Source organism: Bos javanicus, chromosome X, assembly GCF_032452875.1.
Source record: "Bos javanicus breed banteng chromosome X, ARS-OSU_banteng_1.0, whole genome shotgun sequence".
NCBI classification, from domain to species: domain Eukaryota; kingdom Metazoa; phylum Chordata; class Mammalia; order Artiodactyla; family Bovidae; genus Bos; species Bos javanicus.
In genome coordinates this window covers 11,762,998-11,834,028 of record NC_083897.1, presented here as the reverse complement: position 1 = coordinate 11,834,028, position 71,031 = coordinate 11,762,998, and the positions used below count along the sequence as shown (strand labels likewise).

General features: G+C 43.3%; 1 long non-coding RNA gene and 24 pseudogenes across 1 annotated transcript; 1 reads left to right on the top strand and 24 right to left on the bottom strand.

Annotated features, from left to right (window-relative positions):
• Positions 1–25,712: 25,712 nt before the first annotated feature.
• LOC133243506 (uncharacterized) lies at positions 25,713–27,456 on the top strand. The gene is made up of 2 exons (XR_009735101.1): positions 25,713–25,841; positions 26,439–27,456. It is a non-coding gene; the product is annotated as an uncharacterized LOC133243506 (long non-coding RNA).
• Positions 27,457–35,112: 7,656 nt separating this feature from the next.
• Positions 35,113–35,825, bottom strand: LOC133242303 (mortality factor 4-like protein 1; annotated as a pseudogene).
• Positions 35,826–36,149: 324 nt separating this feature from the next.
• LOC133242301 (mortality factor 4-like protein 1) lies at positions 36,150–36,811 on the bottom strand (annotated as a pseudogene).
• A 1,310-nt stretch (positions 36,812–38,121) lies between these two features.
• LOC133242300 (mortality factor 4-like protein 1) lies at positions 38,122–38,783 on the bottom strand (annotated as a pseudogene).
• Positions 38,784–39,107: 324 nt separating this feature from the next.
• Positions 39,108–39,769, bottom strand: LOC133242299 (mortality factor 4-like protein 1; annotated as a pseudogene).
• A 324-nt stretch (positions 39,770–40,093) lies between these two features.
• LOC133242298 (mortality factor 4-like protein 1) lies at positions 40,094–40,755 on the bottom strand (annotated as a pseudogene).
• Positions 40,756–41,079: 324 nt separating this feature from the next.
• Positions 41,080–41,741, bottom strand: LOC133242297 (mortality factor 4-like protein 1; annotated as a pseudogene).
• Positions 41,742–42,065: 324 nt separating this feature from the next.
• LOC133242296 (mortality factor 4-like protein 1) lies at positions 42,066–42,727 on the bottom strand (annotated as a pseudogene).
• Positions 42,728–43,051: 324 nt separating this feature from the next.
• Positions 43,052–43,713, bottom strand: LOC133242295 (mortality factor 4-like protein 1; annotated as a pseudogene).
• Positions 43,714–44,037: 324 nt separating this feature from the next.
• LOC133242294 (mortality factor 4-like protein 1) lies at positions 44,038–44,699 on the bottom strand (annotated as a pseudogene).
• A 324-nt stretch (positions 44,700–45,023) lies between these two features.
• Positions 45,024–45,685, bottom strand: LOC133242292 (mortality factor 4-like protein 1; annotated as a pseudogene).
• A 324-nt stretch (positions 45,686–46,009) lies between these two features.
• LOC133242291 (mortality factor 4-like protein 1) lies at positions 46,010–46,671 on the bottom strand (annotated as a pseudogene).
• Positions 46,672–46,995: 324 nt separating this feature from the next.
• Positions 46,996–47,657, bottom strand: LOC133242290 (mortality factor 4-like protein 1; annotated as a pseudogene).
• Positions 47,658–47,981: 324 nt separating this feature from the next.
• Positions 47,982–48,643, bottom strand: LOC133242289 (mortality factor 4-like protein 1; annotated as a pseudogene).
• Positions 48,644–48,967: 324 nt separating this feature from the next.
• Positions 48,968–49,629, bottom strand: LOC133242287 (mortality factor 4-like protein 1; annotated as a pseudogene).
• Positions 49,630–49,953: 324 nt separating this feature from the next.
• On the bottom strand, positions 49,954–50,615 carry LOC133242285 (mortality factor 4-like protein 1; annotated as a pseudogene).
• A 324-nt stretch (positions 50,616–50,939) lies between these two features.
• Positions 50,940–51,601, bottom strand: LOC133242284 (mortality factor 4-like protein 1; annotated as a pseudogene).
• A 324-nt stretch (positions 51,602–51,925) lies between these two features.
• On the bottom strand, positions 51,926–52,587 carry LOC133242283 (mortality factor 4-like protein 1; annotated as a pseudogene).
• A 324-nt stretch (positions 52,588–52,911) lies between these two features.
• Positions 52,912–53,573, bottom strand: LOC133242282 (mortality factor 4-like protein 1; annotated as a pseudogene).
• Positions 53,574–53,892: 319 nt separating this feature from the next.
• Positions 53,893–54,554, bottom strand: LOC133242281 (mortality factor 4-like protein 1; annotated as a pseudogene).
• Positions 54,555–54,878: 324 nt separating this feature from the next.
• LOC133242280 (mortality factor 4-like protein 1) lies at positions 54,879–55,540 on the bottom strand (annotated as a pseudogene).
• Positions 55,541–55,854: 314 nt separating this feature from the next.
• On the bottom strand, positions 55,855–56,516 carry LOC133242278 (mortality factor 4-like protein 1; annotated as a pseudogene).
• A 324-nt stretch (positions 56,517–56,840) lies between these two features.
• LOC133242275 (mortality factor 4-like protein 1) lies at positions 56,841–57,502 on the bottom strand (annotated as a pseudogene).
• Positions 57,503–57,826: 324 nt separating this feature from the next.
• On the bottom strand, positions 57,827–58,488 carry LOC133242274 (mortality factor 4-like protein 1; annotated as a pseudogene).
• A 268-nt stretch (positions 58,489–58,756) lies between these two features.
• LOC133242273 (mortality factor 4-like protein 1) lies at positions 58,757–59,469 on the bottom strand (annotated as a pseudogene).
• Positions 59,470–71,031: the final 11,562 nt, after the last annotated feature.

Sequence of the window (71,031 nt, the reverse complement as noted above, 5' to 3'; positions counted from 1 at the left end):
AGGCTCTACTACAAAGCCACAGTTATCAAGACAGTATGGTACTGGCACAAAGACAGAAATATTGATCAATGGAATAAAATAGAAAGCCCAGAGATAAATCCACGCACATATGGACACCTTATCTTTGACAAAGGAGGCAAGAATATACAATGGATTAAAGACAATCTCTTTAACAAGTGGTGCTGGGAAATCTGGTCAACCACTTGTAAAAGAATGAAACTACACCACTTTCTAACACCATACACAAAAATAAACTCAAAATGGATTAAAGATCTAAACGTAAGACCAGAAACTATAAAACTCCTAGAGGAGAACATAGGCAAAACACTCTCCGACATACATCACAGCAGGATTCTCTATGACCCACCTCCCAGAATATTGGAAATAAAAGCAAAAATAAACAAATGGGACCTAATTAACCTTAAAAGCTTCTGCACATCAAAGGAAACTATTAGCAAGGTGAAAAGACAGCCTTCAGAATGGGAGAAAATAATAGCAAATGAAGCAACTGACAAACAACTAATCTCAAAAATATACAAGCAACTCCTGCCGCTCAACTCCAGAAAAATAAACGACCCAATCAAAAAATGGGCCAAAGAACTAAATAGACATTTCTCCAAAGAAGACATACAGATGGCTAACAAACACATGAAAAGATGCTCAACATCACTCATTATCAGAGAAATACATTTGCTTTTAAATATTTTTGACAAATGTCTCCTCCCTCTTGGTAGCTGCTTTGGCCATTAAAAAGTTTTGTTAGGCACAATAAAGACAGGTCCTGTGATAGATACAGTCCTTCAGAGACCCATAAAATGAGTCAAAACCAACAATCACATATTTTTTTTTTTTTGAGAATATGACCCATTTTGGTCTCTCAGTATCCCTGTATAATTTTCCTTGTATAATCAGTACAGGGATTATACCTGTACTGATAATCCCAGCTATTGTCTTCAAGTCCATTGCCATACTGAAGAGATGGAGATGGTTACCAGGATGAGTCAAAATACCATGAAGTTCTTTTTTTTTAAATCGAGTTTTTAATTGGAGGAAAATTGCTCTCCAAATAAGACATAAATATGGCCAGTAAACACATGAAAAAATGCTCAACATCACCCAAATGCAAATTAAAACAACAGTGTGGTTACCTCACACCAATTGAAAAGGCCATCATCAAAAAAATCTATAAACCTTAAATGCTGGAGAGGATGTGGAGAAAAGGGAACCCTCCTGCACTGTTGGTGAGAAGGTAAATTGATACAGCCACTATGGAAAACAGTCTGAAGATTCCTTTAAAAACTAGGAATAAAACTGCATATGATCCCACAATCCCACTACTGGACATATACTCAGAGAAAACCATGAAATTCTTTTACTAAGATTCAGCTATATTTTCTTAAGTGTTCACCTCTGTGCTAAAAGTTTTGGTTTAGAATCTACAGTTCCAAAAAAGTTTGGTTTAAAAACCTACAGATCCAAAAAAATTTGATAGTTTTGTCACTTGATTTGCGGAAAGATGTAGACTTTCAGATTTTGATCATTTGCCATTTTTGCTGCTGTCATTTAAAAAATAGACTGTGTGTCTTTAGTAAAATGCTGTGTGTGTGTGTGTGTGTGTGTGAGTGTGTATATATACATCTTTTGACACTTGTTTCTTTTACCATCTGATATTTTCTGGTTCATATATTTTTGATAAATTCCTCAATTTCTAGTCTGCTAATAATACTATTCCTCATGCTATAGTGCTGTTACCAATTTATTAATTTTTCATGCCTCATTATTATTACAAAGCATTTTGGAGAAAGTGTATGCTCAGTCCACAATCTTGAACTGAACACCTAATGCTATTGAACATGGTGGCAATATACAGAACATAACAAATAATAGAAGAAATTAGAGATATCCTTTTATTAGTACTAGATTACATACTGTTTTAGTATAGTAAAAGCCCTTTTATTGTTTATTGTTTATTATTCCCAGACATTTTTTAAATGAGGGAAATGTGCTGTTTTTAATCAAATACCTATTCAGTATTTAATAGCTGACCATATTTTTGTCCATTTTCTTCCTTGATCTAATAAAGTGAAGGATTATATACTATTTTTAACACCTCAGTTTGTACTAGTCAGTGTTGTAGTATTTCTTTCAGTTTCTTTCAGTATTTATTTTTCTGGGACTTACTTTGAGATTTTGGTGTTTATAAGTTGAGATTGTTTTGAAATTAACTTTTTAAAAAAGTGATCACTAAAAAATTTTATTGTGTTAGGATAGGTTTATACAACACTTTGGAAATCTATTAAGTAGAATAAAAGATCAGTGGCATTACTGTGAAGGGCAGGGGGCCTTGAAAACTAAGGGTGGAGCTCATATGCCATGTTTTTACTACCTCAAAATTTGTTTTTTTAATATGTTTAAAAATGAAACATTGAAAAATAAGTAACATGAATTGAAATAACCTGCTCTTTTGAAACTTTGGAAGCACCCATGTTTTAAAAAGTTTGTCAAATGCATTGAGCCTAATTTCATCATTTTAAAAAAGTGTTCTAGGTTATTCGTTTATTCAGGCTTTCTAATCTTTGTCTATTTGCATTTTCACGGGAAATGTTCGACATAGGTTAGCATATATTTACACATCTTATTATTCTTGTAAAAAATGCCATTTCTGTTTTGCTTGATTTCATAGTCATTTTGTGTAATATTTAGATTTTCTCTACCTTTCAAAAGATTTTTTTATTGAATAACATTGGTGTATAACATTATGTAAGTTTCATGTATACAACATATATATTGCTACTTATATATACCCTACAGTGTGCTCACCACCAAAAGCATTTCCATCATCTATCACCCTACAGTTGAACACCCTTTAGCCACTTATCCAACACTCATCCTACCCCTTTCCTTCTGGTACCCATTACTCTGTTCTCTATATCTACATGTTTATTTTTGTTTGGTTTGTTCATTTATTTTTTGTTTGGTTTTATATTCCACTTATGGAGTGAAACTATATCATATTTTTCTTTCTCTGTCTCACTTATTTCACTTAGCATCATATACTCAAGGTCCATTGATGTTAGTATTTTGTTTTGATTTTATTGTTTTGAAAAGAAAAAGAATCATCTCTTAATTTTTAGTATGCTTTAATTGTTGCAATGGAGAATAGGGTAGATTCCAGAAAAGGGGATTGTTCCCAAAAGAAGCAAATTTTTCTTTGAAAAGTCAAAAAAAATGATCTCACAACACAAATGGTATATAAAATATTGTTTATTGTAGTAAGTCTGTGGGATCTTAGTTTCCTGACCAGGGATTAAACCCATGCTCATTGCAGTATGGAAGCATGGTGCCTTAACCACTGGGACCTTCAGGGAATTCTCAAGTTATTTTTTAAAGTATAGTTGACTTTCAATGTTATTAACTTCTGCTATACAGCAAAGTGATTCAGCTTTTTATATTTTGCATGTATATATATACATATTGTTTAGTCGCTAAGTTGTGTCCAACTCTTGTGAGTCTATGGACTGTAGCCTGTCAGGCTCCTCTGTCTGTGGGATTTCCCAAGCAAGAATACTGGAGTGGGTTGCCATTTATTCCTTGTCTAGGGGATCACTACTTATTAGAAAAATGCAAATCAAAACTTTTTATATTCTTTTCCATTATAGTTTATTACAGAATATTGAATATAGTTCTCTGTGCTATATGGTAGGACCTTGTTTATCCATTCTATATACAATAGTTTGCATCCACTAAACCCAAACTCCCAAACCATGTGTCCCCCACCCCACACCTTGGTACTTATGCTGAGTGAAGTCAGACAGAGAAGGACAAATATCACATATTTCTCATATATGGAATCCTTTAAAAAATGGTAGACTTGAACTTATTTACAAAACAAAAATGTAGTCATAGATGTAGACACCAAACTTATGGTTACCAGGGGGAAAAGGAGGGGTAGGGATGAATTGGGATTGACATATGTATACTACTATATGTAACTAATAAGAACCTACTGTATAGCAAAGGAATCTCTACTCAATACTCTATAACATCCTATATGAGAAAATCTTAAAAAGAGTGAATATATGTATAACTGATTCACTTTACAGCAGAAAGTAACACAGCATACCATTGTTAATCAGCTATACTCCAGTACACATTTTTAAATTAAAAACAAAATAAGATTAGGGACTTCCCTGATGGTCCAGTGGTTAAGAGTCTGCCCTGCGTTGCAAGGGATGAGGGTTGATCCCTGGTCTGGGAACTGAGATCCCACATGCTGCAGAGCGACTAAGCCTGCACACTGCAACTACAAGCCCCTGTGTCACAACTAGACAGTCCATGCACCACAGTAAAAGATCTTGCATGATGCAGTGAAGGCCTCATGTGCTGCTACTAAGATCCTACACAGCTAAATAAGTAAATATTTTAAAAAATTTTCTCTCTGTAACCTAACCACATGGGGTAGATATTAGATTGCCAACTACTTAGTAGTGGCATATGCAGAGATGGTTTCTTTAGAAGAGCTGGGTCATTTTCTTGGGGAGTGATGCATTACAACATTATTCCTGGCTATTTCATGTAACAATAGTGTTTAAGAAATCTGAGTACTCTAATGGTTCTAATTCATATTAAATAATTATCATCATCCTATCTGGATTGCTGTAAGATTGTGAACTAGGCTGAGAAACACAGGCAATTTCTCATTCTAATTACTTTGTAAAGAATGCGGAAAAGGACTCATGGTTATTTGGCTTGGGAATTAACAAATAATGCAGATTGCTTGGATATGCCATTTTCCTTTGTGACTGACTTCTTTCTCATTAAAATGTAATAATGCTAATGCAATGAGCAATTTAAGGAACTGCACTTAAAATATTTCATTTAGTACTCAAAATTTTTACTTCATCTTAAAATTTTCAAAATGTAGTTGAAAAACTTCTAGCATAGTAAACAAGTGATAAAAATCAGCCAAATAAATGATTTTTACTTAAGAGGTTCTGTTAATTAACTGTGAAGAAAATTTTCTCTTTGATTTACCAAGAAATTCCCATGTGACCATTGTGCTCTTGATCAAAGTATATGGATGACTTATGAACAAGGTGACCCCCTTCTTTTCTGCTTGAATCCGTGCATGTATATCATTGTGGAAAACCACCGAGTAGACCTCATTATTTAGTGGTTCTCATAGCTATTCTTATTCTAGTTAAATGAGTTACTGGCTCTCAAAAGAAAATACAGTATTATACAGTTATTTCTAAGGCAATATGCCAGGTCACTCCTTGAACTCTACATAGAAGAGAGTTAATAATAATTATTGGCTCAGTGGTAAAGATTCTGCCTGCAATGCAGAAGACTCAGGTTCAATCCCTGGGTCAGGAAGATTCCCTAGAGGAGGACATAGCAACCCACTCCAGTATTCTTGCCTGGAGAATCCCATGGACAGAAGAGCCTGGTGGGCTACAGTCCATAGGGTCACACAAAGTTGGACACGACTGAAGCAACTGAGCGTACACAATAATTTTCTACACCAGCAACTTTATTTCTAAAGAAAATCAGTCATTGCAATTTCCTAGACTCAGTAATTTGCCAAGTAACTGGTTCCCACCAGCAGCCTCCAGAAAAATTTAATATCTAGATTTACTAATAAATGTTGAAAACATCAAAAGCTAAAGCCAGGAACAACCACTAGTTGAATGTTCTTGTTACAATACAGATTCTAGAATCCAGTCACCTTAGAATCATATCCCAACTTCACAACTATGTAACCTTAGGCAATGACCTTGTTTCTCTGAGTTTCCTTATTGGAAAAATAGGATAATATCAATCAAATAATTATCTCAAGGATCGAATCCAAATATTTCTTGATGCTTGGGGCTGGTGCACTGGGACAGCCCAGAGGAAGGGTATGGGGAGGGAGGAGGGAGGAGGGTTCAGGATGGGGAGTAGGGGTATACCTGTGGCGGATTCATTTCGATGTTGGGCAAAACTAATACAATATTGTAAAGTTTAAAAATAAAATAAAATTTTAAAAAAATGTGTAACGTTATAGCATAAAATGAATCTTCCACAAATGATAACACGGCTGTTGCCACTGATGGTGCAGTTTGGCAGTTTTTTTATAATGCTTTTGGGTATTTAATAAAGACTCAACAGGAATGTTTATATCAGTTTTATTTCTAATACTCTGTATCTGAATATCAATCAACAGATCGTTGACCCAATTGTGTTACCTCCATTGAATACAGTAGAATACTCCTTATCAATAAAAGGGAACCAAGTACTAATAGAAATAGTAATATGGATGAATCGATGAAATACTACATACCATGCACTGCTTGAAGTGAGTGTTCGTCACACAGGCATATCTGACTCTTTGCAACCCCATGGACTGTAGCCCGCAAGGTTCCTCTGTCCATGGGATTCTCCAGATAATAATACTGGATTGGGTAGCCATTCCCTTCTCCAGGGGAACTTCCTGACCCAGGGATCTAACCTGGGTCTCCTGCATTGTGGGCAGATTCTTTATCATCTGAGCCATCACGGAGTTCCACCATGCACTGCTTACTTCTTATTGTGCAATTCTACAAGCAGATAACTACAAATAATTCCCAAGCTAATCCAGCCATTTTATCAATACCTAGGCTTCCTCTCTCTCTCTCTCTGTGTATATATATATATATACACACACACACACATATATACACACATATAAACATACATACATGTAAATGCTTCTCATATTTTGATGCTAATTTACAATTTTCCAGTTGTTAAAGGTAAAAGTCGTGTCCCTCAATATCTGTTGAGACATGATATCCTTCCTTCTAGGTATCTGACACATTTAATTATCCTATACATTTCCTTTCTCTTTTATCACCCTCTATGTATTATCTCAGCCATCAAATGTTAAGCATGCTTGTATCTCTCCCACCATAATTACAATCAAGCACATAAAATATTTCATCAATCCCATTTGTCTGCCTAAATTTTATCTTTTTCAAATTTCTGAAACAAGTGCCTTTTTTTGAGTGCACTGTGTACACTAGAGTCAATAGACCCAACAAAGTCAAAATCAGTTTATATACACACATATTCAAGTATAAATATATAATTATAGTGTAATATATATTATAGATATCTATATCTCTAGATATCTGTGAGATATGTATGGCTTACAATGTGTCACAGGTGTAAAGAAATCCACCTGCCAAGCAGGAGCCATGGGTTCAATCCCTGGGTCAGGAAGATCCGCTGGAGAAGGGAATGGCAACCCACTCCTAGTATTAGCAACCCAACTTTCCAGTATTCTTGCCTGGAACATCCCATGGACAGAGGAGCCTGGCAGGCTACAGTTATGGGGTCACAAGGAGTCAGACACAACTGGGCATCTGAGCATGCATGCATGAGAAATATATATACTCAGATTATTTATTTGGCATGCTAGAGACCCAGTAGAGCTGATTGTGTAATTCCAGTACAAATTTAAATAGGAGAGCTGATGCTCTAAATTCTAGTTTGAAAGTCAGCAGGATTTTTCAGTTCTAGACTGAAGGCGCAAAAGATCCATGTCTCAGCACAGGCATGATGGGATCACTCTTACTCAGCTTTTGTGTCCTATTGAGATCTTTAGTTGGTTGGATGAGGCTCACACACATTAGGGAGGGCAATGTGCTTTACTAACTCTACTGATTCAGTGTTAATCTCATTCAGAAATAACCTCAGAAGGATTTCCCTTCTGCTCCAGTGGTTAGGAATCAACACTTTCACTACTGTAGCCCAGGTTTGATCACTGGTTGGGGAACTAATATCATGCAAGCCCCATGACATGGCCAAACACAGAATATTATTATTTGAGCAAATGTATGGGTACCCTGTGGCCTAGTCAAGTTGACACATACAATTAACCATCACAAATTTAACCCTTGTCAATATGGCACCTATTCAGAGCCTTAAACCATACTTAATCTCTATGCAAAAGACAAATACAAGGTAATACTTTAACCTAATATGATATAACTTATCTTGAGTATAACTGGAAACATACAAAATCTTTCACAAATAGGGGAGGTAAAGTTATTGAGTGATGGTTACTCATGTCCTTGATATCCTGTTACTTAAATAACTATAAATATTATGATAAAAATCTACATATTGTGTGTAACATAAGAAGATAAAAGAGAGAAAACAATTGCTAGATAGATAAAGATATACACACAAGTGTCCTAACAAAATAAGAAGTGAAGATTTTAACTGTCAGATTTTAACTATCATGACTATTTTCTCCTTATTTTTCCAGTGTCCATTATGTATTCCCTATGCTTCTAGCAAGCCATTCACCTGGTCATAGGCTTTACTGGTGGCTCAGACTGTAAAGAATCTGCCTGCAATGCAGAAGAATTGGGTTTGGAAAGATCTCCTCGAGAAGGGAATGGCAACTCACTTCAGTATTCTTGCCTGGAGAATCACAAGGACGGAGGAGCCTGGCAGGCTACAGTCTATAGGGTAAGTCAGACACAACTTAGCAACTAACACTTTATTTTTCACCTAGCCATGGTTCTTTACTTAGGGGAGGGACCAAAACCATAACTCCAAGAGATTCTGGGTATTAGTAGTTCTGCCTGTATTGGGTTATTATGGTTTTTTTTATTGACATTAATCACAAGGCATGGTGACACTAAGAAATACTCTTAAGATCTCCCATATTCAGACATATTCTTCCTCGCCTTTGTTGTGGAGTAGTAGTCCATTTTCTCCTTGGTAGTCAGAAAGTATCACCCCAGCTAGCAGTTACTCCCTCCTTTTCCTGTTCATTCAGACACATGAGGAGACAAAAATGACCGGGTGGTATCCTTAACTTTCATTTCAGTGGAGTCGCTGTTGTGTCTCCTGGCGGAAGGATTCTTCCCTTGGGAGCTAAGAACTCTAGGCCAGCAAAGCATAAAGTCACAAGAAGCAAAGATTTTGAGGTGATACTGGGGCTCACTTTGTTATTGAGAAAAGCAAGTTACTAGGTGAAGTAAATGCTAGAAGTTCATCCCAATCAGAAAATTTCCTTTCACTACTATCCTTCAGGAAAGCACTATAGCTGCCCTCTTACAGGCGATGCCTGCATATCATGCGGAAACATCTATAAAACAGGCCCAAGTCTTCTCTTCCTTAGTCCACTGACCATTGGAAACACCTCCATGAGATCAAGAAGCAGGCAGAGAGAGAGAAGGTAGTATAGCAGAAATGGGGTCCCAGAAGCATTTGAAACACTTCTTCATGTAACTTATTTGTGCCTTGATGGCCTGTCTAGCTTGACTTATATATAGGATTTCCACCTGATGAAGGAGTGCTCATGTGCATGCCCAAATTTACAGTGCAGTGAGTCAAATAACACCCAGTTCAGATGGGTAGCTCAGGTTATCCGGTAACTTAGTGGCCAATGACCAAGTATTCATTTTCTATTAAAGCCCTGTAGCAGGCCCATAACTTTCTCCTCAAAAGGGAAGTAATTATCCACAGAAAATGGTGGCATTTGCTCCAAAATTCAAGGAATCTTCTCTGCAGTTCACCTATAGTAGCCTACTAGAGGCTCCTAACAGCCTCCCTGTCTTCCAGTGACACTTCAAGCACCATTGGACCTGAGGGATCATATTGCAAAAGTGCAAAACAGCTTGCACAGCAGCCTGGACCTGTTGCAAAACCTTTTTTTATTCAGAGCCCCACAAAAATATAGTAGCTTTTAGGGTGGAGAGTGAAAAAGTTGGCTTAAAAGCTCAACATTCAGAAAACGAATATCATGGCATCAGGTCTCATCCCTTCATGGGAAATAGATGGGGAAACAATGGAAACAGTGTCAGACTTTATTTTTTTGGGCTCCAAAATCACTGCAGATGGTGACTGCAGCCATGAAATTAAAAGACGCTTGCTCCTTGGAAGGAAAGTTATTACCAACCTAGATAGCATATTGAAAAGCAGAGACATTACTTTGCCAACAAAGGTCCGTCTAGTCAAGGCTATGGTTTTTCCTGTGGTCATCTATGGATGTGAGAGTTGGACTGTGAAGAAGGCTGAGCACCGAAGAATTGATGCTTTTGAAGTGTAGTGTTGGAGAAGACTCTTGAGAGTCCCTTGGACTGCAAGGAGATCCAACCAGTCCATTCTGAAGGAGATCAGCCCTGGGATTTCTTTGGAAGGAATGATGCTAAAGCTGAAACTCCAGTACTTTGGCCACCTCATGTGAAGAGTTGACTCATTGGAAAAGACTGTGATGCTGGGAGGGATTGGGGGCAGGAGGAGAAGGGGACGACAGAGGATGAGATGGCTGGATCGCATCACCGACTCGATGGACGTGAGTCTGAGTGATCTCCGGGAGTTGTTGATGGACAGGGAGGCCTGGCATGCTGCGATTCATGGGGTCGCAAAGAGTCAGACATGACTGAGCGACTGAACTGAATTGAACTGAATAAGTTAGAAAAACACTCCAATCAGGACTTTCTTCTCCAAAATCCAAAGAGGTCCATTAGGCATTGCACCTCATTTTTGGTTGTAGGAGAGTCAGATATAACAACTTATCCTTCTTGACATGCTCCACATCACCGGATTCCTAGAAATTTTACTGAGGTAGAAAGACTGAATTTTGTGGGATTAAACCTTACCTTCTGACACACAAATGTTTCAACAGTAAGATTAGAATAGTTCTTCTTGGTTGCTCATTGGGTCCCATCAGCATAATGTCATTGATGTAATGGACCAGTGTTACATCTTGGGGAAAGGAAAGGCATTCAATATCGCTGTGAACTAAATTATGACATATGGGTGGATAGTTGATATACCCCTGCATTAGGACAGAGAAGATATATCTCTGGCCTTGCCTGTTGTATGCAAACTACTTGTGCTGATCTTTATTGACAGGGATGGATAAAAATGCATTTGCCAGATCAGTAGCTGCATACAAGGTACCAGGGGGTATGATAAATTGCTCAAACAATGAAACCACATCTGGTACAGAGGCTGCAGTTGGAGTTACCACCCAGTTAAGCTTACAGTAATCTGTTGTCATTTTCTAAGATCCGTTCTCTTCTGCACAGGATAATTAAGCAGGTATAATGGACATGTGGTAGGAATCAGCACGTCTTATCTTTCAAGTCCTTGATTGTTGCACCAACTTCTTCAGTCCTTTCAGGAGTGCAGCATTGCTTTTCATTATTATTTTGCTGCATAGAGACAGTTCTAATGGCTCCCATTGGGCCTTTCCCACTATAACATCCCTCACTGCACAGGTCAGGGAACCAATATGGGGATTATTCCAGCTACTGAAGTTTTCTATTCCAATTCTGCATTCCAGAACAGGAAGAGTTCAAGGATCACTGAGCCCACCAAAAGATGAAATGAGGTAAAATTATTTTACCTCCATAAACCCCTACTCTTTGGTGGACCACAGTGACATTTCAGGTCTCCTGAAGTTAAGACTCTGTTTTATGATTTAAGTTAGACTTTTGCTTACTTGATCTAGAACTTTTATGACTATAAGATCAAGTAATAATTTAGTAGCCTTCCTAACAGGTCTACAGAAGTCATGATCAACTAGCCAGTGTCATTGGTCTGTGAAAATCAGATGATTGTTTGCTGCTTTGACTCAACTGTCCAGTATGGTAACCACACCATCTTGCCTTTAGTGGTTAAGTGTCACCACATGACACTGTCACCCTGGGATCTTAGTACTCCCATTGCACTTAGGTTTCCCAATTCACTGATTGTGTTTCCCACTGAAAGGTCTGGCCTACAGAGAAGACCACAGGACTTTTCAAGGATACTGGGCTCCCCTCACAAGTTTCTTTCTTAGTCATGGTGAAAGGTATGCCTTTTAGACCCTCCCACTGTGGATGAGTAGTTCTTATATGACAAATCCGTTCTAACATTTCAATATCCCTATGCCCTTGAGTTGGTTCCTCTACATTAAGGTAAGTCATGTCTAGCATTTCAAACTCAAACATGGTGGGATGTCTTTTGATCCATGAATCAGCCAAACAGAGCCCTTTCTAATTCTTGATACTGCACCATTCAATGCAGAATCTCTGCTTTGTGATTCTGCTTACATATATAAATTTAGTCTGTACAACTTCATGTTTCTCTCACCATTATTCCACTTCCATAGTATCCATTACTACACAAATTTGAAAATTCAAGCAGTTCTGTTGGAGTATAGCACAAAGTCTTATGGGTCATACTTTGTATTGACATCTTACCTTCAGAAGCCTGGTGAACTTGAGTCTAGTTACAGATCTAGATGCAGAGAGGAGTGTTGCGGGTGTCTTGAGAAGATTCAGCATTGTTTTATAGAATAACTACACTAGAGGTGCTCCCAATGGCAAAGAAGATTCATTAGGATTTAGGACTCCATGTCCCCAGCTCCATCAGTGTTCTCCTATATGTCTGCATTCCAACTTTCAAGGCCCTAGTCCTTCCCCATCAATTCTCTCACTGTAACATAGTCATCCTATGAGGCTGGGAGTTTAAATTGTGTTATAATACAGCTAGATGCAGATGAGATTCTGGGGTTGCTTTTCAGCAACTACAGGATGTATCTCCTTAAGAGATACAAGATTTAAGATTCAGAGATTCAAGCAATAGAATTATATGGCATTTGAACTCAGAATTCAAGTCCTTGAGCTCATTCTTTTTTTCCCAAATTTGTTCAGAGACATTAGGAGTAAGCAGCCAGTCTCCCTATATTAGTTTGTCAAAACTGCTCAAAATATCATATACACACTCACCTAGTTCCTTGCTTTTAAGTGGTTGATTAGGATCAACCAGTTCTAATGTTCTGCATTGCTAGATCATAGACTGTCAGTGCTCTGTTTACTTCCAGAAATAGTCATTAGCATCTATAAATCTACTGAGGTTAGGAATCCAATTCCAGAAACTCTCAAGTCAAAGAACTCAAATTCCATTCTTGGACAACTCAGTACCAAAAGCGGTACCAGTTAGATTTCTCCATAATAACACTGCCTTAAGAGAGAGAGTGTGTGTGTCTGTAGAGAAACAAACAGACAATATACTAAGCAGTATACTGAGATCTACTAACCAATATGCTAAGACTTGGGAAGTAGAGACTAACAGCCTGGAAAGATGTGAGGAGCTATCAGTTTAACAACTCTTGAGGAATTGAATCCTGCCAAGAACTATGTAAGTGGACTTGTAAGTGGATCTTTGCTCAATCACATCATCAAATAAGAATGCAGCCCCTGCTGACACCTTGATTGCAGCCTTGTAAGACATTCTGAAACAGAGGGCTCACCTGCAGGGTACCTGGATTCCTAAACCATGAATATACTCTGAGATAAAGAATGCATGTTTTTTTAAGCCACTAAGTTTTAGGGAGATTTGTTTTGCAGCAAGAGAGAATTAATACAAGGCCATATGCCAGTATGCAGTCTTGAATTAACATTTGTTTTGTCTGAGAAAACTTAAAGAGAGAATTTATTCTAAAGAAGTCCAAGTTTGATACTGCCCCCATGGAACTGGTTAAAACAAAGGCAAATTTCATCTAGAGGAACACAGCTTCAACATAGGGCTCAAAAAGACTTACAGATGAAGATATAAGAAACATGAACTTATAGATAAAACAGAAAATCTTGAAACAAGCCCTAAGAATTAGATTAAATAGAAAAAATCAGAATAACACTTTACCAATGTTTCAGAGAAGGTCTTAGATACTGTAATTTTTAAAAGAATAAAAAATCGTAGAACTGAAATAGTTAATTGTGGAAACAAAACAACAGAAACTGGTCAAATATTGGGTTAGACATACCTGAAAATATAATCAGCAAAATGAAAAATAGAATTACTTAAAATGAAAAACAATCAATGAGCTAAAAAATAATATGAAGGAATATTTAAGAGATGTAGATAAATAAATAAAAAGGTCAGTATATACTGAAAGAAGATGCAGATGGAGAGAACTGGGTAGAAGCAACATACTAAGAGCTAAATTTTGAAAAATTAGCTCCTTTTAATTTCCAAACTCCTTACTACAGAAAAATTGAAATAAATGAATAAAATTTTAATTTTAAGGTTTTGAGGAAAAAGACCTATTCAACAACAATTTGTATGCAACTAAACAATAATTAGGGTCAATCAAAACATTTTACAGACAGTATAAAAATTATTATTCATAAGCTATCATTAAAAGAACTATTAGACATATTTCAGGTGGATAAAAATTGAAGCAAATCTATTAGGATGCAAGAAACAGTGGTGTACAAATAATAAATACATTGAGTAGATTTGTTATATGCCTTGCCTATAAAAAGTAAGTAATGATAAGACAAGTATAAGTGGTTAATGGAAAAAGTAAAATTCAATGATATAAACTACATTATTTTTGCACACACCTGAACAGTAGATAGTGGTAATTTCTATATGTCATGCTATAGTAAATCATCAAGGTTTCTCATAAACTGAGGTGATTGGCTTGGGAATTCTTAATGTTTCTGGCCTCCCAGAGTACCTATGGTATTGATCTCTCAACACATTTATATAGATTTCTTAACCATACCATTTTCCCAAGCACAACATTTGGGAATCTCTGATCTAGACAAGTATAACCAACAAGATGCAGGTAGATCATGCCTGGAGTTAAATCCTATTGTATTTCTATTGTAAATGGGATGGTAGATACAGTAAAAAGAATTAAAGTATCCTTGTTAAAATATTGAAGGTAATGATAAAAAAATATAATGTAGAATACTTAAATAGATAAAGTAATTTGGCTGAGGTTAACATATAAACACTACTTTGTATAAAATAGATGACCGCCAAGGACCTACTCTATACCATAGGGGAACTAGACTCCATATTATGTAATAATCTATAAGGGAAAAGAATCTGATAAAAGAAATATATACAACTGAAATACTGTGCTGTATTACCTGAAGCATACATGACATTATAAATCAACTACACTTCAATAAAATTTTTTTTTAAAAGAACTTTGGTTAAAAATTAAATAAGGGGAGAGGATAATTATACAGCAACAAATCAGTATCTCAAAATCAACAAATATCAAACTGAGTTTTAAAATCCCTGGAAGAGGAAATGGCAACCTGCTCCAGTATTCTTGCTGAGATAATCCCATGGAAAGAGGAACCTGGTGGGCTACAGTCCATGGGGTCACAAAGAGTCAGACACAGGTGAAGTGACTGAGCACACATATTATTTAAAATATAAAAATATTATTTAAACTATGAGATCATAGAAATGTGAAAGAAATCATAAAAACACATAACAAATAATTACAAATAACAAGAAACAGGGTCCTGATGTTAATATCAGATAAAATAAACATGAATGAAAATCATTACTCAGAATGTGATTATTAGTGCTAACAAGCTATTAAAACAATGAACTTGTTTATATTCAGTGATATATATAAGCTTAAAATATATAAAGATAAAATTGATTATGAACAGGAAGTTATAAATCTACAAATATTAAATGAAGATTTAATGTGAATTTCCAAATGATTTATTCATTGTGCAGTTTAAAATAGCAAGGTTTATGGAAAATACAAATAATTTGTAATTTAGTTAATATAGAAACTGCAACTGCCATTTACAGAATTAGAATTCATAGAACACTTCCATTAGTAGCCACAGAGAAAACTCAAACCAGATTTGTTACCATATGGACAACAACACATTAAATTAGAAGCTGATAACAAAATACAGCCATATTTTCCAAAATCAAAACATGTAAAACACTCATTTATATAAATGACTCATGGAATGAAAAATAATAAGGAAAATTTGAGTATCCAAATGAAGCTATAATTAAAACACTATATATAAAATCTGAACTAGAAGAAAATTACCTATCAAATTACCAAGGGCATTTTTCACAGAACTAGAACAAAAAAAACCTTAAAATCTATATGGAGGCACAGAAACCCCAAATAGCCAAAGTAATATTGAGGGGGAAAAAAATGGAGTTGGAGGAATCAGGCTCTCTGACTTCAGACTAGACTACAAAGCTATAGTCATCAAAATAGTATGGTACCAGCACAAAAACAGAAATATAGATGAGTGCAACAGGATAGAAAGCTCAGAAATAAACCCAGGCACCTATGATTGATTAATCAATTACAAAGGGAGCATGACTACACAGTGATGGAAAGACAGTATTTTCAACAAATCGTGCTGGGAAAACTGGAAAACTACATGTAAAAAAAAAATGATCTTTACCATCATATACAAAAAATAAGCTCAAAATTCATTAAAGACAGAAACGTGAGATTCAACACTATAAAACTCCTAGAGGAAAACATAGGCAGAATACTCTCTGACATAAATCATAGCAATATATTTTTTGATCCATCTTCACGAATAATGAAAGTAAAAACAAAGATAAACAAATGGAACCTACTTAAACTCAAAAACTTTTGCAAAGTAAAGGAAACAGTAAATAAAACGAAAAAGCAACCCACAAATTATGAGAAAATATTTTCAAATGATGTGGCTAACAAGAGATTAGTCTCCAAAAGTTACAATCATGTGGCTTAACATCATCAAAACAAATAACCCAATCAAAAAATTGGCAGAAGTGCTTCCCTGGTAGTTCAGTAGTTAAAATCAGCCCTGCAATGCAGGGGACACTGATTTGATCCCAGTCTAGGAAGATCCCATGTGCCACAGAGCAGTGAAGCCCATGTGCCACAAGTACTGAAGCCCTTGTTCGTAGAGCCTGTGCTGTGAAACAAGAAGCCCACACACCACAACTAGGGAGTAGACCCCAGTTGCCACAACTAGAGAAAAGTCCATGCATAGCAATGAAGACTCAACACAGCCATAAATAAATACTTTTAAAAAAATGGGAAGAAGACCTAAATAGACACTTCTCCAAAAAAGACATTCAACTGATCGTAAGCACATGAAAAGATGTTCAACATCACTAATTTTTAGAGAAATGCAAATCAAACCTACAATGAGGTAATTACCTCACACTAGTCAAAATAGCTGTTCTCCAAAAATCCACAAGCAATAAATGCTGGAGAGGGTGTGGAGAGAAGGGAACCCTCGTACACTATTCGTGAGAATGTAAATTGGTACAGCCACTATGGAGAACAGTTTCAGTTCAGTAGCTCAGTTGTGTCCAACTCTTTGCATCCTCACGGACTGCAGCATGGCAAGCCTTTCCCTGTCCATCACCAATTCCTAGAGATTACTCAAAATCATGTCCATCAAGTTGGTGATGCCATCCAACCATCTCATCCTGTGTCATCCCCTTCTCCTCCTGCCTTCAATCTTTCCCAGCATCTGTGTCTTTTCCAATGAATCAGTTCCTTGCATCAGGTGGCCAAAGTATTGGAGTTTGAGTTTCAGCATCAGTCCTTCCAATGAATATTCAGGACTGATTTTCTTTAGGATGGACTGCTTTGTTCTCTTTGCTCTCCAAGGGACTCTCAAGAGCCTTTTCCAACACCACAGTTAAAATGCATCAATTCTTCCGCACTCAGCTTTCTTTATAGTCCAACTCTCACATCCATACATGACTACTGGAAAAACCATAGCTTTGACTAGACCTTTGACTAGACTGACTGTCTAGGTTGGTATAGTATGGTGATTCCTTAAAAAACTGAAAAATAGAGCTACCATATGGTCTTGCAATCCCAGTTCTGGGTATATATCCAGAGAAAAACATGATCTGAAAGGATATGTGGAAACCAGTGTTCACTGCAGCACTGTTTACAATAGCCAAGACATGAAAGCAAACTAAATGTCCATTGACAACAATGGATAAAGAAGACGTGGGACATATATACAATGGAATATTACTCAGCCCTTAAAAAGACTGAAATAATAATGCCATTTCCAGCAACATGGAAAGACCTAGAATGTGTCATACTGAGTGAAGCCAAAGAAAGAGAAATATGATATATCTCTTATATGTGGAATCTAAAAAGTAATGGTACAAATGAACTTACTTACAAAACAGAAACAGACTCAGAGAACAAACTTATTGTTACCAGGGAGGAAAGGTGGGGTTGAAAAGGGGTATGTTGGGAGCTGGAGATCGACATGTATACACTGCTATATTTAAAATGGATAACCAACAAGGACCTACTGTATTGCACAGGGAACTCTGCTCAATGTTATGTGGCAGCCTGATGGGAGGGGAGTTTGAGGGAGAACTGATACATATGTATAGCTGAGTTGCTGTGATGTCCACTTGAGACTATCACAGTGTTGTTAATTGGCTATATTGCAATATAAAAAGTTAAATAACCTTAAAAATAGATACTGATGCAAAAAAACAAAAATAAAATCAAAATTAACATAAAAATAACATCTTAATACATTGAAGTTGATAAATTAGAGAGTAGCTATAAATTCATAATATTTTTTATTTATGAAAATTAAAACTATAGACTTTTTTGAAGAAAACAGATGAAATAATATATAAGGTAGTATATTACTATAGCTATATTTTGGATTTTTAAAACTCAGCACACTGAATAACTGTACATGAATATCTTGAATAATACATATGTAACAGTATAACCTAGAAAAATGTCATTTAATAAAACTGAACAAATCAACTTGAATATATGACTTGGTAAGTTTCTACCAGAATTATCTTTCTTTAATTAACAGCTTTATACTGTGAACAAAATAATAGAAGTCTGGACACTGGTGAATGAATAGGCAAGAAGATTCTGAACAACACTTCATATTTGAATGAAAATAAGGGGGTTACCATCATGATGTAATAGAGACTGGATTCACCATCCTTCTGGAAATAATTGACCAATGGATGAAATTTATGAAATAATTTTTAAGACACTTGATGTTATGCATTTAAGGGTCTCATCTACTTGAGGTGAGCTATATATTTGTAGCAGCTTTTGGGAGAAGATTTCCAGGAAACTGAGGAAAAGAAGTCAGACAAGCCCAATAAACCTTCTGCACTGAGTATATGAAACAGGCTATGTGATGGGACACAAAAGGCCTAGAGTTTGCAGGACACAATTCAAGAGTGAAGAGAGTAACAGAAAAGCAACTCCAGATCACTGCAGAAGGTCTCATTCAATTAAACTCAGTCAACTCATGAGCATGTGCTTCTGAGGAAGTGACCCAAGACCAGAAGTGAACCATACAAAAGAATTAGAGGAAACAGCATTCAGAACTCATACAGGGCCAGGAATAATGCCTGTTTCTTTCAGCCAAACTGGAAAGCTTCATGAAGATTCATGGCTCACTGGTAGAGTACAGATGACGAGTCTTACCTGCATAGGAGAGAAAATACTTAGCCCAAGACTGACCACTGTCCTGGTTTTGCCTAATAAATCTTAAAAGAAAGTCCTGAAAGATTAAATTGTTTTCAGGTAATTTAGCTGTGTACCAGAAGGAAGGTGGAGATTTTTTTGGAATTAAAAGTGTCTAGAACTCAACAAGGTTAAATCCACAATGGCTGGCATGCCATTAAAAAAAAAAAAAGCATGAAACAGAAAGGTATATCCCAAATTAGAACAGAAATTAATAAACAGAAACCAATCCAGAAATGACACAATGACAAAGTGCTTAGAATTAGCAAAAAAGGACATAACGATGATTATAATTTCAGTCTTGAAGAAGTTAGAGACATCAAAGATATGTGAAAGTTACTTAGTTGTTTACAACTCTTTGTAACCCCATGGACTATATACAGTGCATGGAATTCTCCAGGCCAGAATACTGGAGTGGGTAGCCTTTCCGTTCTCCACGGGATCTTCCCAACCCAGGGGTCGAACCCAGGTCTCATGCATTGCAGGTGGATTCTTTACCAGGTGAGCCACCAGGGAAGCATGGCATAAATCAAATTTACACAGATAAAAACTCCAAAATATGCTGAATGGATTAAGGGCATATTAGATGATACAGAAAGAAAGATTTGTGAATGTGGAAATATTCAATGCAAATATTCAATGCAAATTATAAAAGAGAAGATAAACCATAAAATGACGAGAAAATCAGTGAGCTGTGGGCAAGGTCAAAAAGTCAATTACATGTGTAATTAACATCCTCAAAAATAAAACAGAGTTAAATGTCAAAAAAACTTATTGAAGAAATAGTGGCAGACAATGTCTTAAATTTGATGAAATGTAATCTAATCAGTTCAATATACACCTGTAGTCATATCAATTATTTTATGATTTCCTAGGAAACGACAAGAGGTAGCTGTAACAGATTTATTTGGGTGGTGGTTTGATAAGATTCCTTATGATAGGAAGTCTCTCACAGTAGGGAACCTTCCAGAAACTTTTGGATCATTGCTCAGAAGAAGAGGGATAGGGGACTCACAGAGGGGAGGGAAACAGAGAGCTTATAGGTGATGTCACTCAGCAGCATGGCAGCGAATCTCTAGGGTCAGAACTCTGAAGGCAACAATGGTTTGGGACCTTTTATAGTCTCAGGGTTTGACAAATCTGTGGCTAGCAGATGTTGGGTTCAGCTGAAGTCTGGATTACTAATTCTGATTACTAATCCGACGACTAATTACTGACCACTGTCCTGATTTTTTAAGTCCTGAAAGATTAAATTGTTTTCAGCTAATTTATCTATGTACCAAAAGGAAGGTGGAGATTTTTTTGGAATTTAAAGAGAAGTTTCTAGAACTCATCAAGGTTAAATCAACAATGGCTGGCTTAAAGTATGGAATTTTTTTAGGGATGGTTTCTTCATATTTTGCTCAGCATTAAGTGTTATTTCAGATTGGAAATTTGACACTTACATTGTGGTAACACTGGAATTCACATCCAGTTCTCCAGGATTTTCTGTGGTATTTTTTAAATCACTTAAACTGTGGTATTAACATTTGAGACTTTGCTAGACCATTTTTACAAAGGCTATTTCTTACTGAATGTAATCACTGAAGTCTCTATTTTCATAACTTACATTTAGGGAATATTTTAGTAAAAATTTTCTTCAATGCCACAAGCTATAACAGAACAAACAAACCAAAAAAAGAAAAAGAAACAAAAAGACTCAGTTACCTCTTCTAGTCTTTGCAAATTGCCTCTTTTCTGGAGCCCAACATGAAAGCTTGATGTCTACTCAAGTCCTTTTTGAGCGTGTATCTCAGCTTTCCGAGTTTTCTCAGCCATATATATGGCTGGTGTTGAACATCCTAATTCCACAAAAAGCCTCACTCTAGTTCCTTAGGTGGTCTGTTGTATGTCTCTGCCCATAATATCTTGCCTCAGGTTTCTGTGGATTTATTGTCCTCTTGCAGCTTTTATGAGAAGTGCCTGCTACTTATCCCACCTGTGACCTGAGTTGGGAGAAGTAGAAATGAATGCTTTGCTTCAGGTATCCCCTAAACATGTTAGAACAGATGTATACAATAATCTGCAAATAAGATCAGCCAGTTCTCTCTGGTTTAAGAGAAGGAACTGGGAACTAGCGTGGTCCCACTTCAAGACAAAGACTGACTCCACACCAGAAGAATGTGGGGAAAAGTAAACATACAAATAAAATTTTCTATCATTTTGGAGGATGTTTTTTTCTGATTGAGTGTTCACTTGGTTTCTATAAACCTTTGAGTGTTCTCCAGAAATCTGAGAAAGATGGCTCAGAGAGCCCTGCTTGTTTTGTGTTTTTCCAGAGGGAGAATAAGGTCTTGGAAATTTGTAGTACCCCCATTTTTCTGACCACCCGTACTTTTAATATATCCCAGATCTGTAGTGAAAATCCACATTCACTCAAGTGTTGGTCCTTCTTTTAAGGATTTGTGAGGTGAAAGTGAAAGTCACTCAGTCATGTCTGACTCTTTGGGATCCCATGGACTATACAGTCCATGGAATTCTCCAGGCCAGAATACTGGAGTGGGTAGCCTTTCCCTTCTCCAGGGGATCTCCCCAACCCAAGGATCGAACAGGTTTTCTGCATTGCATGTGGATTCTTTACAATTTATTAAACTTTTCAAAAACTTTTTCAATTTAAAACTTTCTTGTATTGTTTCCTATTTCTTTTTTTGGCTGTGCTCTACAGACAGCATGTAGGATCTTAGTTCCCTGACCAGAGATGGAACCCATGCTCCCTACATTTAGCACACTCTTAACCACTGGACTGTCAGGGAAGTCCCTCTTTGATTTCTGATTGTAGTTTGTTATCCCCTTCCATCTCCTTACTTTAGATTTCTGAACAATTATTTTTATAGCTTCTTAAGTTGGAGACTTAGATAATTTATTCTAGATATTTATTTTCCTGAATGTTCATTTCTTTCGTTATTACTCATTTAAATAACTTATCTAATTTTACTGTGATTACTGACTTTATGGGTTATGTAGAAGTATGTTCCTTAGTTTTAAACTTTGTCTATTTTTTGGATTTTTTTCCCCTAGTAGGAGATTAAATTCCATTCCAATCAGACTGTATACTTACAATAAATTTATAACTTGTCTTATGGCCATGTATGATGTCATATAAATGGAATCATATCACATATAGTCTTTCGGATCTGGCTTCTTTTATCAAAGTACATTTAAAATTTATCTAAATTGAATGAATTACTAGTTCCTTATTTTTATGGCTAAGGAACATTCCATTCCATGTATGTAATAAGGCTTATGTATCCATTCACCTTTTGAAAGGCATCTAAGTTCTTTCAGTTTGGTTAAATTTTTGAATAAAACTTCTATATATATGTCCAAGCTTTTGTATTAACATAATTTACATTTCTCTTGGAAAATCCTTAGGATTTGGATTGCTAGACATATGTTATGTGGTTATTTAACTTCATAAGTATCTGCCAAACTGTTTTCTAAAATGATTATAACATTTTACATTCTTACCAGCAGTGTGTGACATTTCCGTTTTTCTGCATTCTCTCCAAAACTTTGTATTTCAAGTTCTTGTTTACAGTTTTATCCATTACAATAGGTGTGCAGTGATATCTAATTGCTTCTGGTTCCATTTTTCCAAAATGGTGATCAGCATAGTTCTTCACTAGGGAGTGAGGTATCTTTATAGTCATACCAAAATAGCTAAAATTAAGAAAACTGACAGTTCCAAACTTGGTTAAGATGTAAAAAAAAAAAAAAAAAAACTGGGACTCTCATTACGCTGTTTTGGTTGTTGGAAATAGTACAAACACTTTGGGAGGGAAACCTATCTTGGCACTAGATACTGAAGCAAACAATATTCCTATTTATGCTGCAATAGAGCAATCCCACCCCTAGAGAAACAAGTGCTTACGTGCCTGTACTTTGAAATGCAAGTATAAGAAATTCATAGCAAAGTAGTTTATAATATACCCAAACTGGAAATAACCACATGCCCATCAAGAATAGAATTAAATAAATTCTGGTCTATGAACACATCGATTACAAAGGATAAAATTCCTGCTATACATACTACTATCAGTGAATATCATAGATACTTATTTGACAGAAACCAAACACAAACTATGCACAAATTAGTACATACTCTGATTTCTTTTTACATAATATTTAAGAAAAGGCAAAACCAATTTATGGTGACAGAAATAAGAACAGTGGTTGGCTGTATAGTGGGTGATTGATTTAAAAGGGGCATAAGAGGGAATTCCCTGGCAGTCCAGTGGTTAGGACTTTACACTGGGGGAGCTAAGATCTTGAGAGCTGTGAGGCACAGCCGAGAAACTGGATCCGATTATACAGAGTGAAGTAAGCCAGAAAGAAAAGCACCAATACAGTATACTAACACATATATATGGAATTTATAAAGATGGTAACAATAACCCTGTGTGCGAGACAGCAAAAGAGACACAGATGTATAGAGCAGTTTTTTAGACTCTGTGAGAGAGCGAGAGGGTGGGATCATTTGGGAGAATGGCATTGAAACATGTATAATATCATATATGAAACGAGTTGCCAGTCCAGGTTCTATGCATGATACTGGATGCTTGGGTCTGGTGCACTGAGACGACCAAGAAGTATGGTACGAGGAGGGAGGAGGGAGGGGAGTTCAGGATGGGGAACACATGTATACCTGTGGCGGATTCATGTTGATGTATGGCAAAACCAATACAATATTGTAAAGTAATTAACCTCCAATTAAAGTAAATTTATATTAAAAGAAAAAATAAAAAAATGAGACATAAGAGAACTGTATGGAATAATAAATTGAAAAGGGTAGTAATTATGAGGTTATATGCAGATGTAAAATTTGAATCTATATAATTAAGATTATACACTGAAATATTACCCAGCCTTAAAAAAGTGAAAATTTGCAATAATATGAATGGACCTGAAGGGTATTATGCTTAGTGAAATAAGTCAGAGAAAGATATATACTGTATGTTATCATTTGATGTGGAATCTAAAAAATGACGTAAATGAAAAAATAAAAGCAGAATCACAGATATAGAGAAAAGTCTAGTAGTTAACAGTGGGGCAAGACAGGGATATGGGATTGAAAAATACAAATTAATATGTACAAAACAAATAAGCTACAAAGATATTGTACAGTGCATGGGATTTAGCCAATATTTTATAACAGTAAGTGGAATATAATCTATAAAAATATTGAATGTTATATATGTGAAACTAATATAAATCAACTGTACTTGAGTAAAAATAAAAATCACAAAACCTCAAAAAAATAAAAGATATATACAGATTAATACACCTCACTGAATGCATTTACATGTCTTTTTGTTACTGTTACCTGACTTGTTTGCTTTAGACTTGTTTATTAACCTAAAAACAGCTTTTATTTATTTATTTTTTTGAGAGTATCCAATAGTCATATTTTAATCAGTAACCCATTTGCTAGCATCAAATGTACATAAAAATAATAGGAGAAGTAGAACAGGATTATTAGCAATATGGAAATATAGATGCAACCAACTGAAATTGCTGGCCTATAAAGTTGAATAGTTTTTGGCCTATAAAAATGAAATGAATCTGAGGGCTTAAATTAATCTGAGGTCTTATATATAAATTTAGCTATAAAACAGAGTGTAAAATAATTTTCTGGAAAATATATTTTCACTTATTAGATGAATAGTTATGAAATCAGGGCCTTGAGAAAGAAACACAGTCTTATTTTCTTACAATATAATTTTCTTCCCTGTAGTAGCTGAGATTTGAAAATTCTGAAAAATATAAAGCTGAGAATTGTTGGTGTCCAAATCATGTTGGAGAGGCCTCAGGTAAATATAAAGAAGTTATGTCTATAGTTAGAAGGAACTAGGAACGATAGTGATTTGAAAGCAGGTGATTAAAGTATCAATGTAACGAAAGTTTCTCACTTTTGATGTATTCAGTTTAAGCTAGAATTTTAAGATAATTTTTGAAAAACCTTCAATTTAACTAACATCTTATGGGAAAAACCCAAATGAACTTTTTTTTTTTTTTTAATTTTATTTTTAAAATTTACAATATTGTATTAGTTTTGCCAAATATCGAAATGAATCCGCCACAGGTATACCTGCATTCCCTATCCTGAACCCACCTCCCTCCTCCCTCCCCTACCCTCCCTCTGGAGGTCGTCCCAGTGCACCAGCCCCAAGCATCCAGTACCGTGCATCGAACCTGGACTGGTGACTCGTTTCATACATGATGATATACACGTTTCAATGCTATTCTCCCAAATCTCCCCACCCTCTCCCTCTCCCACAGAGTCCATAAGACTGATCTATACATCGGTGTCTCTTGTGCTGTATTTTTGTCTAACCCAATATTAATAAAGAATTATTGAGTAATGTCAATATCATGGCATCATGAAATGCTCCCTTTTTCTCTCCTTTTCAGTCTATAACCATTAAAACAGCTATAACTCAACAAAGATGCCTCTACCCAGGACTCTGGACAGTTCTACACATCTGTACATCTACAGGTAGGTGGAGTGGAAACATGGAAGAGGTAGAACAAGTGGAGCAGTTGAGACAGTGCCTGTTATCCTGGGCTCCCAGCTGCAGTGGCTGAGCCTGTAGCCCCAGAGAACCTAGTAGCATCAGGGAAGGCAACACACAGATAACCAGCCTTTCAGCTGAAGTGGTGTCCACAGCCACAGGGAACTAACTGAACATAGGGGCAGTAAAACCTGTGACCCTGTCCCATCAGCCATAGAGGCACCTATGACTCTGGCTCTGCAATACCACCTACAGTGGTGGCACCCATGAACCCAACAACCCTAGTCAAGGCAGAGACACCTTTGACCCTGGCTCCCCACCCCTCATGATGGGAGAGTATACAACTCAGGATACTGGATCCAGTACAGTATACAACTCAGGATACTGGATCCAGTACAGGTTCCCACCATCCTGGTGCCCCAGGCAGCAGTGCCAGTTACACCAGTAGCGGCAAGGCATCTGTGACTCCAGAGGCACAATCAGCAACATTGAGGGGAGATAACTCTGAAAGAGTCCTTGTAGGGTGAAAAGCTTCAATTCTCAGGTATAACCAGAGGTATACTAACCTGTTGAATTCTTAGAATCAAGAAAGAAGAAAAAGGAGGAGAGGAAGAGAAGGAAGAAAGGTGTTCATTACTTCAAATGCATCAGCAGAGGAACAACATCAAGTAAGATGAAGAACCACACTAACATTGTATCACAAGAAGAAAATGACATTTCCCAAGAAGCGGTGTAAATGGAATTTTGCCATGTAACTGATAACAGAATTCAAAGTAACTGTCATGAAGAAACTAAGTGATATACAAGAAAACGTAGAACGAAAACCTAGAAAGGCAGTTCAGTCAGATCATGAATAAAATTAACAGAAGGAGAAACTGAAACTCTTAAACAGTATGCATGCTCAGTTGTCCGTTTAGGCCAGGCTATGGTTTTTCCAGTGGTCATGTATGGATGTGAGAGTTGGACTGTGAAGAAAGTTGAGCGCTGAAGAATTGATGCTTTTGAAGTGTGGTGTTGGAGAAGACTCTTGAGAGTCCCTTGGACTTCAAGGGGATCCAACCAGTCCATCCTAAAAGACATCAGTCACTGGAAGGACTGATGGTGAAGCTTAAACTCCAATACTTTGGCCACCTTATGCGAAGAGTTGACTCATTGGAAAAGACTCTGATGTTGGGAGGGATTGGGGGCAGGAGGAGAAGGGGAAGAAAAAGTACGAGATGGCTGGATGGCATCACCGACTCGATGGACATGAGTTTGGGTGAATTCCAAGAGTTGGTGATGGACAGGGAGGCCTGGTATGCTGGGATTCAAGGGGTCGCAAAGAGTCAGACACAACTGAGTGACTGAACTGAACTGAACTATGCTCAGTTGTGTCCAACTCTGCGACCCCATAGACTGCATCCCACAAGTCTTCTCTGTCCATGGGATTTCCCAGGCAAGGATACTGGAGTGAGTTTCTATTCCCTATTCTAGGGGATCTTCCTGACCTAGGGATCGTACCTGCATCTCCTGTGTCTCCTGCATTGGCAGGTGGATTCTTTACCACTGAGGTACCTGTGAATCCCTAAAAAAAAAAAAAAAAAAAAAAGTACCAAATTATTAAGTTGAAGAACCCACCAAAATGAGATGAATAATGCATAGAAAGCATTGTACATAGAAAAGACCATGTGGAAGACAGAATCAGTGAGTTCAAAGGTAGAACTCTAGCAGTGACCCACGTAAAACAAAAGAAAGAAAATCTAAAAAAATGAAGAAATAATGAGAACTACCCAACTCTTAAAAAGGGAAAAATTAAGATAATGGGTATCCCAGAAGAAGAAAGGTAGAAGGTAGTGTAACAGCATTCATTTAAAGAAAAAATAGGTGAGAACTTCCCAAATATGGGGAAGGAACAAGATATAGAATTTCACGAAACCAAGACAATACCTAATTACCTCAATGCAAAAAGACCTTCCTCAAGATACATTAAAACTATCAAAACTCAATGACAAAGGCAGAATTTTAAAGTCAGCCAGGGGGGAAAAATGGTAACCTACAAAGAAACTCCTATTAGGCTATCAGCAGATTTCTCTGTAGTCAAGGAGAGAGTGGAATGACGTACTCAAAATACTAAAAGATAAAAATTGTCAACCAACAATACACTATTTAGCAAGATGCCATTCAGCTATGAAGAAGAAATAAAAGCCTTTCCCAGAAAAACAAAAGCTGAGGGAGTTTGTCAACCCCTAGACCTGCTTTACAAGACATGTTGAAACCAGCTCTTCTATCTGAAACAAAAAGGCAAAGGCACATAAAGCTTTGAGTAAGGTGATAGAATTGGGCATTTTCAACTCCATATTAGAATGGGCTGTTAAGCAGTTAATTATAGCATGAAGGTTAAACAGAAAAGATAGTAAAAAATAATTACACCTACTGCAATTTGATAAAATCAAAAAGGGATACATAATGTGAGATAAGAGCATAAAAGGGAGAAGAGAAAAAGGATGAAAATCAGACAAAGATAAGATGCTATCAGCAGAAAAGGACTATTTTGTCTACGAGACATCTTAAAAATACCTCATGGCAACCACAAAACATAACATCTATAGCACAGACACAAAAAAAGAGGAAACTGAGAAAAACATAGAAAACTACTAACATAAAATGGTAGAACACAAAAATAAACGAGTTATAGAGCAATAAGAAAACAAGAAGACTGCTACCTCATGCCATACACAAAATAAAGTGGACTAAAGACTTGAATATGGCGTATGAAACCATAAAGTCCTAGCAGAAAGCATAAAGAGTACATTCTTTAACATCATTTTAGCAGTACCTTTCTGGATGTCTCCTCATACAAGGGAAGCAAAACCAAACATAAATAAGTGGAACCTACAGCAAATTAAATGGTTTCTGCACAGCTCAGGAAACCAAAACATAATCAAAAGACAACCTACTAAAAGAAAATACTTGCAAATCATAAATTTGATAAGATTTAATGGCCAAAATCACTTCATGGGGAATAGATGGGGAAACCGTGGAAACTGTGTCAGACTTTATTTTTTTGGGCTCCAAAATCACTGCAGATGATGACTGCAGCCATGAAATGAAAATACGCTTACTTCTTGGAAGGAAGGTTATGACCAACCTAGAAAACATATTAAAAAAGCAGAGACGTTACTTTGCCAACAAAAGTCCATCTAGTCAAGGCTATGGTTTTTCCAGTGGTCATGTATGGATGTGAGGGTTGGACTGTGAAGAAAGCTGAGCGCCAAAAAATTGATTGCTTTTGAACTGTTTTTGGAGAAGACTCTTGAGAGTCCCTTGGACTGCAAGGAGATCCAACCATTCCATTCTAAAGGAGATCAGCCCTGGGATTTCTTTGGAAGGAATGATGCTAAAGCTGAAACTCCAGTACTTTGGCCACCTCATGCAAAGACTTGACTCATTGGAAAAGACTCTGATGCTGGGAGGGATTGGAGGCAGGAGGAGAAGGGGACGACAGAGGATGAAATGGCTGGATGGCATCACCGGCATGATGGACATGAATTTGAGTGAACTCTGGGAGTTGATGATGGACAGGGAGGCCTGGCGTGCTGCAATTCATGGGGTCGCAAAGAGTCGGACATGACTGAGCGACTGAACTGAACTGAACTGAATGGTCAAAATATATAAAGAACACATGTAAGTGAATAACAACAACAACAAAATCCCAATTTTTAAAAAATGGACAAAGGACCTGAACAAACATTTTTCCAAAGACGACATATGATAGTTCATTGGGCAAATGAAAGGATGTTCAACATCCTTAATTATTAGAGAAATGCAAATGAAAACCACAATGAGCTATTGCTTCACAACTGTTGGAATTCTATTATCAAAGAGGTAGGAAACAACAAATGTTGAAGAGGATGTGGAGAAGAGAACTCGGTCATTTTGTGTTTACTGCAAGGCAAATGGCTCTGCCAGTTGGGACTACAATTTATCAAGCTGGCAGAGTGACAAATTTCATTGTTGTAGAAAATTTTATCATATATTCAGTTCTGAACAGTACATATGAAAGAGAGGTGTGAGCAGGCAGAACTTACCAATAAGGTCTTCATAACTTGAACTTACCAATACTGTAATGACACTGGCCCAGGAGACAGAGATCATTTGGTTTCCTCGAACCTGGAGCATATCTCCCTGAAAGATTTATCTGCCTCACCTGCCACCAAGGGTCCCTGAGTTTCAGAATCAGATATAATACCACAAAACAGGATCTCCCTATGAAAAAAAAAATTGTCACTCACACCTCTCTTCCATATGAACTGTTCAGAACTGAATATATGATAAAATTTTCTACAACAATGAAATTTGTCACTCTGCAAATAAAGTAGGATGTTGAAGGATTAATTCTTAAAATTATACATTAATAGCTTTAACTTCCAGCTAATTCTGCCCCTACATAAGAAGGATGTTAAGACAGTCACCAGTTTATGGTAAAATAGTGATATATCCACAAGTGACTTCTGAACTAAAGTTGTTTAATATGCATGTTTGTTGATGCAGTATTGTCACCCAGAAAATCACTCTGCCAGTAATAGCTTCCAGTAGATGTAGCCTTGGTCCTCTGAGACACTGGTCGCCAGCTTCAGTGTACCAATATTGGGAAAAGTAGTCATATATTAGAAATATTTGTGCAAAGAATTGGTGAACAAACCATAATTAGAGGGAAACCCAAAACATCATATGACTAACATTAAAACATAATTTTTAGAAACATTTGTAGTAAGATAACTTTATATTAACAAAGCTATGGATATCTGTGAAGAATACATTAGTTTATTAATCATGCAGAGAAGGTCAGATGAGAACTGAATATGGGATGGACTGTGTTACTCTTAATCATCCCTAAACTTTATGTCTGAGTTTATATATGTTTTGAAATTTAAAGAAAAAATTTATTTTTAGATCAGAAAATCAATTTTTAGGGTCTTTTTTTTGGCAGTGTAATAGTAGGTTATAAAGTGAAAATTAATGGAGTAATAGGGGACTTAAAAATATGTATTTTTTAAATTTAAAAAATTATAATAGTAAAAATATATCTATGACTTTTTCTGTAGAGCTGTTGTGGACCGTGTGGGGTCAGTTCATTTTCATATAGTTCCTTGGTCCAGCTTGTACTTCTCAAGGTCTATAGGCCCCTTCCTATGTAGTTGGTGCTAACTTTTTAATCTATTGCACCTGTCACTTCCAAAATGGTTCCCTCTGTTTGTTTTAGCTTCTGTTTGCTGGTCTCTTCAGTGTCTAATTTCTGCCCTGACACAATGGGGACAGTGGTGGTCACTTTTTTTAGGCTGACTTGTTCAGTCATGCTGTGGGGAGGGAGGAACACTGCAAACGAATATCACTGGCATGTGCTCACAGTGTCTGAGCTGCATTGGGTTTGCCCCCACTCATGGCGTGTGTGGTTTCCCAGTCTACACTGCTCAGGATCTAGATTGTTATGCCAGGAACTGTCTAATGCGGGCCCTGGTTTGCATGCACTTCCCAAGTCTAAGCCGCTCAGGTTCTCGGGTACTCCACAAAGGTGCAGACTTGGTTGGGCCTGCGTTTTGTGCCCGTCCCAGGTCTGAGCAGCTAAGGTGACCAGGTGCTTGGCTAGCACAGTTGCCCCCAGTTGAAGGCTGCGGCTTATAGCCTCCCCCGTCCCAGCCCCTTTGTTTTCTGGGTGTACAACAAGCACGCCTTCTCAGGTGTGCCATGTGTCTCTTCTGGGGAGCTGATCTCTGCCTGAGACCCTCCTGGTGGATGTTGACCATCCAGAATCCCAAGAAGTCTTGGTTTTACAAGGAAATCTGCTTGCAGTTTGGTATAGGATGCCTCTTTGGGGCTGTGATTGCCCCCTTCCAGCTCTGGCTCCCCTCGCCTGCATGTCTCCAGTGGGGGATGGGCCAGTCTTAAGCCAGCTAGCTCTGCTCAGTCCTTTGTTCTGTGAGGGAGCCTGGCAGTGTCTTAGGTTAAGCCTTTTCACGGGATTGTTATCTCACAATCTGGGTTGCTATCTCTGGCTAGTTCCCTCAGATTACCCTTGGGGTATTCAGGCCCAGTCCTTACCCAAAGCACTGCAGCCTGTGCCTCCCTGTCCAGTCCCCACTTGCTAGTGATGGATGTGAGCATCTGGGCTGCGGCTCCACTGGGAGTTGCTGTTAGGCACATAATCTGTGGGTTTTAATTATTTATTCATTTTTCCTCCCGGTTATTTGCCCTCTGAGATTCCAAAGCTCGCCACAGACCCACCAGAGAGAGTGTTTCCTGGTGTTTGGAAACTTCTCTCTTTTTTAAGTCTCCCTTCCCAGGACAGATGTCCATCCTTACCTCTCTTGTCTCTCTTTGTATCTTTTATATTTTGTCCTACCTCCTTTCAAAGACAATGGGCTGCCTTTCTGGGTGCCTGATGTCCTCTGCCAGCATTCAGAAGTTGTTTTGTGGAATTTGCTCAGCGTTCAAATATTCTTTTGATGAATTTGTAGGGGAGAAAGTGGTCTCTCCATCCTATTCCTCCGCCATTTTAGGACTGCCTGAAAAACAATTTCGAAAAGATTAACTTTTCCAGAAAGCTGTAGCTTCACAATGTACTGAGTCTATCATGTTAAAACATGCATTAGGCACAAATACATAAACTATGAAACAAGCCACTGTTCTTCAACAATCTGAGCAAAGAAATGCCTAACAAACAACATGGATGGATGACTCACAAAGGATGGGCTCTTTTTACTTTAAGCACCATAAAAAATGGGGGGAGCAGAAATATATGAGTGTGTTCAGTTATATACACTGAATTGAACGTTTGGTACTAGGAATCAGAGCATTATGTCATACAGCATTAGCACATATTATAAAAGTGCGTAGTGTGAAAAGAATAGAAACTCGCAGCGTTCAAAAGCAGCTTTCTCAACTAAGCAATAAAACACTCGACAGTTTGTCTCTGTTGTCTATCACTGAATACAGTGGTAGAAACTTTGAAATGAAAAAAGGAGCTATAACTCCTTTTATTCTCTGTATTTAAAATCAAACAGAAAACAAACATAAATTTTGTTGTACATGAACATTTACAAAGTACATTGTTTGTACAGGAGAGGATTAAGACACAAAATGTGTTTAAAGAGAATCAAAAGTGGTTGGGTGCAAGCACCTCACACAGCTTTCCAATGGTACTCAGGGAGAGCAACTGCATAATTGCTGGCAATAAACAAAGTTGTAGAGTTCTCTACTTGGTATTTTAGGAAATCATGAAGATAATTCATTAAGTAATAAAGCAAGGCTCTTCTCATCCAGAAATGTATAGGCCAACACTGCTCCAATTCTTACAAACAATCTCAGGAGATTTGAGGCCCCATACACCTGGGACATGGATGCATCAGGGCAGTCGACAAGGATCTCAGCATATGTTGCCTCTCAAATTTGTAAAGGAGTTGAGTGTCCAGCATCACATTGAAGTACACCTTTATCCCGGCCAAAACTCATTGATTGCATACTCCTTATTACCTATGCTTCTTCAAGATTTCTTGTATTTTGTATAATCCTGTAAAATAGAGGGCTTAACTGGTGGCTTAGCAGTAAAGAATCTGCCTTCAAGCAGGGGCTAGAGGAGAAATAGATTCCATCCACAGGTCAGAAAGATCCTCTGGAGAAGAGCATGGTAATCTACCCCAGAATTCCTGCAGGGAGAATACCATGCAGAGAGGAGCGTGTTGAGCTATGGTCCAAGGGGTGGCAAAGAGTTTACACTACTGAAGCTACATACAATGCATGAACCAAAATGGAATCAACATTCGTCTTTATGGCAAATTGTAGCTACTTCATTTCATAAAGGAGAGGCCCATGCAAGCACAGCACTCTCTCATCTCCTGGGAATTTAGACTCTGGGCCCTGCTTCCAGAACACTGATAAGAGAATTGCTGCTGCAGCCTCCTCCTCCCACCAGCATTGACTAATGCCCCCTACTCGCTCCCCGACCCAGCTGAGGGTTAGATGCACCATCAGGCATTGCCAGCTATACGTCTTGTGCCCAATTTGGCAGCGGCCGCAGACCACCCAGCATCCGGACCTACAATATTTTGTTGGGGACCTCAGTATTTCGTCAAAAGGAGGAAGACGACTGAGACAATAAACTTGACCTTCAAGGCTCAGATAGTAAAGAAACATTTTTGGGGCAGGAGCGACAGAAGACCTAGGTTTGATCCCTACATCAGCAAGGTCCCCAGGACGAGGCCATGGTAAACCCCTCCATCATTCTTGCCTGGAGAATCACATGGGCAGAGGGTCCTGGTGGCCTACAGTCATGGGGATGCATCAAGTCAGATGCGACGTAAGCTACGAAACACACTCACACTACATTGGAATCCAAATTCTTCTTGACAGATAGATGAAGGAGCTGGTATTGGCCGGGTACTTACGCCCCATTCATCAACAAGCAACCATTTGAGTTTTTAGGAATCGTGACTTTGACTTCAGCTCTACTCATGAATGTCTCCACTCTTTCAAGCATAGGATCTACTTGAGGCCTTCTGCGGCAACGAGGATGCGGTGTCTCAATGGGACTGCCACCATCTCCAGTCTTTGGTTGTTTTCTTGTCCTTTTCAACTTTTGTCTGCTGCATCGAACCAGGCTTCTGGCCACCTCGCCTGCTTCTTCCTGACTGTTTCTTTGAAGTTCTCCTTGCTTCTGCAAATTCATAGCCACAGGCTTGAGGAATCTGCTTTCTGGAACCCATTCCAACCACTGCAATGTGTGAAGTATGTCATTTGGTTGTCTTCTATGGCAACTTGTAACTACTTCATTTCAAAGAAGAGGCCCATGCTACAACAGCAGTCTCTCACACTCCTTTGAATTTACGCTCCCGGTCCTGTTTCTGCACCATTGATAAGAGATTCACTGCATCCTCCGCCTCCTCCCAACACACCTGACTACTGTCTTTACACTCTCCCCGACCCAGCTGTGGGTTGGATGCGCCGTCAGGCATCACCAGCTGTACGTCTTGGGCCCCATTTGCCAGCAACAACAACCGCCCAGCATCTGGACCTACAATATTTTGTTGAGGATCTCAAAACTTCGTCAGAAGAAGGAAGACAACTGAGACAATAAACTTGGTCCTCCAAGGCTCAGAAAGTAGAGAACCGTTTTGGAGCAGGACTGACAGGAGACACAGGTTTGATGCCTAGGAGAGCAAGGTCGCATGGACAAGGGCATGGTAAAGCCCTCTATTATTCTTGCCTGGGGAATCGCATGGACAGAGGTACTGGTGGCCTACAGTCACGGGGATGCCTCAAGTCAGATGCGACTTAAGCTTGGAACCACGCTCGCACTAGAATGGAATCCACGTTCTTCTTGACAGATAGATGAAGGAGCTTGTTTTGGCCGGGTACTTAAGCCCCAGTCATCAGCAAGCCACCGTTTGAGTTTTTCAGGCATCGTGACTTTGACCTTCCGCTGTACTCATGAATGTCTCCTTGCGTTCAAGCCTAGGATCAACTTGAGGCCTGCTGTGGCAACGAGGATGCGGTGTCTCACTGGGACTGCCGCCATCTCCAGTCCTCGGTCCTTTCGTTGTCCTTTTCACTTCAGCGTTTGTCTGCTGCGCCGCACCAGGCAGCCCCTCGCCTGCTGCTTCCTGACGGGCTCTTTGAAGTTCTCCTTGCTTCTGTAAATTGGTGGCCACGGGCTTGAGGACTCTGCTTTCTGGAACCTATTCCAACCACTGTCATGTGTGAAGTATGTCATTTGGTTGTCTTCTATGGCAACTTGTAGCTACTCCATTTCCTAAAGAAGGGGCCCACGAAAGCACAGCATTCTCCCGGCCTCCGGGGAATTTGGGCTCCTGGTCCTGCTTCTGCACCACAGATAAGAAAATCATTGCTGCAGGAGTCGCCTTCTCCCACCAGACCTGACTACTGCGTCTGCTCTCTCCCCGACCCAGCTGTGGGTTAGAGGTGCCGTCAGGCATCGCCAGCTGAACGACTTGGGCAAGATTTGCCAGCAACGGCAGACCACCCAGCACCCAGACCTGCGGTGTTTTGTTGAGGATCTCAGTGTTTCGTCACAAGGAGGAAGACGCTGAGACAATAAACTTGGTCCTCGAAGGCTCAGTCGGCACAGAACCGTATTTGGAGCAGGAGTGACAGGAGACAAACACAGGTTTGATCCCTAGGTCAGCTAGGTCTCCTGGACAAGGGCATGGTAAACCCCTGCATTATTCTTGCCTGGGGAATCGCATGGACAGAGGTACTGGTGGCCTACAGTCACGGGGATGCCTCAAGTCAGATGCGACTTAAGCTTGGAACCACGCTCGCACTAGAATGGAATCCACGTTCTTCTTGACAGATAGATGAAGGAGCTTGTTTTGGCCGGGTACTTAAGCCCCAGTCATCAGCAAGCCACCGTTTGAGTTTTTCAGGCATCGTGACTTTGACCTTCCGCTGTACTCATGAATGTCTCCTTGCGTTCAAGCCTAGGATCAACTTGAGGCCTGCTGTGGCAACGAGGATGCGGTGTCTCACTGGGACTGCCGCCATCTCCAGTCCTCGGTCCTTTCGTTGTCCTTTTCACTTCAACGTTTGTCTGCTGCGCTGCACCAGGCAGCCCCTCGCCTGCTGCTTCCTGACGGGCTCTTTGAAGTTCTCCTTGCTTCTGTAAACTGGTGGCCACGGGCTTGAGGACTCTGCTTTCTGGAACCTATTCCAACCACTGTCATGTGTGAAGTATGTCATTTGGTTGTCTTCTATGGCAACTTGTAGCTACTCCATTTCCTAAAGAAGGGGCCCACGAAAGCACAGCACTCTCCCGGCCTCCGGGGAATTTGGGCTCCTGGTCCTGCTTCTGCACCACAGATAAGAAAATCATTGCTGCAGGAGTCGCCTTCTCCCACCAGACCTGACTACTGCGTCTGCTCTCTCCCCGACCCAGCTGTGGGTTAGAGGTGCCGTCAGGCATCGCCAGCTGAACGACTTGGGCAAGATTTGCCAGCAACGGCAGACCACCCAGCACCCAGACCTGCGGTGTTTTGTTGAGGATCTCAGTGTTTCGTCACAAGGAGGAAGACGCTGAGACAATAAACTTGGTCCTCGAAGGCTCAGTCGGCACAGAACCGTATTTGGAGCAGGAGTGACAGGAGACAAACACAGGTTTGATCCCTAGGTCAGCTAGGTCTCCTGGACAAGGGCATGGTAAACCCCTGCATTATTCTTGCCTGGGGAATCGCATGGACAGAGGTACTGGTGGCCTACAGTCACGGGGATGCCTCAAGTCAGATGCGACTTAAGCTTGGAACCACGCTCGCACTAGAATGGAATCCACGTTCTTCTTGACAGATAGATGAAGGAGCTTGTTTTGGCCGGGTACTTAAGCCCCAGTCATCAGCAAGCCACCGTTTGAGTTTTTCAGGCATCGTGACTTTGACCTTCCGCTGTACTCATGAATGTCTCCTTGCGTTCAAGCCTAGGATCAACTTGAGGCCTGCTGTGGCAACGAGGATGCGGTGTCTCACTGGGACTGCCGCCATCTCCAGTCCTCGGTCCTTTCGTTGTCCTTTTCACTTCAGCGTTTGTCTGCTGCGCCGCACCAGGCAGCCCCTCGCCTGCTGCTTCCTGACGGGCTCTTTGAAGTTCTCCTTGCTTCTGTAAACTGGTGGCCACGGGCTTGAGGACTCTGCTTTCTGGAACCTATTCCAACCACTGTCATGTGTGAAGTATGTCATTTGGTTGTCTTCTATGGCAACTTGTAGCTACTCCATTTCCTAAAGAAGGGGCCCACGAAAGCACAGCACTCTCCCGGCCTCCGGGGAATTTGGGCTCCTGGTCCTGCTTCTGCACCACAGATAAGAAAATCATTGCTGCAGGAGTCGCCTTCTCCCACCAGACCTGACTACTGCGTCTGCTCTCTCCCCGACCCAGCTGTGGGTTAGAGGTGCCGTCAGGCATCGCCAGCTGAACGACTTGGGCAAGATTTGCCAGCAACGGCAGACCACCCAGCACCCAGACCTGCGGTGTTTTGTTGAGGATCTCAGTGTTTCGTCACAAGGAGGAAGACGCTGAGACAATAAACTTGGTCCTCGAAGGCTCAGTCGGCACAGAACCGTATTTGGAGCAGGAGTGACAGGAGACAAACACAGGTTTGATCCCTAGGTCAGCTAGGTCTCCTGGACAAGGGCATGGTAAACCCCTGCATTATTCTTGCCTGGGGAATCGCATGGACAGAGGTACTGGTGGCCTACAGTCACGGGGATGCCTCAAGTCAGATGCGACTTAAGCTTGGAACCACGCTCGCACTAGAATGGAATCCACGTTCTTCTTGACAGATAGATGAAGGAGCTTGTTTTGGCCGGGTACTTAAGCCCCAGTCATCAGCAAGCCACCGTTTGAGTTTTTCAGGCATCGTGACTTTGACCTTCCGCTGTACTCATGAATGTCTCCTTGCGTTCAAGCCTAGGATCAACTTGAGGCCTGCTGTGGCAACGAGGATGCGGTGTCTCACTGGGACTGCCGCCATCTCCAGTCCTCGGTCCTTTCGTTGTCCTTTTCACTTCAGCGTTTGTCTGCTGCGCCGCACCAGGCAGCCCCTCGCCTGCTGCTTCCTGACGGGCTCTTTGAAGTTCTCCTTGCTTCTGTAAACTGGTGGCCACGGGCTTGAGGACTCTGCTTTCTGGAACCTATTCCAACCACTGTCATGTGTGAAGTATGTCATTTGGTTGTCTTCTATGGCAACTTGTAGCTACTCCATTTCCTAAAGAAGGGGCCCACGAAAGCACAGCACTCTCCCGGCCTCCGGGGAATTTGGGCTCCTGGTCCTGCTTCTGCACCACAGATAAGAAAATCATTGCTGCAGGAGTCGCCTTCTCCCACCAGACCTGACTACTGCGTCTGCTCTCTCCCCGACCCAGCTGTGGGTTAGAGGTGCCGTCAGGCATCGCCAGCTGAACGACTTGGGCAAGATTTGCCAGCAACGGCAGACCACCCAGCACCCAGACCTGCGGTGTTTTGTTGAGGATCTCAGTGTTTCGTCACAAGGAGGAAGACGCTGAGACAATAAACTTGGTCCTCGAAGGCTCAGTCGGCACAGAACCGTATTTGGAGCAGGAGTGACAGGAGACAAACACAGGTTTGATCCCTAGGTCAGCTAGGTCTCCTGGACAAGGGCATGGTAAACCCCTGCATTATTCTTGCCTGGGGAATCGCATGGACAAAGGTACTGGTGGCCTACAGTCACGGGGATGCCTCAAGTCAGATGCGACTTAAGCTTGGAACCACGCTCGCACTAGAATGGAATCCACGTTCTTCTTGACAGATAGATGAAGGAGCTTGTTTTGGCCGGGTACTTAAGCCCCAGTCATCAGCAAGCCACCGTTTGAGTTTTTCAGGCATCGTGACTTTGACCTTCCGCTGTACTCATGAATGTCTCCTTGCGTTCAAGCCTAGGATCAACTTGAGGCCTGCTGTGGCAACGAGGATGCGGTGTCTCACTGGGACTGCCGCCATCTCCAGTCCTCGGTCCTTTCGTTGTCCTTTTCACTTCAGCGTTTGTCTGCTGCGCCGCACCAGGCAGCCCCTCGCCTGCTGCTTCCTGACGGGCTCTTTGAAGTTCTCCTTGCTTCTGTAAACTGGTGGCCACGGGCTTGAGGACTCTGCTTTCTGGAACCTATTCCAACCACTGTCATGTGTGAAGTATGTCATTTGGTTGTCTTCTATGGCAACTTGTAGCTACTCCATTTCCTAAAGAAGGGGCCCACGAAAGCACAGCACTCTCCCGGCCTCCGGGGAATTTGGGCTCCTGGTCCTGCTTCTGCACCACAGATAAGAAAATCATTGCTGCAGGAGTCGCCTTCTCCCACCAGACCTGACTACTGCGTCTGCTCTCTCCCCGACCCAGCTGTGGGTTAGAGGTGCCGTCAGGCATCGCCAGCTGAACGACTTGGGCAAGATTTGCCAGCAACGGCAGACCACCCAGCACCCAGACCTGCGGTGTTTTGTTGAGGATCTCAGTGTTTCGTCACAAGGAGGAAGACGCTGAGACAATAAACTTGGTCCTCGAAGGCTCAGTCGGCACAGAACCGTATTTGGAGCAGGAGTGACAGGAGACAAACACAGGTTTGATCCCTAGGTCAGCTAGGTCTCCTGGACAAGGGCATGGTAAACCCCTGCATTATTCTTGCCTGGGGAATCGCATGGACAGAGGTACTGGTGGCCTACAGTCACGGGGATGCCTCAAGTCAGATGCGACTTAAGCTTGGAACCACGCTCGCACTAGAATGGAATCCACGTTCTTCTTGACAGATAGATGAAGGAGCTTGTTTTGGCCGGGTACTTAAGCCCCAGTCATCAGCAAGCCACCGTTTGAGTTTTTCAGGCATCGTGACTTTGACCTTCCGCTGTACTCATGAATGTCTCCTTGCGTTCAAGCCTAGGATCAACTTGAGGCCTGCTGTGGCAACGAGGATGCGGTGTCTCACTGGGACTGCCGCCATCTCCAGTCCTCGGTCCTTTCGTTGTCCTTTTCACTTCAACGTTTGTCTGCTGCGCCGCACCAGGCAGCCCCTCGCCTGCTGCTTCCTGACGGGCTCTTTGAAGTTCTCCTTGCTTCTGTAAACTGGTGGCCACGGGCTTGAGGACTCTGCTTTCTGGAACCTATTCCAACCACTGTCATGTGTGAAGTATGTCATTTGGTTGTCTTCTATGGCAACTTGTAGCTACTCCATTTCCTAAAGAAGGGGCCCACGAAAGCACAGCACTCTCCCGGCCTCCGGGGAATTTGGGCTCCTGGTCCTGCTTCTGCACCACAGATAAGAAAATCATTGCTGCAGGAGTCGCCTTCTCCCACCAGACCTGACTACTGCGTCTGCTCTCTCCCCGACCCAGCTGTGGGTTAGAGGTGCCGTCAGGCATCGCCAGCTGAACGACTTGGGCAAGATTTGCCAGCAACGGCAGACCACCCAGCACCCAGACCTGCGGTGTTTTGTTGAGGATCTCAGTGTTTCGTCACAAGGAGGAAGACGCTGAGACAATAAACTTGGTCCTCGAAGGCTCAGTCGGCACAGAACCGTATTTGGAGCAGGAGTGACAGGAGACAAACACAGGTTTGATCCCTAGGTCAGCTAGGTCTCCTGGACAAGGGCATGGTAAACCCCTGCATTATTCTTGCCTGGGGAATCACATGGACAGAGGTACTGGTGGCCTACAGTCACGGGGATGCCTCAAGTCAGATGCGACTTAAGCTTGGAACCACGCTCGCACTAGAATGGAATCCACGTTCTTCTTGACAGATAGATGAAGGAGCTTGTTTTGGCCGGGTACTTAAGCCCCAGTCATCAGCAAGCCACCGTTTGAGTTTTTCAGGCATCGTGACTTTGACCTTCCGCTGTACTCATGAATGTCTCCTTGCGTTCAAGCCTAGGATCAACTTGAGGCCTGCTGTGGCAACGAGGATGCGGTGTCTCACTGGGACTGCCGCCATCTCCAGTCCTCGGTCCTTTCGTTGTCCTTTTCACTTCAACGTTTGTCTGCTGCGCCGCACCAGGCAGCCCCTCGCCTGCTGCTTCCTGACGGGCTCTTTGAAGTTCTCCTTGCTTCTGTAAACTGGTGGCCACGGGCTTGAGGACTCTGCTTTCTGGAACCTATTCCAACCACTGTCATGTGTGAAGTATGTCATTTGGTTGTCTTCTATGGCAACTTGTAGCTACTCCATTTCCTAAAGAAGGGGCCCACGAAAGCACAGCACTCTCCCGGCCTCCGGGGAATTTGGGCTCCTGGTCCTGCTTCTGCACCACAGATAAGAAAATCATTGCTGCAGGAGTCGCCTTCTCCCACCAGACCTGACTACTGCGTCTGCTCTCTCCCCGACCCAGCTGTGGGTTAGAGGTGCCGTCAGGCATCGCCAGCTGAACGACTTGGGCAAGATTTGCCAGCAACGGCAGACCACCCAGCACCCAGACCTGCGGTGTTTTGTTGAGGATCTCAGTGTTTCGTCACAAGGAGGAAGACGCTGAGACAATAAACTTGGTCCTCGAAGGCTCAGTCGGCACAGAACCGTATTTGGAGCAGGAGTGACAGGAGACAAACACAGGTTTGATCCCTAGGTCAGCTAGGTCTCCTGGACAAGGGCATGGTAAACCCCTGCATTATTCTTGCCTGGGGAATCGCATGGACAGAGGTACTGGTGGCCTACAGTCACGGGGATGCCTCAAGTCAGATGCGACTTAAGCTTGGAACCACGCTCGCACTAGAATGGAATCCACGTTCTTCTTGACAGATAGATGAAGGAGCTTGTTTTGGCCGGGTACTTAAGCCCCAGTCATCAGCAAGCCACCGTTTGAGTTTTTCAGGCATCGTGACTTTGACCTTCCGCTGTACTCATGAATGTCTCCTTGCGTTCAAGCCTAGGATCAACTTGAGGCCTGCTGTGGCAACGAGGATGCGGTGTCTCACTGGGACTGCCGCCATCTCCAGTCCTCGGTCCTTTCGTTGTCCTTTTCACTTCAGCGTTTGTCTGCTGCGCCGCACCAGGCAGCCCCTCGCCTGCTGCTTCCTGACGGGCTCTTTGAAGTTCTCCTTGCTTCTGTAAACTGGTGGCCACGGGCTTGAGGACTCTGCTTTCTGGAACCTATTCCAACCACTGTCATGTGTGAAGTATGTCATTTGGTTGTCTTCTATGGCAACTTGTAGCTACTCCATTTCCTAAAGAAGGGGCCCACGAAAGCACAGCACTCTCCCGGCCTCCGGGGAATTTGGGCTCCTGGTCCTGCTTCTGCACCACAGATAAGAAAATCATTGCTGCAGGAGTCGCCTTCTCCCACCAGACCTGACTACTGCGTCTGCTCTCTCCCCGACCCAGCTGTGGGTTAGAGGTGCCGTCAGGCATCGCCAGCTGAACGACTTGGGCAAGATTTGCCAGCAACGGCAGACCACCCAGCACCCAGACCTGCGGTGTTTTGTTGAGGATCTCAGTGTTTCGTCACAAGGAGGAAGACGCTGAGACAATAAACTTGGTCCTCGAAGGCTCAGTCGGCACAGAACCGTATTTGGAGCAGGAGTGACAGGAGACAAACACAGGTTTGATCCCTAGGTCAGCTAGGTCTCCTGGACAAGGGCATGGTAAACCCCTGCATTATTCTTGCCTGGGGAATCGCATGGACAGAGGTACTGGTGGCCTACAGTCACGGGGATGCCTCAAGTCAGATGCGACTTAAGCTTGGAACCACGCTCGCACTAGAATGGAATCCACGTTCTTCTTGACAGATAGATGAAGGAGCTTGTTTTGGCCGGGTACTTAAGCCCCAGTCATCAGCAAGCCACCGTTTGAGTTTTTCAGGCATCGTGACTTTGACCTTCCGCTGTACTCATGAATGTCTCCTTGCGTTCAAGCCTAGGATCAACTTGAGGCCTGCTGTGGCAACGAGGATGCGGTGTCTCACTGGGACTGCCGCCATCTCCAGTCCTCGGTCCTTTCGTTGTCCTTTTCACTTCAGCGTTTGTCTGCTGCGCCGCACCAGGCAGCCCCTCGCCTGCTGCTTCCTGACGGGCTCTTTGAAGTTCTCCTTGCTTCTGTAAACTGGTGGCCACGGGCTTGAGGACTCTGCTTTCTGGAACCTATTCCAACCACTGTCATGTGTGAAGTATGTCATTTGGTTGTCTTCTATGGCAACTTGTAGCTACTCCATTTCCTAAAGAAGGGGCCCACGAAAGCACAGCACTCTCCCGGCCTCCGGGGAATTTGGGCTCCTGGTCCTGCTTCTGCACCACAGATAAGAAAATCATTGCTGCAGGAGTCGCCTTCTCCCACCAGACCTGACTACTGCGTCTGCTCTCTCCCCGACCCAGCTGTGGGTTAGAGGTGCCGTCAGGCATCGCCAGCTGAACGACTTGGGCAAGATTTGCCAGCAACGGCAGACCACCCAGCACCCAGACCTGCGGTGTTTTGTTGAGGATCTCAGTGTTTCGTCACAAGGAGGAAGACGCTGAGACAATAAACTTGGTCCTCGAAGGCTCAGTCGGCACAGAACCGTATTTGGAGCAGGAGTGACAGGAGACAAACACAGGTTTGATCCCTAGGTCAGCTAGGTCTCCTGGACAAGGGCATGGTAAACCCCTGCATTATTCTTGCCTGGGGAATCGCATGGACAAAGGTACTGGTGGCCTACAGTCACGGGGATGCCTCAAGTCAGATGCGACTTAAGCTTGGAACCACGCTCGCACTAGAATGGAATCCACGTTCTTCTTGACAGATAGATGAAGGAGCTTGTTTTGGCCGGGTACTTAAGCCCCAGTCATCAGCAAGCCACCGTTTGAGTTTTTCAGGCATCGTGACTTTGACCTTCCGCTGTACTCATGAATGTCTCCTTGCGTTCAAGCCTAGGATCAACTTGAGGCCTGCTGTGGCAACGAGGATGCGGTGTCTCACTGGGACTGCCGCCATCTCCAGTCCTCGGTCCTTTCGTTGTCCTTTTCACTTCAGCGTTTGTCTGCTGCGCCGCACCAGGCAGCCCCTCGCCTGCTGCTTCCTGACGGGCTCTTTGAAGTTCTCCTTGCTTCTGTAAACTGGTGGCCACGGGCTTGAGGACTCTGCTTTCTGGAACCTATTCCAACCACTGTCATGTGTGAAGTATGTCATTTGGTTGTCTTCTATGGCAACTTGTAGCTACTCCATTTCCTAAAGAAGGGGCCCACGAAAGCACAGCACTCTCCCGGCCTCCGGGGAATTTGGGCTCCTGGTCCTGCTTCTGCACCACAGATAAGAAAATCATTGCTGCAGGAGTCGCCTTCTCCCACCAGACCTGACTACTGCGTCTGCTCTCTCCCCGACCCAGCTGTGGGTTAGAGGTGCCGTCAGGCATCGCCAGCTGAACGACTTGGGCAAGATTTGCCAGCAACGGCAGACCACCCAGCACCCAGACCTGCGGTGTTTTGTTGAGGATCTCAGTGTTTCGTCACAAGGAGGAAGACGCTGAGACAATAAACTTGGTCCTCGAAGGCTCAGTCGGCACAGAACCGTATTTGGAGCAGGAGTGACAGGAGACAAACACAGGTTTGATCCCTAGGTCAGCTAGGTCTCCTGGACAAGGGCATGGTAAACCCCTGCATTATTCTTGCCTGGGGAATCGCATGGACAGAGGTACTGGTGGCCTACAGTCACGGGGATGCCTCAAGTCAGATGCGACTTAAGCTTGGAACCACGCTCGCACTAGAATGGAATCCACGTTCTTCTTGACAGATAGATGAAGGAGCTTGTTTTGGCCGGGTACTTAAGCCCCAGTCATCAGCAAGCCACCGTTTGAGTTTTTCAGGCATCGTGACTTTGACCTTCCGCTGTACTCATGAATGTCTCCTTGCGTTCAAGCCTAGGATCAACTTGAGGCCTGCTGTGGCAACGAGGATGCGGTGTCTCACTGGGACTGCCGCCATCTCCAGTCCTCGGTCCTTTCGTTGTCCTTTTCACTTCAACGTTTGTCTGCTGCGCCGCACCAGGCAGCCCCTCGCCTGCTGCTTCCTGACGGGCTCTTTGAAGTTCTCCTTGCTTCTGTAAACTGGTGGCCACGGGCTTGAGGACTCTGCTTTCTGGAACCTATTCCAACCACTGTCATGTGTGAAGTATGTCATTTGGTTGTCTTCTATGGCAACTTGTAGCTACTCCATTTCCTAAAGAAGGGGCCCACGAAAGCACAGCACTCTCCCGGCCTCCGGGGAATTTGGGCTCCTGGTCCTGCTTCTGCACCACAGATAAGAAAATCATTGCTGCAGGAGTCGCCTTCTCCCACCAGACCTGACTACTGCGTCTGCTCTCTCCCCGACCCAGCTGTGGGTTAGAGGTGCCGTCAGGCATCGCCAGCTGAACGACTTGGGCAAGATTTGCCAGCAACGGCAGACCACCCAGCACCCAGACCTGCGGTGTTTTGTTGAGGATCTCAGTGTTTCGTCACAAGGAGGAAGACGCTGAGACAATAAACTTGGTCCTCGAAGGCTCAGTCGGCACAGAACCGTATTTGGAGCAGGAGTGACAGGAGACAAACACAGGTTTGATCCCTAGGTCAGCTAGGTCTCCTGGACAAGGGCATGGTAAACCCCTGCATTATTCTTGCCTGGGGAATCGCATGGACAGAGGTACTGGTGGCCTACAGTCACGGGGATGCCTCAAGTCAGATGCGACTTAAGCTTGGAACCACGCTCGCACTAGAATGGAATCCACGTTCTTCTTGACAGATAGATGAAGGAGCTTGTTTTGGCCGGGTACTTAAGCCCCAGTCATCAGCAAGCCACCGTTTGAGTTTTTCAGGCATCGTGACTTTGACCTTCCGCTGTACTCATGAATGTCTCCTTGCGTTCAAGCCTAGGATCAACTTGAGGCCTGCTGTGGCAACGAGGATGCGGTGTCTCACTGGGACTGCCGCCATCTCCAGTCCTCGGTCCTTTCGTTGTCCTTTTCACTTCAACGTTTGTCTGCTGCGCCGCACCAGGCAGCCCCTCGCCTGCTGCTTCCTGACGGGCTCTTTGAAGTTCTCCTTGCTTCTGTAAACTGGTGGCCACGGGCTTGAGGACTCTGCTTTCTGGAACCTATTCCAACCACTGTCATGTGTGAAGTATGTCATTTGGTTGTCTTCTATGGCAACTTGTAGCTACTCCATTTCCTAAAGAAGGGGCCCACGAAAGCACAGCACTCTCCCGGCCTCCGGGGAATTTGGGCTCCTGGTCCTGCTTCTGCACCACAGATAAGAAAATCATTGCTGCAGGAGTCGCCTTCTCCCACCAGACCTGACTACTGCGTCTGCTCTCTCCCCGACCCAGCTGTGGGTTAGAGGTGCCGTCAGGCATCGCCAGCTGAACGACTTGGGCAAGATTTGCCAGCAACGGCAGACCACCCAGCACCCAGACCTGCGGTGTTTTGTTGAGGATCTCAGTGTTTCGTCACAAGGAGGAAGACGCTGAGACAATAAACTTGGTCCTCGAAGGCTCAGTCGGCACAGAACCGTATTTGGAGCAGGAGTGACAGGAGACAAACACAGGTTTGATCCCTAGGTCAGCTAGGTCTCCTGGACAAGGGCATGGTAAACCCCTGCATTATTCTTGCCTGGGGAATCGCATGGACAGAGGTACTGGTGGCCTACAGTCACGGGGATGCCTCAAGTCAGATGCGACTTAAGCTTGGAACCACGCTCGCACTAGAATGGAATCCACGTTCTTCTTGACAGATAGATGAAGGAGCTTGTTTTGGCCGGGTACTTAAGCCCCAGTCATCAGCAAGCCACCGTTTGAGTTTTTCAGGCATCGTGACTTTGACCTTCCGCTGTACTCATGAATGTCTCCTTGCGTTCAAGCCTAGGATCAACTTGAGGCCTGCTGTGGCAACGAGGATGCGGTGTCTCACTGGGACTGCCGCCATCTCCAGTCCTCGGTCCTTTCGTTGTCCTTTTCACTTCAGCGTTTGTCTGCTGCGCCGCACCAGGCAGCCCCTCGCCTGCTGCTTCCTGACGGGCTCTTTGAAGTTCTCCTTGCTTCTGTAAACTGGTGGCCACGGGCTTGAGGACTCTGCTTTCTGGAACCTATTCCAACCACTGTCATGTGTGAAGTATGTCATTTGGTTGTCTTCTATGGCAACTTGTAGCTACTCCATTTCCTAAAGAAGGGGCCCACGAAAGCACAGCACTCTCCCGGCCTCCGGGGAATTTGGGCTCCTGGTCCTGCTTCTGCACCACAGATAAGAAAATCATTGCTGCAGGAGTCGCCTTCTCCCACCAGACCTGACTACTGCGTCTGCTCTCTCCCCGACCCAGCTGTGGGTTAGAGGTGCCGTCAGGCATCGCCAGCTGAACGACTTGGGCAAGATTTGCCAGCAACGGCAGACCACCCAGCACCCAGACCTGCGGTGTTTTGTTGAGGATCTCAGTGTTTCGTCACAAGGAGGAAGACGCTGAGACAATAAACTTGGTCCTCGAAGGCTCAGTCGGCACAGAACCGTATTTGGAGCAGGAGTGACAGGAGACAAACACAGGTTTGATCCCTAGGTCAGCTAGGTCTCCTGGACAAGGGCATGGTAAACCCCTGCATTATTCTTGCCTGGGGAATCGCATGGACAAAGGTACTGGTGGCCTACAGTCACGGGGATGCCTCAAGTCAGATGCGACTTAAGCTTGGAACCACGCTCGCACTAGAATGGAATCCACGTTCTTCTTGACAGATAGATGAAGGAGCTTGTTTTGGCCGGGTACTTAAGCCCCAGTCATCAGCAAGCCACCGTTTGAGTTTTTCAGGCATCGTGACTTTGACCTTCCGCTGTACTCATGAATGTCTCCTTGCGTTCAAGCCTAGGATCAACTTGAGGCCTGCTGTGGCAACGAGGATGCGGTGTCTCACTGGGACTGCCGCCATCTCCAGTCCTCGGTCCTTTCGTTGTCCTTTTCACTTCAACGTTTGTCTGCTGCGCCGCACCAGGCAGCCCCTCGCCTGCTGCTTCCTGACGGGCTCTTTGAAGTTCTCCTTGCTTCTGTAAACTGGTGGCCACGGGCTTGAGGACTCTGCTTTCTGGAACCTATTCCAACCACTGTCATGTGTGAAGTATGTCATTTGGTTGTCTTCTATGGCAACTTGTAGCTACTCCATTTCCTAAAGAAGGGGCCCACGAAAGCACAGCACTCTCCCGGCCTCCGGGGAATTTGGGCTCCTGGTCCTGCTTCTGCACCACAGATAAGAAAATCATTGCTGCAGGAGTCGCCTTCTCCCACCAGACCTGACTACTGCGTCTGCTCTCTCCCCGACCCAGCTGTGGGTTAGAGGTGCCGTCAGGCATCGCCAGCTGAACGACTTGGGCAAGATTTGCCAGCAACGGCAGACCACCCAGCACCCAGACCTGCGGTGTTTTGTTGAGGATCTCAGTGTTTCGTCACAAGGAGGAAGACGCTGAGACAATAAACTTGGTCCTCGAAGGCTCAGTCGGCACAGAACCGTATTTGGAGCAGGAGTGACAGGAGACAAACACAGGTTTGATCCCTAGGTCAGCTAGGTCTCCTGGACAAGGGCATGGTAAACCCCTGCATTATTCTTGCCTGGGGAATCGCATGGACAGAGGTACTGGTGGCCTACAGTCACGGGGATGCCTCAAGTCAGATGCGACTTAAGCTTGGAACCACGCTCGCACTAGAATGGAATCCACGTTCTTCTTGACAGATAGATGAAGGAGCTTGTTTTGGCCGGGTACTTAAGCCCCAGTCATCAGCAAGCCACCGTTTGAGTTTTTCAGGCATCGTGACTTTGACCTTCCGCTGTACTCATGAATGTCTCCTTGCGTTCAAGCCTAGGATCAACTTGAGGCCTGCTGTGGCAACGAGGATGCGGTGTCTCACTGGGACTGCCGCCATCTCCAGTCCTCGGTCCTTTCGTTGTCCTTTTCACTTCAACGTTTGTCTGCTGCGCCGCACCAGGCAGCCCCTCGCCTGCTGCTTCCTGACGGGCTCTTTGAAGTTCTCCTTGCTTCTGTAAACTGGTGGCCACGGGCTTGAGGACTCTGCTTTCTGGAACCTATTCCAACCACTGTCATGTGTGAAGTATGTCATTTGGTTGTCTTCTATGGCAACTTGTAGCTACTCCATTTCCTAAAGAAGGGGCCCACGAAAGCACAGCACTCTCCCGGCCTCCGGGGAATTTGGGCTCCTGGTCCTGCTTCTGCACCACAGATAAGAAAATCATTGCTGCAGGAGTCGCCTTCTCCCACCAGACCTGACTACTGCGTCTGCTCTCTCCCCGACCCAGCTGTGGGTTAGAGGTGCCGTCAGGCATCGCCAGCTGAACGACTTGGGCAAGATTTGCCAGCAACGGCAGACCACCCAGCACCCAGACCTGCGGTGTTTTGTTGAGGATCTCAGTGTTTCGTCACAAGGAGGAAGACGCTGAGACAATAAACTTGGTCCTCGAAGGCTCAGTCGGCACAGAACCGTATTTGGAGCAGGAGTGACAGGAGACAAACACAGGTTTGATCCCTAGGTCAGCTAGGTCTCCTGGACAAGGGCATGGTAAACCCCTGCATTATTCTTGCCTGGGGAATCGCATGGACAGAGGTACTGGTGGCCTACAGTCACGGGGATGCCTCAAGTCAGATGCGACTTAAGCTTGGAACCACGCTCGCACTAGAATGGAATCCACGTTCTTCTTGACAGATAGATGAAGGAGCTTGTTTTGGCCGGGTACTTAAGCCCCAGTCATCAGCAAGCCACCGTTTGAGTTTTTCAGGCATCGTGACTTTGACCTTCCGCTGTACTCATGAATGTCTCCTTGCGTTCAAGCCTAGGATCAACTTGAGGCCTGCTGTGGCAACGAGGATGCGGTGTCTCACTGGGACTGCCGCCATCTCCAGTCCTCGGTCCTTTCGTTGTCCTTTTCACTTCAGCGTTTGTCTGCTGCGCCGCACCAGGCAGCCCCTCGCCTGCTGCTTCCTGACGGGCTCTTTGAAGTTCTCCTTGCTTCTGTAAACTGGTGGCCACGGGCTTGAGGACTCTGCTTTCTGGAACCTATTCCAACCACTGTCATGTGTGAAGTATGTCATTTGGTTGTCTTCTATGGCAACTTGTAGCTACTCCATTTCCTAAAGAAGGGGCCCACGAAAGCACAGCACTCTCCCGGCCTCCGGGGAATTTGGGCTCCTGGTCCTGCTTCTGCACCACAGATAAGAAAATCATTGCTGCAGGAGTCGCCTTCTCCCACCAGACCTGACTACTGCGTCTGCTCTCTCCCCGACCCAGCTGTGGGTTAGAGGTGCCGTCAGGCATCGCCAGCTGAACGACTTGGGCAAGATTTGCCAGCAACGGCAGACCACCCAGCACCCAGACCTGCGGTGTTTTGTTGAGGATCTCAGTGTTTCGTCACAAGGAGGAAGACGCTGAGACAATAAACTTGGTCCTCGAAGGCTCAGTCGGCACAGAACCGTATTTGGAGCAGGAGTGACAGGAGACAAACACAGGTTTGATCCCTAGGTCAGCTAGGTCTCCTGGACAAGGGCATGGTAAACCCCTGCATTATTCTTGCCTGGGGAATCGCATGGACAAAGGTACTGGTGGCCTACAGTCACGGGGATGCCTCAAGTCAGATGCGACTTAAGCTTGGAACCACGCTCGCACTAGAATGGAATCCACGTTCTTCTTGACAGATAGATGAAGGAGCTTGTTTTGGCCGGGTACTTAAGCCCCAGTCATCAGCAAGCCACCGTTTGAGTTTTTCAGGCATCGTGACTTTGACCTTCCGCTGTACTCATGAATGTCTCCTTGCGTTCAAGCCTAGGATCAACTTGAGGCCTGCTGTGGCAACGAGGATGCGGTGTCTCACTGGGACTGCCGCCATCTCCAGTCCTCGGTCCTTTCGTTGTCCTTTTCACTTCAACGTTTGTCTGCTGCGCCGCACCAGGCAGCCCCTCGCCTGCTGCTTCCTGACGGGCTCTTTGAAGTTCTCCTTGCTTCTGTAAACTGGTGGCCACGGGCTTGAGGACTCTGCTTTCTGGAACCTATTCCAACCACTGTCATGTGTGAAGTATGTCATTTGGTTGTCTTCTATGGCAACTTGTAGCTACTCCATTTCCTAAAGAAGGGGCCCACGAAAGCACAGCACTCTCCCGGCCTCCGGGGAATTTGGGCTCCTGGTCCTGCTTCTGCACCACAGATAAGAAAATCATTGCTGCAGGAGTCGCCTTCTCCCACCAGACCTGACTACTGCGTCTGCTCTCTCCCCGACCCAGCTGTGGGTTAGAGGTGCCGTCAGGCATCGCCAGCTGAACGACTTGGGCAAGATTTGCCAGCAACGGCAGACCACCCAGCACCCAGACCTGCGGTGTTTTGTTGAGGATCTCAGTGTTTCGTCACAAGGAGGAAGACGCTGAGACAATAAACTTGGTCCTCGAAGGCTCAGTCGGCACAGAACCGTATTTGGAGCAGGAGTGACAGGAGACAAACACAGGTTTGATCCCTAGGTCAGCTAGGTCTCCTGGACAAGGGCATGGTAAACCCCTGCATTATTCTTGCCTGGGGAATCGCATGGACAGAGGTACTGGTGGCCTACAGTCACGGGGATGCCTCAAGTCAGATGCGACTTAAGCTTGGAACCACGCTCGCACTAGAATGGAATCCACGTTCTTCTTGACAGATAGATGAAGGAGCTTGTTTTGGCCGGGTACTTAAGCCCCAGTCATCAGCAAGCCACCGTTTGAGTTTTTCAGGCATCGTGACTTTGACCTTCCGCTGTACTCATGAATGTCTCCTTGCGTTCAAGCCTAGGATCAACTTGAGGCCTGCTGTGGCAACGAGGATGCGGTGTCTCACTGGGACTGCCGCCATCTCCAGTCCTCGGTCCTTTCGTTGTCCTTTTCACTTCAACGTTTGTCTGCTGCGCCGCACCAGGCAGCCCCTCGCCTGCTGCTTCCTGACGGGCTCTTTGAAGTTCTCCTTGCTTCTGTAAACTGGTGGCCACGGGCTTGAGGACTCTGCTTTCTGGAACCTATTCCAACCACTGTCATGTGTGAAGTATGTCATTTGGTTGTCTTCTATGGCAACTTGTAGCTACTCCATTTCCTAAAGAAGGGGCCCACGAAAGCACAGCACTCTCCCGGCCTCTGGGGAATTTGGGCTCCTGGTCCTGCTTCTGCACCACAGATAAGAAAATCATTGCTGCAGGAGTCGCCTTCTCCCACCAGACCTGACTACTGCGTCTGCTCTCTCCCCGACCCAGCTGTGGGTTAGAGGTGCCGTCAGGCATCGCCAGCTGAACGACTTGGGCAAGATTTGCCAGCAACGGCAGACCACCCAGCACCCAGACCTGCGGTGTTTTGTTGAGGATCTCAGTGTTTCGTCACAAGGAGGAAGACGCTGAGACAATAAACTTGGTCCTCGAAGGCTCAGTCGGCACAGAACCGTATTTGGAGCAGGAGTGACAGGAGACAAACACAGGTTTGATCCCTAGGTCAGCTAGGTCTCCTGGACAAGGGCATGGTAAACCCCTGCATTATTCTTGCCTGGGGAATCGCATGGACAGAGGTACTGGTGGCCTACAGTCACGGGGATGCCTCAAGTCAGATGCGACTTAAGCTTGGAACCACGCTCGCACTAGAATGGAATCCACGTTCTTCTTGACAGATAGATGAAGGAGCTTGTTTTGGCCGGGTACTTAAGCCCCAGTCATCAGCAAGCCACCGTTTGAGTTTTTCAGGCATCGTGACTTTGACCTTCCGCTGTACTCATGAATGTCTCCTTGCGTTCAAGCCTAGGATCAACTTGAGGCCTGCTGTGGCAACGAGGATGCGGTGTCTCACTGGGACTGCCGCCATCTCCAGTCCTCGGTCCTTTCGTTGTCCTTTTCACTTCAGCGTTTGTCTGCTGCGCCGCACCAGGCAGCCCCTCGCCTGCTGCTTCCTGACGGGCTCTTTGAAGTTCTCCTTGCTTCTGTAAACTGGTGGCCACGGGCTTGAGGACTCTGCTTTCTGGAACCTATTCCAACCACTGTCATGTGTGAAGTATGTCATTTGGTTGTCTTCTATGGCAACTTGTAGCTACTCCATTTCCTAAAGAAGGGGCCCACGAAAGCACAGCACTCTCCCGGCCTCCGGGGAATTTGGGCTCCTGGTCCTGCTTCTGCACCACAGATAAGAAAATCATTGCTGCAGGAGTCGCCTTCTCCCACCAGACCTGACTACTGCGTCTGCTCTCTCCCCGACCCAGCTGTGGGTTAGAGGTGCCGTCAGGCATCGCCAGCTGAACGACTTGGGCAAGATTTGCCAGCAACGGCAGACCACCCAGCACCCAGACCTGTGGTGTTTTGTTGAGGATCTCAGTGTTTCGTCACAAGGAGGAAGACGCTGAGACAATAAACTTGGTCCTCCAAGGCTCAGAAAGTAGAGAACCGTTTTGGAGCAGGACTGACAGGAGACACAGGTTTGATGCCTAGGAGAGCAAGGTCGCATGGACAAGGGCATGGTAAAGCCCTCTATTATTCTTGCCTGGGGAATCGCATGGACAGAGGTACTGGTGGCCTACAGTCACGGGGATGCCTCAAGTCAGATGCGACTTAAGCTTGGAACCACGCTCGCACTAGAATGGAATCCACGTTCTTCTTGACAGATAGATGAAGGAGCTTGTTTTGGCCGGGTGCTTAAGCCCCAGTCATCAGCAAGCCACCGTTTGAGTTTTTCAGGCATCGTGACTTTGACCTTCCGCTGTACTCATGAATGTCTCCTTGCGTTCAAGCCTAGGATCAACTTGAGGCCTGCTGTGGCAACGAGGATGCGGTGTCTCACTGGGACTGCCGCCATCTCCAGTCCTCGGTCCTTTCGTTGTCCTTTTCACTTCAGCGTTTGTCTGCTGCGCCGCACCAGGCAGCCCCTCGCCTGCTGCTTCCTGACGGGCTCTTTGAAGTTCTCCTTGCTTCTGTAAACTGGTGGCCACGGGCTTGAGGACTCTGCTTTCTGGAACCTATTCCAACCACTGTCATGTGTGAAGTATGTCATTTGGTTGTCTTCTATGGCAACTTGTAGCTACTCCATTTCCTAAAGAAGGGGCCCACGAAAGCACAGCACTCTCCCGGCCTCCGGGGAATTTGGGCTCCTGGTCCTGCTTCTGCACCACAGATAAGAAAATCATTGCTGCAGGAGTCGCCTTCTCCCACCAGACCTGACTACTGCGTCTGCTCTCTCCCCGACCCAGCTGTGGGTTAGAGGTGCCGTCAGGCATCGCCAGCTGAACGACTTGGGCAAGATTTGCCAGCAACGGCAGACCACCCAGCACCCAGACCTGCGGTGTTTTGTTGAGGATCTCAGTGTTTCGTCACAAGGAGGAAGACGCTGAGACAATAAACTTGGTCCTCGAAGGCTCAGTCGGCACAGAACCGTATTTGGAGCAGGAGTGACAGGAGACAAACACAGGTTTGATCCCTAGGTCAGCTAGGTCTCCTGGACAAGGGCATGGTAAACCCCTGCATTATTCTTGCCTGGGGAATCGCATGGACAGAGGTACTGGTGGCCTACAGTCACGGGGATGCCTCAAGTCAGATGCGACTTAAGCTTGGAACCACGCTCGCACTAGAATGGAATCCACGTTCTTCTTGACAGATAGATGAAGGAGCTTGTTTTGGCCGGGTACTTAAGCCCCAGTCATCAGCAAGCCACCGTTTGAGTTTTTCAGGCATCGTGACTTTGACCTTCCGCTGTACTCATGAATGTCTCCTTGCGTTCAAGCCTAGGATCAACTTGAGGCCTGCTGTGGCAACGAGGATGCGGTGTCTCACTGGGACTGCCGCCATCTCCAGTCCTCGGTCCTTTCGTTGTCCTTTTCACTTCAGCGTTTGTCTGCTGCGCCGCACCAGGCAGCCCCTCGCCTGCTGCTTCCTGACGGGCTCTTTGAAGTTCTCCTTGCTTCTGTAAACTGGTGGCCACGGGCTTGAGGACTCTGCTTTCTGGAACCTATTCCAACCACTGTCATGTGTGAAGTATGTCATTTGGTTGTCTTCTATGGCAACTTGTAGCTACTCCATTTCCTAAAGAAGGGGCCCACGAAAGCACAGCACTCTCCCGGCCTCCGGGGAATTTGGGCTCCTGGTCCTGCTTCTGCACCACAGATAAGAAAATCATTGCTGCAGGAGTCGCCTTCTCCCACCAGACCTGACTACTGCGTCTGCTCTCTCCCCGACCCAGCTGTGGGTTAGAGGTGCCGTCAGGCATCGCCAGCTGAACGACTTGGGCAAGATTTGCCAGCAACGGCAGACCACCCAGCACCCAGACCTGCGGTGTTTTGTTGAGGATCTCAGTGTTTCGTCACAAGGAGGAAGACGCTGAGACAATAAACTTGGTCCTCGAAGGCTCAGTCGGCACAGAACCGTATTTGGAGCAGGAGTGACAGGAGACAAACACAGGTTTGATCCCTAGGTCAGCTAGGTTTCCCATGGTAAACCCCTGCATTATTCTTGCCTGGGGAATCGCATGGACAGAGGTACTGGTGGCCTACAGTCACGGGGATGCCTCAAGTCAGATGCGACTTAAGCTTGGAACCACGCTCGCACTAGAATGGAATCCATGTTCTTCTTGACAGATAGATGAAGGAGCTTGTTTTGGCCGGGTACTTAAGCCCCAGTCATCAGCAAGCCACCGTTTGAGTTTTTCAGGCATCGTGACTTTGACCTTCCGCTGTACTCATGAATGTCTCCTTGCGTTCAAGCCTAGGATCAACTTGAGGCCTGCTGTGGCAACGAGGATGCGGTGTCTCACTGGGACTGCCGCCATCTCCAGTCCTCGGTCCTTTCGTTGTCCTTTTCACTTCAACGTTTGTCTGCTGCGCCGCACCAGGCAGCCCCTCGCCTGCTGCTTCCTGACGGGCTCTTTGAAGTTCTCCTTGCTTCTGTAAACTGGTGGCCACGGGCTTGAGGACTCTGCTTTCTGGAACCTATTCCAACCACTGTCATGTGTGAAGTATGTCATTTGGTTGTCTTCTATGGCAACTTGTAGCTACTCCATTTCCTAAAGAAGGGGCCCACGAAAGCACAGCACTCTCCCGGCCTCCGGGGAATTTGGGCTCCTGGTCCTGCTTCTGCACCACAGATAAGAAAATCATTGCTGCAGGAGTCGCCTTCTCCCACCAGACCTGACTACTGCGTCTGCTCTCTCCCCGACCCAGCTGTGGGTTAGAGGTGCCGTCAGGCATCGCCAGCTGAACGACTTGGGCAAGATTTGCCAGCAACGGCAGACCACCCAGCACCCAGACCTGCGGTGTTTTGTTGAGGATCTCAGTGTTTCGTCACAAGGAGGAAGACGCTGAGACAATAAACTTGGTCCTCGAAGGCTCAGTCGGCACAGAACCGTATTTGGAGCAGGAGTGACAGGAGACAAACACAGGTTTGATCCCTAGGTCAGCTAGGTCTCCTGGACAAGGGCATGGTAAACCCCTGCATTATTCTTGCCTGGGGAATCGCATGGACAGAGGTACTGGTGGCCTACAGTCACGGGGATGCCTCAAGTCAGATGCGACTTAAGCTTGGAACCACGCTCGCACTAGAATGGAATCCACGTTCTTCTTGACAGATAGATGAAGGAGCTTGTTTTGGCCGGGTACTTAAGCCCCAGTCATCAGCAAGCCACCGTTTGAGTTTTTCAGGCATCGTGACTTTGACCTTCCGCTGTACTCATGAATGTCTCCTTGCGTTCAAGCCTAGGATCAACTTGAGGCCTGCTGTGGCAACGAGGATGCGGTGTCTCACTGGGACTGCCGCCATCTCCAGTCCTCGGTCCTTTCGTTGTCCTTTTCACTTCAACGTTTGTCTGCTGCGCCGCACCAGGCAGCCCCTCGCCTGCTGCTTCCTGACGGGCTCTTTGAAGTTCTCCTTGCTTCTGTAAACTGGTGGCCACGGGCTTGAGGACTCTGCTTTCTGGAACCTATTCCAACCACTGTCATGTGTGAAGTATGTCATTTGGTTGTCTTCTATGGCAACTTGTAGCTACTCCATTTCCTAAAGAAGGGGCCCACGAAAGCACAGCACTCTCCCGGCCTCCGGGGAATTTGGGCTCCTGGTCCTGCTTCTGCACCACAGATAAGAAAATCATTGCTGCAGGAGTCGCCTTCTCCCACCAGACCTGACTACTGCGTCTGCTCTCTCCCCGACCCAGCTGTGGGTTAGAGGTGCCGTCAGGCATCGCCAGCTGAACGACTTGGGCAAGATTTGCCAGCAACGGCAGACCACCCAGCACCCAGACCTGCGGTGTTTTGTTGAGGATCTCAGTGTTTCGTCACAAGGAGGAAGACGCTGAGACAATAAACTTGGTCCTCGAAGGCTCAGTCGGCACAGAACCGTATTTGGAGCAGGAGTGACAGGAGACAAACACAGGTTTGATCCCTATGTCAGCTAGGTCTCCTGGACAAGGGCATGGTAAACCCCTGCATTATTCTTGCCTGGGCAATCGCATGGACAGAGGTACTGGTGGCCTACAGTCACGGGGATGCCTCAAGTCAGATGCAACTTAAGCTTGGAACCACGCTCGCACTAGAATGGAATCCACGTTCTTCTTGACAGATAGATGAAGGAGCTTGTTTTGGCCGGGTACTTAAGCCCCAGTCATCAGCAAGCCACCGTTTGAGTTTTTCAGGCATCGTGACTTTGACCTTCCGCTGTACTCATGAATGTCTCCTTGCGTTCAAGCCTAGGATCAACTTGAGGCCTGCTGTGGCAACGAGGATGCGGTGTCTCACTGGGACTGCCGCCATCTCCAGTCCTCGGTCCTTTCGTTGTCCTTTTCACTTCAGCGTTTGTCTGCTGCGCCGCACCAGGCAGCCCCTCGCCTGCTGCTTCCTGACGGGCTCTTTGAAGTTCTCCTTGCTTCTGTAAACTGGTGGCCACGGGCTTGAGGACTCTGCTTTCTGGAACCTATTCCAACCACTGTCATGTGTGAAGTATGTCATTTGGTTGTCTTCTATGGCAACTTGTAGCTACTCCATTTCCTAAAGAAGGGGCCCACGAAAGCACAGCACTCTCCCGGCCTCCGGGGAATTTGGGCTCCTGGTCCTGCTTCTGCACCACAGATAAGAAAATCATTGCTGCAGGAGTCGCCTTCTCCCACCAGACCTGACTACTGCGTCTGCTCTCTCCCCGACCCAGCTGTGGGTTAGAGGTGCCGTCAGGCATCGCCAGCTGAACGACTTGGGCAAGATTTGCCAGCAACGGCAGACCACCCAGCACCCAGACCTGCGGTGTTTTGTTGAGGATCTCAGTGTTTCGTCACAAGGAGGAAGACGCTGAGACAATAAACTTGGTCCTCCAAGGCTCAGAAAGTAGAGAACCGTTTTGGAGCAGGACTGACAGGAGACACAGGTTTGATGCCTAGGAGAGCAAGGTCGCATGGACAAGGGCATGGTAAAGCCCTCTATTATTCTTGCCTGGGGAATCGCATGGACAGAGGTACTGGTGGCCTACAGTCACGGGGATGCCTCAAGTCAGATGCGACTTAAGCTTGGAACCACGCTCGCACTAGAATGGAATCCACGTTCTTCTTGACAGATAGATGAAGGAGCTTGTTTTGGCCGGGTACTTAAGCCCCAGTCATCAGCAAGCCACCGTTTGAGTTTTTCAGGCATCGTGACTTTGACCTTCCGCTGTACTCATGAATGTCTCCTTGCGTTCAAGCCTAGGATCAACTTGAGGCCTGCTGTGGCAACGAGGATGCGGTGTCTCACTGGGACTGCCGCCATCTCCAGTCCTCGGTCCTTTCGTTGTCCTTTTCACTTCAGCGTTTGTCTGCTGCGCCGCACCAGGCAGCCCCTCGCCTGCTGCTTCCTGACGGGCTCTTTGAAGTTCTCCTTGCTTCTGTAAACTGGTGGCCACGGGCTTGAGGACTCTGCTTTCTGGAACCTATTCCAACCACTGTCATGTGTGAAGTATGTCATTTGGTTGTCTTCTATGGCAACTTGTAGCTACTCCATTTCCTAAAGAAGGGGCCCACGAAAGCACAGCACTCTCCCGGCCTCCAGGGAATTTGGGCTCCTGGTCCTGCTTCTGCACCACAGATAAGAAAATCATTGCTGCAGGAGTCGCCTTCTCCCACCAGACCTGACTACTGCGTCTGCTCTCTCCCCGACCCAGCTGTGGGTTAGAGGTGCCGTCAGGCATCGCCAGCTGAACGACTTGGGCAAGATTTGCCAGCAACGGCAGACCACCCAGCACCCAGACCTGCGGTGTTTTGTTGAGGATCTCAGTGTTTCGTCACAAGGAGGAAGACGCTGAGACAATAAACTTGGTCCTCCAAGGCTCAGAAAGTAGAGAACCGTTTTGGAGCAGGACTGACAGGAGACACAGGTTTGATGCCTAGGAGAGCAAGGTCGCATGGACAAGGGCATGGTAAAGCCCTCTATTATTCTTGCCTGGGGAATCGCATGGACAGAGGTACTGGTGGCCTACAGTCACGGGGATGCCTCAAGTCAGATGCGACTTAAGCTTGGAACCACGCTCGCACTAGAATGGAATCCACGTTCTTCTTGACAGATAGATGAAGGAGCTTGTTTTGGCTGGGTACTTAAGCCCCAGTCATCAGCAAGCCACCGTTTGAGTTTTTCAGGCATCGTGACTTTGACCTTCCGCTGTACTCATGAATGTCTCCTTGCGTTCAAGCCTAGGATCAACTTGAGGCCTGCTGTGGCAACGAGGATGCGGTGTCTCACTGGGACTGCCGCCATCTCCAGTCCTCGGTCCTTTCGTTGTCCTTTTCACTTCAGCGTTTGTCTGCTGCGCCGCACCAGGCAGCCCCTCGCCTGCTGCTTCCTGACGGGCTCTTTGAAGTTCTCCTTGCTTCTGTAAACTGGTGGCCACGGGCTTGAGGACTCTGCTTTCTGGAACCTATTCCAACCACTGTCATGTGTGAAGTATGTCATTTGGTTGTCTTCTATGGCAACTTGTAGCTACTCCATTTCCTAAAGAAGGGGCCCACGAAAGCACAGCACTCTCCCGGCCTCCGGGGAATTTGGGCTCCTGGTCCTGCTTCTGCACCATTGATAAGAAAATCACTGCTTCCGCCATCTCCTTCTCCCACCAGACCTGACTACTGCGTCTGCTCTCTCCCCGACCCAGCTGTGGGTTAGATGCACAGTGAGGCATCCCCAGCTGAACGACTTGGGCAAGATTTGCCAGCAACGGCAGACCACCCAGCACCCAGACCTGCGGTGTTTTGTTGAGGATCTCAGTGTTTCGTCACAAGGAGGAAGATGACTGAGACAATAAACTTGGTCCTCCAAGGCTCAGACGGCACAGAACCGTTTTTGGAGCAGAAGTCACAGAGACACAGGTTTGATCCGTGGGTCAGCAATGTCCCCTGGACAAGGGCATGGTAAACCCCTCCATTATTCTTGACTGGAAAATCGCATGGACAGAGGGTCCTGGATAGAGAGAGAGAGCCATCTTCCGGAGGACTCTGCTTTCTGGAACCCATTCCAACCACTGTGGTGTGTGAAGGATGTCCCTTGGTTATCTTTAATGGCAACTTGTAACTACATTTCATAAAGAAGAGGCCCTCACCAGCACAGCCTCTCTCGTCCTACTGGGATGTTAGGGTATGGGTCCTGCTTCTGTAGGGCTTCTAAGAGATTCACTACCGCTGCCACCTTCTCCCACCAGCCCTGACTACTCCCCCCTGCTCTTTCCACCACCCAGGTCGGGGTGAGACATGTCGTCAGACACGCCGTCAGGCATCACCAGCTCGACACCTTAGGCCTGATTTGCCCTCATCTGCAGCCCGCCCAGCACCCAGACCTGCAATATTTTTTTGATGACCTCAATACTTGATAAAATTTAGAAGATGACTGAGATAATTAATTTGGCCGTACAAGACTCAGATTATTAAGAATCTGTTTTTAATATGGAAGACCTAGTTAAGTCCCTGGGTCAGGAAGATACCCTCCAGAATGGAATGACCACCCAGTCCAGTATTCTCGCCTGGAGAATTCCATGAACTCACATGCATGCTACAGTCCTTTGAATCGCAAAGATTCAGACACGACTGAGTGACTTAACACTTTTACTTTTTCAGGTTCCCATTACCAAGGAAATGTGCATATTGTACCTACAGCATATGAGCTTCTCCAGAGAGAAAATTATTTTTCCATCATACTTGGTTACCTGAATTTATCTGTGTCTTTAATCATTCTTTTCTTTCCATTTTACATAAATAGGTAACATATCTCTTTTGTGAAGTTATATATGTAAAAGTTAAAAAATAATAATAATATGAAAAATGTTTACTGAGCACCAGGATGTGTTTCATTGGATTTTTTTCCCATTTTTTTCATTTTCTCCTCTTAATGGTCCTGTGGTATAATTATTGTTTCCATTTTATTTATTTATTTATTTAAAATAAATTTATTTTAATTGAAGGCTAATTACTTTACAATATTATAGTGGTTTTGCCATACACTGACATGAATCCACCACTGGTATACATGTGTTCCCCATCCTGTAAGACTTAAAACATTTAAGAGATTTCTGAATTCTTAGAAATATTCAATGGTGAACCAGAAGAAAAACCCAGGTATTCTAGTTTCCAGAACCTGTGGTCTTGTGTGTTAAGTCATAGTGATAGCAATCTCTATCGTATTTTTTCTCTTACCTTGAGCTGTCAGTTATGGGTTTTCCCCCTAGTAACCATATTTTCAATATCCCTAAATTTGCACATTCCCTTCAGTCTATAACTATGCCTAATTTTCCATTAAAATATTGAAAGTGTTCAAGATGGCTGAGTAGAAAGACATGCACTCATCTCCTCCTGCAAGAGCAACAAAATTGCAAATACCTGTTTAACATTCAGTGACAGGTGAATGCTGGAACCCACCAGAAAAGGATACCACATGTTCAAAGACAAAGAAGAAGCCACAGTGAGACAGTAGGAGAGGCACAATCACGATTAAATCAATTCCCATACTTGCCAGATGAGTGACCTACAGACTGGAGAACAATACCAATCAAGTTCTTGCACTATTGTGAAGGTTCTGAATCCCGTATCAGGCTTCCCAGCCTGGAGATCCAACAAAGGATCAAGGAATCCCCCGGCAATCTGGCCTTGAGGGCCAGTGGGATTTGATCATTGGACTTCCTGAGGACTGAGAGAAAGACGGCGGTGAGGGCACAACCAAAAATTTTATATGTACCATGACCCAGAGGAGAAGAGCAGTGAACCCCACAGGAGACTGGACAAAAACTGCCTGCCAGTGTTGGAGGGCCTCCTGTGGAGGCATGCGTCAGGTGTGGCTCACCACAGGAAGGGGGCACTGGAAAGTCCCCTTTGGTGTAAACCCTCTTGGAGTTCACCAGTAACCCTACCATAGAGCCCTTCAGACCTCAGGGCTGGGTCTCCTCAGGCCAAACAACTACCAAGGAAGAAGTGCAACCCCATTCATCAGATAATTGGATTAGAGCTTTACTGAGCAAGGCCCTGCCCAATAGAGCAGGACAGTTTTTCCCTTTGCCAGTCCCTCCCATCAGGAAGCTTACACAAACCTCTTAGCCTCATCCATCAGAGGGCAGATGGAAGAAGCAAGCAGCAGCATAGTCTCACAGCAGCTAAAACAAAAACCATATTACAGAAAGTTAATCATGATGAAAAAGAATGTTATGTCTCTTTTGGCTAAGCTGGGAAAGCACTTGCCCCCAATGTGGGAGACCTGGGTTCAGTCCCTGGGTTGGGAAGATCCCCTGGAGAAGGGAAAGGCTACCTACTCCAGTATTCTGTCCTAGAAAATTGCATGGATGGTACAGTCCATGGGGTCTCAAAGGGTTGGACAGGACTGAGCAACTTTCACTTGTCTCAGATGAATGGACAAGATAAAATCCAGAAAAACAACTAAATAAAGTGGAGATAGGCAACCTTCCAGAAAAAGACTTCAGAATAATGATTGTGAAGATGACCCAGGATCTCGGGAAAAGAATGGAGTCAAAGACTTTGAAGATGCAAAAAATGTTTACCAAAAACCTAGAAGACCTAAAGAACAAACAGATAACTAATACACTAAAAGAAATCGAAAGCAGAATAACTGAGGCAGAGAATTGGTAAATGACCCAGAGGACAGAATGGTGGAAATCACTGCCACAGAACATAATATAGAAAAAGAATGAAAAGTAAACAGCCTAAGAGACCTCTGGGAGAACATTAAATGTACCAACATTTGCATTATAGAGGTCTCAGAAGGAGGAGAGAGAGAGAAAGGACCTGAAAAAATATTTGAAGAGATAATAGCTGAAGAATTCCTGAACATGGGAAAGGAAATAGTCAACCAAGTCCTGGAAACAGAGTCCCAGGAAGGATAAACCTAAGGAGGAACACACCAAAAACACACAGTAATCAAACTGACAAAAATTAAGGACAGGTAAAATATTAAAAGCAACAAGGGAAAAATGACAGATAACATACAAGGGACTCCCATCAGGCTATCAGCTGATTTCTCAACAGAAACTCTACAAGTCAGAAGGGAATGGCATTTAAAGTAATGAAAGGGAAGAAGCTACAATCAAGACTAGACTACCCAGCAACATTCTACTTCATATTTGATGGAGAAATCAAAAGCTTTCCCGACAAGCAAAAGTTAAGAGAATTCAGCACCACCAAACCAGCTTTACAACAAATTACTAAAGGATCTTCTCTAGGCAGGAAACACAAGAGAAGGAAAAGACCTACAGAAAATAAACCCAAAACAATTAAGAAAATGGTAATAATATCATGCATATTGATAATTACCATAAATGTAAATGGATTAAATGCACCAAACAAAAGACATAGATGGACTGGGTGGATGCTTGCACTTACTACATGACTCTACTTAACCCCCCCCAAATTGTATGTAATTATTTTACATTGTTAATCATATTCCTACTGTGGCTTGCAATTGTACTTATCTTTTATTTTTTGTTTGGCTGTTGATTGTGAAAACTGATAAATATCTTTTACTGTTGTGATTATGTAACCGTTACTTAATATCATTGTATTATGATTGGTCAACAGAAAAATAATAGAACTCAGGAACTAATGGAAACATCTGTAATCACATTTTAAAATCCAGATGCATATCAGAATTATCTTGAATTTTTTTGAAAAATACAAATGCTCAAGAATTGCTTTTTTTTTTTTCCTCCGGAGCTCCAGATACGTTTCCAGTGAGTGGTCATGTTGAAAAACAGCTGTACTATATGGTAATCTTTTATCTAGTTTGTTTCAGTTTTTCTATTTCATATTCAGTGCTCCCATTTTATTTAGTTTATGTTCTCTGATTTCTCCATCTCTTTTTGATGTTTTCTCAAGCCTTTATCAAGTGTAGTAGAAAAGGTTTTGTATATATAGAAAACTTAGAATTTTTGCCAAAGTTATGACATTTTGATTCCACTTGTTTGACTTAGTATGACTAGAATGCTAGATTTCTAATTTAAAAATAGATACATAACAACAAAGGTTTTCTGTATGGCATAGGGCACTATAGTCAATAGCTTGTAATAACCCATGATGGAAAATAATTTCAAAAGTAATATATGTGTTTGTATAACTGAATCATCTTGCTGTGTACCTGAACCATTGTAAGTCAACTAGAATTCAATAAAATATATATTTGAAAAAAAGAATAAGCAGGTGAAAGAGGAGGAGGAAAAAGAGAAGAAACCTCTCAACTTTGTTTCTCTTTAACTTACTGATATATTTCAGTCGTACAAACTTCTTAAAAAAAAAGACTTCTCAAGTCTTGTCTCCAGTTTTTAACGTACTGATTATTTTTCAGCCCACTCAAAATTAGTTTTGATCTTCAGTTCCTGAAAATGCTTACTCTGAAGTTAATCAATGACTTCCCACTTGTCTAATCCAACAGTTCTTGATTATACTTTATTTTACTTGACACATATTTAACATTTGCCATGGTTGCCATTTTCATGTACATCTCTCTTGGTTTTGTACAGAACCATTTTATTTTAGTTCTATTTCTTACTTCAATTCTCATTATTTCAATTCTCACCTATATTCTACTTAGGTTTCACTTTTATTGTAAACTCCAGGACTATAAATCTTCCTAAATCTGTATTTAACATGTTCCCTCCAACACCCTTCTAACTGTGTCTCATAATTTTTCATCTAGACAACTGTAAGCATTTCCTACCTACTCATGTTCTCCCCTTGTATATGGTCATCCTAAATAGCCTTTCAAAATATAAGTATGTTAATATCAGTCACCTGCGGAAACCTTCAGTGACACTTACCACATACATATTAACCTTTATTTTATTTTATTTTTTTTTTACATATTAACCTTTAAACCCTTTAGTATGGTACCTTGGAGTATTGGCAGATTGGTCTCTCCCATTTTTTTGGCTCAATCTGTCAGCACTATCCTGCATATATGGCACATTACTGTTGTACTCCGTTATTTTGAAATCCCAGAATGCACTATCTTATTTTACATCTTCAAGCTTTTAAAAATTCATTGTGAATAACTGAAATGTTATCCTTTATCCTTCCATATGCCTATTAAATAGTTTTTTTTTAATTTTATTTTATTTTTAAACTTTACAATATTGTATTGGTTTTGCCAAATATCGAAATGAATCCGCCACAGGTATACATGTGTTCCCCATCCTGAACCCTCCTCCCTCCGCATACCATCCCTCTGGGTCGTCCAAGTGCACCAGCCCCAAGCATCCAGTATCGTGCATCGAACCTGGACTGGCGACTCGTTCTATATATGATGATATACGTATTTCAATGCCATTCTCCCAAATCATCCCACCCTCTCCCTCTCCCACAGAGTCCAAAAGACTGTTCTACATCAGTGTCTCTTTTGCTCTCTCGTATACAGGGTTATTGTTACCATCTTTCTAAATTCCATATATATGTATTAAATACTTTTTATCCTTTAAGAAGCACCTAAAATGTGATCAGTAAAGTTTAATGTATTTTCTCAATGAAATATCCTTGATCCTTCTAAGTTCTTGTAACATATACTCACGTCTATATATAATACACACTATAAGGTTTTTACATGTATCTTCCACTATATCTGAGACCAGAGAGAGAGGTGTATCTTTCTCATGTGAAACTCTCTAGAGATTTTTTTTTTTTACTTTTTTTTAAATTTTATTTTATTTTTAAACTTTACATAATTGTATTAGTTTTGCCAAATATCAAAATGAATCCGCCACAGGTATACATGTGTTCCCCATCCTGAACCCTCCTCCCTCCTCCCTCCTCCCTCCCCATACCATCCCTCTGGGTCGTCCCAGTGCACTAGCCCCAAGCATCCAGTATCGTGCATCGAACCTGGACTGGCATCTCGTTTCATACATGATATTTTACATGTTTCAATGCCATTCTCCCAAATCTTCCCACCCTCTCCCTCTCCCACAGAGATTTCTTAATTTAGAGTCTAAGAAGTAAAAAGGTGCTGGGTTATGGAGGTTAATTGACATGGTTCTTGCTGCCCTGGTTGCTCTAGCGGTAAAAAATCTCCCTGCAGTGTAGGAGCAGTCAATCCCTGAGCGAGGAAGATCCACTGGAGGAGGAAATGGCAACCCACTCCAGTATTCTTGCCTGGAGAATCCCATGAACAGGAGGAGCCTCGTGGGCTATAGTCCTTAGAGTTGCAGAGAATTGGGCATAACTGAAACAACTTAGCATGCATTACTTTAAGATCAGATAGCTAAAAATAATGACTGCGAGTGCAAGAAGATTTAAAAGTATTATATTTTAAGAAGTGAAGCAATGTGAATGTACGGCAAAAACCACCACAATATCGTAATTAGTCTTCAATTAAATTTTTTTTAAAGTGAAGCAATAGAAGCTTAGCATTTTTATAGTCTGTTTTAATTAAATAATCTTTGCCACATTAAAACCATTCTTCCACTTTATTTAAGGAAATTATTCTTTTCCCAAAGAATTGGGGGGAAATTGTTGCAACCACTCTCGCAGCTTTCTTGTAAAATCAACAGATGGGAGGCCGATGGAACGTGGGATGAATGCAATATCAAAACAACTGCTGAGGTTAATGCTATACCCTGGGAGCAGTAGAAGTTTTGCTCTAATTCTAAGATGAGATTTATGAATGTATATGTCATTGAAAGGAGAACTTTGAATTATCTGCACATCATTTACAATATGTTTAGAAATTTTTTTCAGGATTGAGTAAGTAATTTTCCTTACACCATAGTCAATTTAACTGTAAACGAATACACAAAACATTTTAGCTTATTTTCTCTCTGTAGCTTTTTAGTTGCCAGTCCAGGTTCGATGCACGATACTGGATGCTTGGGGCTAGTGCACTGGGACGACCCAGAGGGATGGTATGGGGAGGGAGGAGGGAGGAGGGTTCAGGATGGGGAACACATGTATACCTGTGGCAGATTCATTTTGATATTTGGCAAAACTAATACAATTATGTAAAGTTTAAAAATAAAATTAAAAAAAAAGCTAAATAATTTTGCATCAGTCAAACCAGTGAAAGAGTGAATGCTGATTTGTAAATATAAGAACATTTTTGCCTAAAAGTTTATCCTTTGGAGCTTGGGATTAACATATATAAAATAGATAACAACAAGGACCTGCTATATAGCACAGGGAACTATACTCAATATTTATAATCTAAGGGAAGAGAACCTAAAAATATATGTATAAGAGAGTCACTTTGCTGTACACCTAAATCTAACACAACATTGTAAATCTACTACAATAAAAATAAAAGCCATAAAATTCCCTCTAAAAATGTTTTTTACGCTTATGTCAGTCAAAATTTTCATTTTATAAAATTCAAAATATTATAATGGCTCTTACCTTATGCATGTTTGCAGCCTGGACAATTAATCACCTATTGACTGATTTCTCTCACTAGACTCTAAGCCTCTTGTGTCTCCTTTTATCCTGCTGTCATAGTAACACTTCCTTGCATATAATCCTCCTCTGGCTCATCAGTGACTCCAGGATGAAATTTTCTGGTCATAATTGCTCCAAACCTATTTTCCAGCACTGGATTCCCATTTATCTTCTCTATATGCTCTTGCACAAAACTTGCTTTGCCTGACATGTAATGTACTGTTACACATTACTTAGTCTTTGCACATATTTGTCTCTCTGAAAGGAAGCCCTTTAGTTTCTCCTATCAGTCGTAACTTATTAAAATCTTCAGCTAAATATGGCCTCTTTTTGAAGCTTTTCCCAATTCTTACAGGCAAAATTCATACTCTTTCTACCTTCCAAAGTCATTGTGAATGTCTCAGATGCAACATCTTAGCACATAATATTATTTGGTGTTTGATGCTTTTCTAAGATTGTGAGTTCCCTGTGGGTAGGAACAAGGACTTCTGTACAAGTTTCTGTCGCAATTCGTTTTCAAGTAGCTAATTCGATGAGATAACCCTAGCTAAAGGAGCCAATGGTACTGTTATTTTATTACTATATGCTTTCCTCTTGCTTTGTTAGGCCCCATATAATTTCAAGGGTCTAAAGGAATAAGTCAAATGATACTCAGGCAGATTGTGAGAGTCCCTCTGGGTAAGGCAGGGCAACTCTACTGCAAAGTGTATACTATAGTTTGCCTAAATTACTCCTTGTATATGTATACAAATATTTTATTCAGCATCTATCTTCTAGCATAAATTTTATTCTCATTTTAAGAACCAGTTTAATCTGTAATATTGATACTTTCACTTAAGATCCACATTGGTATATTGATAAGCAAAATACATATCTTGTGTCCTAGAAAATATGGGAGGTGTTGCTCCTTATCACGCTGGCAAATCACAGTAACCTAAACTTTATATTTGTCTACCTAATGAGAATATTGATTACATAAGGGCAACTGTAGATGGACTAGCTATATTTTTTCAAGTTTTCAGAGACTGTGCAGCTTTTTTGTTAAACTGTTGATATATATTTATATAAGATGTGTTTATATATGACTTTAAAGATAAATATAATTATATAACTATATTAATATATATTTCATATATTTTTAGTTGCTAATATCCACAACAGAAGTAACTTTGTTTTAAATTAAAAATAAATAAAAAAGATAATCTCCAAATACAATTCCAAATTGTAAAATGTCTTTCTTTCCCCCTCTCTTCGTCTTTTCTTTCCTGTCTCTTCCTTCTGTCTTACTTTCTTCTCCACTGTGGCTGTTTTAAATAGATAACAGAGTAATCTTCAGTGGGGAGGGAGAGGGAAAAAAAACTACTAATTTATTTATTTTTATTTTATTTAACTTTACAATATTGTATTGGTTTTGCCAGATATCGAAATGAATCTGCCACAGGTATACATGTGTTCCACATCCTGAACCCTCCTCCCTCCTCTCTCCCCATACCATCCCTCTGGGTCGTCGGAGTGCACCAGCCCCAAGCATCCAGTATTGTGCATCGAACCTGGACTGGCGACTCATTTCATATATGCTATTATACACATATTAATTTAAACCCTAAAGTAATGGTAAGAAATAGCTTAACTGATTTTTCAAGCTGGATCAATAAATTGCTGTGTGAACACCTTATTTTGTACTCTATTTTCCATTTTTTTACTGCCTTTCATAATGGTTGGAGAATTACAAAATAAGGTAACATACACCTTTATTATTTTTTAGCTGTGCTAATAATTTTAAGTCAATAATAGTGAGCACCTACAATGCACTCTGAAAAGAACTGACAAAGATGAAAATATAAGCTGTCTCCTCACTATAGGAATTCTGAACCTAAGTGTACTTAAGAAAACACATACATTGCTATAGCACAAAGTCAACTGCAGTGAGAGTCACAAGATACTTATCAACAGCTACTTGAGATGTATTTTTGGGCCGTTTCTTCTATGGGGTTTTATTTATTTAATAAAAATTATTTCTTTGTGAGTGACACCAACATTCCTTTTAATTTTTTAATGAATTGTTTCCCTCCACCTGGTATTTGAACTCTCGAGTTCTGTCTTGGACTTTCTGTTTCACCCTACCAAAAATGTATGTGATCTCATCTACTCCTATTGTGTCAAAATGTTGTTGCTATCTTAGTTCTCTGAATTAAGAGTGGGGTAAAGTATTCAAAGAATTTGTGAACATCTCTATTTAAACATCTTACAGATATCTCAATATCTGCATATTTCAAAATTCAGCTGATAAAATGCTAAAAAATAAAATTCATCTTCCCATTTTCCTATTCTAGTGATAATAGAGGCTTCTCCTTGGATACTTCTAACCTATTGTTTTCCCGAACCTTAATGGTTTTATTCCATGTGACCCAAACACTCATCTTGGGTATTATTTCAAATATGTGTATTTCAATTTTGACTTTTTCTCCATTCACACTACCATGATCCTTCTATAAGACAACAACATCTTTGCTCTGCACTGCCGTGATAACACTGTGACAAATATTCTGACTTCTGTCTTTGCTCCACTACAGTTCATTCTCTGAACTGCAGCCAGGGTGGTATCTTTAAATGTAAATCTGATTGAGTCACTCATAAGTTTCCATTACTCTAAGGAAATTATTTTTTAAAGAATTATCAGTAAGGATTACATGTACTGGCTTCTGTTTTTCAATTTTATCTTATATCACTCTTCCCAGGTTTCTAAAGATAGTGGTCTCCTTTCAATTTCTTGAAAATACCAAGTTCCTTCCAACTTCAGGGTCTTTGCAATGCTGCTCCAATAAGCTGAATACTGTTCCCCCATTCTGTTTCCC